Source organism: Enhydra lutris, unplaced genomic scaffold, assembly GCF_002288905.1.
Source record: "Enhydra lutris kenyoni isolate GAN:26980312 unplaced genomic scaffold, ASM228890v2 scaffoldscaffold48, whole genome shotgun sequence".
Lineage (NCBI taxonomy): Eukaryota > Metazoa > Chordata > Mammalia > Carnivora > Mustelidae > Enhydra > Enhydra lutris.
Genome location: NW_019154132.1, coordinates 4,200,359 through 4,271,572, shown reverse-complemented (window position 1 = coordinate 4,271,572; position 71,214 = coordinate 4,200,359). Strand labels below are relative to the sequence as shown.

General features: G+C 40.6%; 4 protein-coding genes across 13 annotated transcripts in view; 2 read left to right on the top strand and 2 right to left on the bottom strand.

The window, feature by feature from the left end:
- The first annotated feature begins 14,430 nt into the window (after positions 1–14,430).
- LOC111156700 (enoyl-CoA delta isomerase 2) lies at positions 14,431–35,300 on the top strand. 2 transcript variants are annotated; one of them, XM_022517736.1, is made up of 10 exons: positions 14,431–14,525; positions 17,440–17,593; positions 19,520–19,618; positions 19,851–20,039; positions 22,091–22,160; positions 27,429–27,531; positions 28,521–28,641; positions 32,586–32,675; positions 34,230–34,373; positions 35,042–35,300. In XM_022517736.1, exons 1-10 carry the CDS (start codon positions 14,470–14,472, stop codon positions 35,195–35,197), a joined length of 1,182 nt encoding a protein of 393 aa, XP_022373444.1. In that variant the 5' UTR covers positions 14,431–14,469; the 3' UTR covers positions 35,198–35,300. The 2 variants fall into 2 exon arrangements, with proteins under 2 accessions (XP_022373444.1, XP_022373443.1); XM_022517735.1 differs by having other exon boundaries at positions 14,468–14,525; positions 17,440–17,527; positions 35,042–35,298.
- Positions 35,297–49,467, bottom strand: LOC111156701 (chromosome unknown C6orf201 homolog). The gene is made up of 3 exons (XM_022517737.1): positions 49,275–49,467; positions 41,092–41,290; positions 35,297–35,627 (listed from the first exon to the last, which is right to left on the bottom strand). Exons 1-3 carry the CDS (start codon positions 49,465–49,467, stop codon positions 35,303–35,305), a joined length of 717 nt encoding a protein of 238 aa, XP_022373445.1. The 3' UTR covers positions 35,297–35,302.
- A 509-nt stretch (positions 49,468–49,976) lies between these two features.
- LOC111156766 (family with sequence similarity 217 member A) lies at positions 49,977–64,441 on the top strand. 2 transcript variants are annotated; one of them, XM_022517832.1, is made up of 9 exons: positions 49,977–49,994; positions 51,653–51,885; positions 56,425–56,550; positions 57,634–57,721; positions 59,629–59,713; positions 59,872–59,885; positions 60,514–60,588; positions 60,670–60,737; positions 63,226–64,441. In XM_022517832.1, the coding sequence occupies exons 1-9, from the start codon at positions 49,977–49,979 to the stop codon at positions 64,439–64,441; spliced, it is 1,923 nt and encodes a 640-aa protein (XP_022373540.1). The 2 variants fall into 2 exon arrangements, with proteins under 2 accessions (XP_022373540.1, XP_022373541.1); XM_022517833.1 differs by lacking the exon at positions 56,425–56,550.
- A 4,064-nt stretch (positions 64,442–68,505) lies between these two features.
- The window catches only part of LOC111156649 (pre-mRNA processing factor 4B), a 38,354-nt gene continuing 35,645 nt past the window's right edge, over positions 68,506–71,214 (bottom strand). For 2 of the 8 annotated variants that reach the window (XR_002641240.1, XR_002641244.1), the window contains one exon: positions 70,377–71,214. This exon is cut by the window's right edge and continues 136 nt beyond it. The gene's annotated coding sequence lies outside the window, so the exon portion shown is untranslated. Of the gene's footprint in view, positions 68,683–70,376 lie in introns of those variants that run through there. The other 6 variants (XR_002641239.1, XR_002641245.1, XR_002641238.1 and 3 more) reach the window with 6 other exon arrangements.

Here is a 71,214-nt window from a genome sequence, read left to right as displayed (position 1 = left end):
ATCAGGAACATTTTACTCCCAAAATATACCCCTAAATCTGCTCTCTTTGCTCCACTCCACTATTCTACTAGCCAGGTGCCACCATCTCCATAAACACCAAATGATGGCCACATTGTCTCTCCACCTCTGTGGATAGAAATACCTCTCCAACCCATCCTCCATACCAGAGTGATTCTTGTAAAACAAGAAGTAAATCAGGGTGTTCTCATTCATTAAATACATGAAGAAACAGGAAGATTTATGATTTTAAAAAATTGATCAAATGCTACCTTTTTTTCCTAGAGAAAATACCTAAAACTCTTGTTTGGGGTCCTTTCTAGAATATCTGAAGGAAGGATTCAGGCTATTTTTGCCACCACACTACCCCTCACCAGACCAGAATGTCTGCATGTCGACACCAAAATGCACTGGTTTCCAGTCTGCTGCAACCCAAGGGGCCTGACAGGTGCCAAGGAAAAATTTATAGAGATGTGGTTTATCTGCATGCCATTTATTCATAAGAGGGAAACACAGTCTGTAGTCCGGCCAACAAAGGTCTTTAAAGACAAGATTTACAGGAGAGGGGGTGACAAGACAGAGGACAACTGTCGTGGACAAGGTGACTCATGCTTTATGCTCTCCAGCTTCAATAATTAGTTAGAAAATAGTAGTCAGCTTGAGTCATCTGTCCTTAAGCAAGTTGACCAGGAGATTTGAAAACAAATGTTAGTTGTCTCTGGGTTTTCCAAAAACCGTAGGCATTGCACTGTGCAGGGTAAGTGACAGACTGCCCGTGTCCTTCCTGAAGACTTCCATCTTGATTAGGTCGATCTCACCCATTCTCTCCACACAACTTCTCTGATAGGATGATAACTTTAAAAGTCACTTTAATATTTTGCAAAGAGCTGATTCAAAGGCTAACGGTTTTGCCCTCAGATTATATTTGCAGTAATAATGTTTTCTTCGAATTCAACCAAGACCATACCATCCTGGATTACACCCTACCCTCCCTCAGCTGGAAGTTTGATTACCCCTTGACCTCCAGTGCACCTGAGCCTTACCCATCTCCACCTGTTTGGTTTTTTTTGTGGTTTTTTTTGGTGTTTTTTTTTTCTGAGAAAGAGGGAACACAAGCAGGGGGAGGGGCAGAAGGAGGGGGAGAAGCAGGCTGCCTGCTGAGCCAGGAGCTGACCCTGGGATCAGACCAGTCTGCTTAACTCTGATCTACTCTTGGAGCTTATCAGAACCTCTCCTCGGTTCCGAGGGGATTCTCTGTCTCTTTCCCACTTTGTCCTTGACTGCTCCACAATGACAGCACAAATAACTGCCTGGACCTTAGATAGAAACCACCTGAGGGGGCGCCTGGGTGGCTCAGTGGGTTAAAGCCTCTGCCTTCGGCACAGGTTATGATCCCAGAGTCCTGGGATCGAGCCCCGCATCGGGTTGTCTGCTCAGCGGGGATCCTGCTTCCCCCCACCCTCTCTGCCTGCCTCTCTGCCTACTTGTGATCTCTGTCTGTCAAATAAATAAAAAATATCTAAAAATAAAATTAAAAAAAAAAAAAAGAAAGAAACCCACCTGAGCTCAGAAGGAACCTTAAAACCAGAAACACTGCTGAGATACAGGTGAGGTCTGAAGCAGCTCGTTCCCTGGCAAAGTCAATGTGAGGGACTCCCTGCCACAGCCCAGTCCTGCAGCCCCTGAGACCAAAGTCAGCCACAGCTCTATGTCTTCATGGCAGCTCTGGAAAGGAGATGTTATTACCTCTCTGGTCCATGCCTCCAAGACATGGGGCCTTCAGGGCTGCTTGCTAGTAGTTAAATCTGTGACTACCAAGTTAACTCTCCAAGTGGACTTACCTAGTTGTCTGAATCTCCCAGTAGAGGGGAAGCTGCTGAGGGTAGATGTACTGTGTTATTCTCTTTGGTCTCTCTTAGACCCACCCACAAATGGGTGCTCAAGAACAGTGGTTGAATCTAATTACCTTAATTGCAATCTAACACCTCCATTTGGAAATCTAACATGCATTTTTATGACAGTTGCATCACAGTATATTTTTATATAATCACTACAGTATCTTAAAACACCTGGGTGGCTCAGTCGTTAAGCGTCTGCGTTTGGCCCAGGTCATGATCCCAGGGTCAGCTCCTGGCTCAGCAGGCAGCCTGCTTCTCCCCCTCCTTCTGCCCCTCCCCCTCCTTGTGTTCCCTCTTTCACTGTCTATCAAATAAATAAATGAAATCTTAAAAAAAAAAAAAAGGCACATTATGTGAGACAAAACACTCTTCATTCCCACAGTACTCAACTCTTCCTGTCCTAGGCTTTAGTGTTATCTGACATGTACCACCACAGCAAGCCAAATGTCTAGAATTTACCCATAATTCTTATCTTTCCTTCATCTCCCATATCCATCCATTCATCTTAAGGCCCTTTAGGCTCTCCGTCCAAAATACATGTCAGATGGAACTACTTCTCTTCACCTTTTCTGCTCCATTTGGTTCAGGTTTTTCTCTTATCCGAACTACAACATTGACCCCTTAATTACTCTTTCCCTCCTCGATCCCTTTTCCAACACTACACCTGGAATGGTCTTTATAAAACATCTTCCTACTTAAGTTTTCCTATGACTTCTCTTGAATTTTAGGGTAAAATCCAAACTCTAAACATAACCCACAAGGTCCTAAATGCTCTGGTCATTTCCTACTCTTCCTTCTTAACTTCGTCTGTTCTCCATCACTTGCCAGATTCAGGCCACATGAGTCTTCCCTCTGTTCCTTGAATTTCCCAAGTTTCTTCCTGCCTCAGGGCCTTGTCACTTGTTTCCTCTGCTTAGAACATTCTTCCTCAGATATTCACATGTGTAGCTTCTTGCCAGGGTTTAAACTCAAACCTGACCTCCTCTGAGAAGTCTTTTTGGCAAACTCCTTCCTAGCACCTTTAAAAATCAGTACCTTGTTCGAGGTACCTGGCTAGGTCAGTCAGCTAAACATATGACTCTTGATCTCAGGGTTGTGAGTTTGAGCCCCATGTTGGGCATAGAGATTATTTAAAAAAAAAATAAAATCAGCACCCTGTTTTATTTCCTATGCAATACCTGGAATTATTTTATTTTTCTGCCTGTTATCATTTGCTTCCCTCCACTAGAATATGAATTCTATGAAAGCGAGACTCTATCTGGTTTACCACCATCTCCATGGTGCCTAGGACAGGCCTGGTACATGATAATTCTTCAATAAGCATCTCTTGAAGGCTTAAAGGAATAAACTCCAATTTTCAATATTTGTGATTTATAAAAAAAAAAAAGTTAACCTATTTCTGTGGAAACCTTCAATAAAAAGGAATTAAATTATCCAGAATATCTGGAATATATCCAGAATATATGTTTTTAAATATGCTTGAGATCAGCAATTAGAAATTAATATGAATTTGGGACACCTGGGTAGCTCAGCCGGTTAAACATCTGCTCAGGTCATGATCCCAAGGTTCTGGAATTGAGCCCCACATTGGGTTCCCTGTTCAGTGGGGAGCCTGCTTCTCCCTCTCCCTCTGCCTGCTGCTCCCCCTGCTTATGCCCTCTCTCTCTCTAAATCAAATGAATAAATAGAACTTTTTCAAAAAAGTATTTAATACGGGGCGCGTGGGTGGTTCAGTCATTAAGCATCTGCCTTCCGCTCAGGTCAAGATCCCAGGGTCCTGGGTTTTGACCCGCATCAGGCTCCCTGCTTGGCGGGAAGCCTGCTTCTCCCTCTCTCACTCCCCTTCTTGTGTTCCCTCTCTCTCTGTGTCTTTCTCTTTCAAATAAAAAAACAAAATATTTTTTTTAAGTATTTAATTTGAATTAAAAAACATATAGTAGCCAGAGACAAGTTGATCCTGGCTTCTGCAAATTCATAAAGGTGAGTACAAACTGAGAAATCATTGCCTTGAAATCCATAATTAAACAAATTAAAAAGCTACAATTAAAAAGATTTATGGCCTTTGGTTTATCTGTCATTACTTTGAGTTAAGAAGCAATTTATTGCCGTTAAATACCCAGCATCAGCAATAGAAAACAGCTATCTTAGTTACTATTTTTCCTTAAAAATATATCCTTTTACTGAGTGAGTCCTTATTCCTTTGAATATATCACATAATAGAATTCCCTGAAAGATGCTTAACTTTAGAAGTCTCTACCTTCTATGGAGTTTTTAAAGAAGATTGTATTAAAGAAGATTGTTGTATATCCTACAACAGTGCATACTACTGATCTAAAAGCCTGCATTTGCCAGGTAGTATGGGCTTTGACTCCAACATGAAAGTAGATAAGTCTTCTGGAGAGAGACCATCTTTCCCCAGTTCCTAAGTATCCACATTCCTTCCTCATTCTGAAGGCCTTCCCTGGCCACGCCCACAAGGGCTACTCCCACCTCCAACTCTTCTGAGTCTGCCTGTTCAAATATTAACAGCTTACTGAGCCAACAAACACACTGGGTAAAGAAATATTTACTTAGTTTCATGATATAACTGGAAAATGGGGCCACCAGAATGAGATTGGAATAAGCACGGTTGTGCAAGAACGGTTAGTGCCAGAGCAAAGACAAATACGGGTTTCAATTTTGCAAGCCAGTTGTTGCCTAAACCATGTGTTTATGGGGCTGCATAGGTCCACCTGATTTATCCTTTCTATTTCAAATAAAAGTGTGCCATGTGGATTAATATTGACCTTGATCTTCTTCTTAAGAGAAGAAAAACAAGATTCTTCAAGTCTCCTCACACCTGTAAAACAAGCAGGTATTCCCTCCTCTTAGACCAAACTTATTTTTTTCATTGAAAAAGATATGGAAATCACAGGATATCTGTGGTCAGGGACTGGCTTAAAGGGTTTTTATGGTCCCTTCATTCCCAAAAAGATGCAGTGCTAGGAAAAATTCAGATATTGCCTGAACTGCTCCTTCAGTTGTCTGGATGGTGCTCCTTATTTAACTGAAGGTTGGTGACCATGGGAGCCCCATGTTTTCCAGCTGAATGTCTTTACTCTGTTGGGACATCCTCCAAAGCAGGGAGTTACTCATAGTCTTTTGACTTGCTCTGGGGCATAACTTACAGGCTGGTGGTGACCATTATCATTACTCAGTTGGTTCGACCAAACCTCTCTTAACTCAATTGGTTCAACAAAGTATAGTTGCTTTCTAGTCTTATTTTTCTGTAGAACATGGAAAGCTGACTCATATACTTTATAAACCAAGAGCTTTTTTCCCCCAGAAAATTCGCAGAAATTACCTATTCTCCTCACTTAATACAACATAGAACTTATAGGAAAGAGAGTCACAAAATATTTAGAGATCCTTGGTTAAAAATAATCAACAACTGGGTATATACCCAAAAGAATTTAATGCAGAGTACACCTGTGTTCATAACAACATTATTCACAATAGCCAAAAGGTGGAAGCAACCCAGGTGTCCAACAACAGAGGAATGAATAACCAAAATGTGGTGTACATACACGATGGACTGTTACTCAGCCTTAAAAAGGAAGGAAGCTCTGACACAGGCTACAACATGGGTGAGCCTTGAAGACATTATGCTGAGTGAATTAATCCTTTTGCAAAAAGACGAGCACTATATGATTCCACTATATGAGGTCCCTAGAGTAGTCAAAGTTAGAGATGAAAAGCAGAAGAGTGGTTGCCAGGGCAGGGGGAAGAAATGGGAAGTTATTCTTAATGGATATAGAGTTTCAGTTTTGCTGGATGAAAAGGGTTTTGGAGATTAGATACACAATAATGTAAATGTACTTAACAATATTGAACTGTATGCCCAAAATGGTTAAGATAAATTTTATGTTATATGTTTCACCATAATCTTAAAAAACAATCAATAACAATTACAATCCGTTAATTTCATCTGTTTCCTTTAAGAAAATAAAAATCTGCACATATTAGTGTCAAACGGTCTTAGACCCTTAAATGTATTTTCCCAAGAGTTTTCCTCACACCCTTCTAATCTGTAATCTCTTTCCATTCATATCAATTCATTTATTTAAATTCAATTTAGCATAGATTAAATTCATTGGAATAAATAATAAGGTATTTGATCTTTTTACATAATATTTGTATTTTCTAGCTTTTTAGAAAAGTATTGCTAAGCAGAAACTCTGTATGTTTTCACAATAATCATTTTCTTGGTTCTCTGATCACTGTGGGAGTTAGCACCGTGGATCAAAGTTCGAGCTCCCGGATCAGAAAGCTGCTTACTGACTCAGATTTGGGGCAAGCTAGTTAGATTCTCTGTGCTTCAAATTCTTTATCTGTAAAATAACAAGAATAATTGTACCTATCCCTAAGGTAATTTCAGATAATACATGTGGTACATTGTAGCTTATTAACATTGTTGAACTTCAGAGTTATTGAACTCTTCTTGATGTTGTTATTGTTGTTATAGCAGATGGGCCCCTGACATTCTTCCTCCCTGGTGTGTGACTTCCTGGATTTGTTCTGCTGCAGACTCACTCTCCCTTCTCTGTATCAGCAGAGAGAGAAGAGATCCATCATTACCTAGCTTCTTCTCAACAAACTTGTCACCCCACAGGTACCCAGGGCTCAACATGAAAGCCTCAAACACACTCCAATGGCATCCTCTGCTACGGCCAGACGCATAATAAATGTCTGCTAAAGGAAGGCTTGAAGAGTGAGTGAATGAATGAATGAATCAATCAACTTTCCAGCCTTGCTAAATGCTGCCAATATCTTAATTAAGCAGGTGAGCATGACAGAAGAATGGCAGGTTATGTTAACGGGTGCTTGGTTTGAACTTGCTGTGATTGACAGTGACGCTCTAAGACATGAATTCCACCTGGCCTGGGTACCTACGAAGTCTCTATAAAATATAGAATTAGATTTATGAGGGTTGCCTGCAATTATAATTGGGCTGCAAATGTTGAGAAGTGTGGAATGCGCACTACATTTCTGGTGCATGAAATTCCACAGATATTTGGAATGAAGAGAGTTATTCAAGATAATAATCACATTGTAATGAAGTATTACACTGACTGGCTTGGACCTGTGGATTTTCTATCAATGAATCCACTCACTTTAATTTAAGTCAAATTGTCCAGCATGATTGAAGACACTCTTGAGGGAAGAACTAACTGTCCTAATCTAACCATCAAAGATCTAATAGCCTAGCTGAGGGCCCAAAACATACTTTTGATGTGGCACCATCAAATACTGGGCTGCCCAATGCAGGACTGAGCCATGAGGGTGGAGTTGCCCATCAGACAAGCAGAAGTGGCAAGGTGTCAGAGACCGAGAAAATGTAAGAGGTCAAATGCAAGAGACCAAACCCATAAGGCAGTGTGGAATAAAACCAACAGGAATCAATCATTTAAAGCAATCACTATAACATTCCTCCATGAGGTAAATGTGAACACTTCTAAAATGAGAATAAAGATAGGTGTTAGTAGAGAAAGAGAAACTAGTCAAATGAGCCAAAAAGAAATTTGAGAATGAAAAAATAGAATGTCTGGGGCACCTGGGTGGCTCAGTCAGTTGAGAGTCCAACTCTTGGTTTTGGCTCAGGTCATGATCTCAGGGTCCTGGGATAGAGCCCTGCATGGGGTTCTGCACTCATCAGGGAGTCTACCTTCCCTCTCCCGCTCCCCCATCCCCTGCTCATGCACTCTCTCTCAAAAAAATAAATAAATCTTGGAAAAAAAGGAAAAAAATAGAATGTCTGAAAGTAAAAAAAACTTACTAGGTAGGCTCAATAACAATGGAAATGACAGAGAGAAGAATCAGAAAATTTGAAAATAGATCAACAGAAACGATCCAGGGACACCTGGGTAGCTCAGTTGGTTCAATGTCTGACTCTTGGTTTTGGCTAAAGTCATGATTTCATGGGTTGTGGGATCAAGCCCCCAGTTGGGCTCCATGTTCAGTGATGAGTCGGCCTGAAGATTTTCTCTCTCTGCTCCTGCCCCCATCTGTGTGTGCCATCTCTCTCTCTCTCTCTCTCTCTCTCAAATAAATAAATAAATCCTTTTTAAAAAATAGAGATGATCTAATCTGAAGAATAGACCAAAAAAAGGATTTTAAAAAAAGCAGTCACAGGGACCTATGGGATAATATCGATATCATTGGAGTCGTTAAGAAGAGAGAGACATCGTGACAGACTACGTATCTGAAGAAATAATGACTAAAAACTCCTCAACTTTGGTAAAGACATAAATTTATAAATTCAAGAAGTTTAGTTAGCCCCAAACAAAAAACGCAAAGAACAACATGCTTATACACATCAAAGCCACGCTGAAAAACAAAGATAAAGAAAAGTCTTGAAAGCAGCCATAACAAAATGATGCATTACAAAAAGAGGAACAACAACTCTAACACTACAGTCACTAGAGAATACTAAGGATTCCTCATCAGAAATTATAAAGGCAGTGGAGCAATATCTTGAAAGTGCCAAAAGAAATATCAACTCAAAATTCTATAATCTGTGAACATGCCCTCCAAGAACGAAAGTAACATAAGGTTATTCTTGATGAAGAAAAACAGAGAATTCATTGCCAATATATCTGCTATCAGAGAAATTGCTAAAGGAATTAAGGCTGAAGGAAAATGTTCCCAGAGGGAAACTTGGAACTTCAGGAATAAAAGAAAAACAATAGAAGTGATAAATGTCTTTAAAAAGTGATATTTTTCTTTTTTAAGTTCCCTAAAGTACATATAAAATTTGAAAGCAAAAAATTAGCCTTGTCTGGGAAGGTGTAAATGTGATGCATCTAATAGCCATAAGATGAAGGGGGACAGATAAAGTGACCTAAATGGTTATAAGTCCTATATTTTACCTGAAGCTATAAAATATGATCTCTACGTAGACTGAAAACATAGTCATGTATATTTTAATCTGTACAGCAACCACTGGAAAAAAACACAAACAGATATAGCCAAAAAAGCTAGCAAATAAATTAAAATGGAATACCAAAAAATATTCAAAGGAAGACAGGAAGAGGTGACAGAAGAATGATAAACACAGGAGACAAATAGAAAAATAACAAAATGGTAGGGTCAACTGTATTAGTTATCATATTAATTATAAATGATTTTTAAAACACCATTAAAAAAAGATTGTCAGATTGGACTTAAATAAAAAACAGCTATATTTAAAAAAAAAAAAACAAACAAACCACCAACCTATGTTCTACTTATAAGAAACGTAGTTTAACTATGATGATATACTTATACTAAAAGGATGAAAATAAACCACAGAGACCGCAATCAAAAGAAAGCTGTATTGTTTATACTAATATCAAATTACTTCTCAGGGATAAAAAGGGACAATACATAATGATGGTCAAATAATCAAGGACACATACAATCATCAATTTGCATGCAATTAACAACAAAACATGAAGCAAAAACTGATAGGACTAAGTGGACAAACAGACAAGTTCACAAATATACTTTGTTACATCAACATTCCTTTCTTAGTAATCTATAGAACAAGTAGACAGAAAATCAGTGTCCTTTAAAGAATATCTACCAGAAAACAATAGAATACGCACTCTTTTCTAAGACCTGTGAAACATTCACCAAGATAGACCATATGTTGGGCCTTAAGACAAATTTATTTAAAATGAATTTAGAAAAATTGAATTCATACCAAGCATGAAGTTGGACCGTAATGGAATTAAACTCCACAGTATGTGTTCTTCATTGGCTCTCAGAGTGCCTGGGTTGAGTTTCAGCTGCCCACAGAAGTCATTTGCTTTATTAACTCACCCTTTATTGGTTGCTTTTGCTTTTCTGTCTCACTTCCCTAACCCAATACCAACGTTTTCTGGGATCATTTCCAAATTCACTCTTTCTGGAGGTCTGCTTCTAGAAGCCCAAGCTAACACAGCTGCATATACAGTCAACTCTCATTATTTGTGGAAGTGAGCATTTCTAAATTTACTGCAAACAATGAATTAGTGAATACTGAGCAGTAATGCTCCAAGGGAAAATACAGTTAGGTTCCTGTGAGCCTCTGGTCATGACATTTTCATCAACTAATCAGTATATAACCTTGTTTTATACATGTTTCTGTTTAAAGACAACTTATTATTTTTTTAAGATAATAACTTTTTTTTTTAAAGATTTTATTTATTTGACGAGCAGAGATCACAAGTAGGCAGAGAGGCAGGCAGAGAGAGAGAGGAGGAAGCAGGCTCCCCGTGGAGCAGAGAGCCTGATGTGGGGCTCGATCCCAGGACTCTGGGATCATGACCTAAGCCAAAGACAGAGGCTTTAATCCACTGAGCCACCCAGGCGCCCTCAAGACAACTTATTTAATATACACTGAAAATTTCTTCAAGATGGAATTCAAGTCAGCAGCACTATTACTCATGTTTCAATGAAGCTTATCTAGCACCAAATTCCCCAAAAGACACATCACAGCCTTCTTGCACTTAGATACGCTAGACAGCACTTCAACACACTACACTTGGAGGCCATTTTAAACGGCAAATCAACATCACCACCACCAATAATACACACACACACACACACATGTGGGAAACATGACACTAAATAGACCATGAAAAGGGCACTTGTTTACAGACACTTGTTTATAGTATGAGACCTGGAAGAAGAAGGCAGAGCGTCACCTTATTCCCCTCAGCTGGGAACATGCGTGTAAGGCAACTCCAATATTTTGGGGCTCTGCACGTATCTGTGAATAACTTGAAAGGCCCAGGAGTATTGATTTTGAAGTTACAAATAAATTTTAGCAAGTGAATTCTCAAGTACAGAGTCTGAGAATAATAAGGATTGACCGTGTTTTCTTAAAGCCTCAATTTGGTGGTTTATGGATAGAACTTTTAATTTACTCCTTTCTTACACAGAAAAAAGAGGCCAGATCAACATCTGCTAGTCTATAAGGATGTCACCTTTTTCCCCAACCAGGGATGCCTTTCTCTGACCTCTTTCTGAGCCCTGGAATCAACATAAATTATTTAACGTTGTGCTGAATACATCGCTGATGATTCTTTTTGTGACTCCCCTCGGTTCATTTTTTTATTATAGCCATTGTTCTTGCTCTTTTCTATGCATCTGGACAGATTGTAAGTTAAACTTTGGTGTGAACAAGAAAAGCTGGGAATTACTCCGGAAACAGCAGCCATTTCCTACATGCTAATATCTATCAGTCCCAATCATTCTCAGAGCAGAATTCCTGAGGGAGATTTCTTTGCGTGAGAAAAGGGGTTGAAAGGTAATCAGCACAAGACGGGTTTAATGTTTGTGCAACACGCACACATACGATGTGGGTAAAATAGATGTGGGTGAACGAACAAATTATTCAGGCATAGGGAACTCAGGCAGAGGTGTTACAGTAAGTCAAATGTTTACTTCTGAAATGTCTTTCTTCTCTAAATTGTAATAATTGAAAAAGACAAATAATGCGCAAAAGCATAGAAGATCCCAGAATACTATTTTTTCTCTCTTTTTTTTTTTTTAAAGATTTTATTTATTTGAGAGAGAGAGAGCGCATGAAAGGGGCAAGGGGCAGAGGGAGAAGCCAGCTCCCTGATGAGCAGAGGGCCTGATGTGGGACTTGATCCTGGGACTCCAGGATCATGACCTGAGCCGAGGGCAGTTGCTTAACCAACTGAGCCACCCAGGTTCCCCCAGAATACTATTTTTAACATCATTTTTATCATATATTTTAATAACATAGAAGACTGTATAAGAGGATAATACAAAGCCTACACAGAAAAAAGGAGGATTAATTTGGTAACATAATAGTTACCATTAATATGAAAACATAATAGAGGTTTAATGGATCACAAGCAATGTCGCAGAACTCAAGCAAGAAATAGTTATGATATGGAGCACAGAACGTGGACTAATGATCTTTAATGACTAATTGAAGAAAATGTATTTCTGTGCCTCCCCCCTAACAGAAATTTAGAGATGTAAATAATACCATAGTTTCCTTGATCCCATATTTTCTAGTTTGTTTTAATACAGGAATCTGGCAATAGTCAAATTTCCTCTCCTCACTGAAATAGTTCAAAGCACAAAAACATTGATATTAATTCCTTCTGACAACTTAATAAAAACACTGAAATTTACTCACAGCTTATTATCAAAGGTGGAAAAACATGGCCTAGAGAGACATTTTCAGTAACTCATGCATCATTCAACACACAATTTACAGACTATGTTGTATCAAACAGCGTGTCAGAAAACAGGATCTGGGGTTTAATGTATGTGGAATTCTTCTTAGTGTGAGCCATTGGGTGACTGAGACAAATTACTAACCAGATACACAGGTGCTATGAGAAAGAGAAGTAGGGGCGTTATAGGCGCTCAGAAGGAGAGAATATACCCAGGGGAGGGTCAGAGGCAACTTTCCTGGATAGGATGGTGATATGAAGATTCAGAGAAACAGGGCATTCCAAGTTCATCTGCAATGGAAGTTTCAAGTGTGGGGTCGGTGAGAGATAAACTGGACTGGGAGGCCAGGTCCAAATCTTGAGGGCCTTTAGATCAGGCAAAGAAGTTTGAATTTTTTCAGACCAAGGTGACCCACCACAAAACATGTAATCATGAGGGGAGGTTGGGGAGAATTACGAGTGTAGTGTCAGGTTTATCGTTTAGGGAAACCAGGGAGGGTGCAGATTGGCAATGGGCTGCCAATGTGGTGCTGAAGTCAGCAAAACTGGTAAGTGGCTGTGATGGTAACTTTAGCAATGATAATCCAAATAATGGCAATCCAAACACGTGAGGACCTGAGTTAAGATACAGATAGAAGTGAAAGGAAAGAAGTGAAGAAATATGGAGGAGTCACAGTCACTGGGGCTTGGCAACTGGAGAAGTGAGGTGTCAGTGGGACAGAGGGATTCTGGGATGTGTCCAGGTCCCTAACATGCAGTTAATGGGACAATGGTACCAAAAATCATTCCTCATGACTGAATGTGACAGCCTTGTTGTATGTCATCACAATACCTGAGGTCCTCAAAATCAGAAATAAAAATAATAATTATGACTGACAGAAGACTTACAAACAGTAGATTGGACTCTGTGATCTCAAAAAAAACAAACATGTTTAAGATAAAAATGCACCACCACTGAGCACAACACTGGGCAGTGGACATCCTGGCTCCTAAACTTCATTATAGAAGGACATAGATGTCCTCCTGGGCACCTGTGACCTCTAGGGGAGCTGAGGGTTCTCTGTACACAGAACAGCACCAAATTCCCTTCTCAGCAGACTCCCTCGCCTGCAATCAATGCTCTAAAATCAGATCTGATCAGATAGGACATTCCCCTTCCAAGGCCTTCTTCATAAGCACTAGGAGAACCTGACCATATAACACAGTGGAAATTAAAACTTTGGATGAGGTCTTGACTGGGCTTCTGCATTTCTTACTCTTATCTAGAAACATTACACCCTGAGCCTAGAGTGGGAATATTTGATTGTACTAAGAACTAGATAACCACACATAGGAGTTATAACTTCAATGGCTTGCCCCTGTTCGGAACACAAATCCAGACAAGTTGGTGTGTATACAGTGATCTTCACGCTCAGATGGAGCATCTAAGCAATGGTTCCCTTTAGCTGAGAACTGTTCTCTTGACCCACAGGGCCATCGTCATCATGTTTAGATGGCATGGCCCGAACTTCTGGTAACAATTTAATAGACCAAAGGTGCCAAGATGAACTCTCTGTCAGGAATGTCCATCTCCTCAATCATCTCCCCTCACTCATTCACTGGCATTTGATGGTCTTTAGTAAATACAACCAGCAGAGATGCCAATAATTTGTCTAATAGAAAAAAAAAAAATCACCCTAGGGTTTATGGTTTTATTGCTCTGTAGACATTAACGAATTTTGTATATAACCTTGCAATCTATTCCAGCATTCTTTTCTCATACAGACTATATAAACTTGCTTTTCAATTTTTTTTTGAAATTTGAACTGTTGGTTTTTTGAACTTTGAACTGTTGGTTCCCTAATGAAAGAGTTAAGTGAAACTTGGAAACTTGGACACACCTTTACTGTTTTCCCCCCTTAACGCACAACCCCTTCCTGGTGGCTGGGGGCTGAAGGGACGTCGAGGTGCGTAGGGAAGCGATCGCCCCAGAGCTGGCAGTTCCTGTGTCCCCATGACACACCTACGCTCTTCCGAACGCACCCCAAGAAGCTCGGACAGCCCACGCCTCCAAGCTATGTTTTTCCGGTTCCCGCCCCGGAGGGGGCGCGCGTCCACACAGCCCATCTAAATCCCCGCGACGCGACCCGCTTGGTCTCCTGCTCTTCCTACCCCTTCCTCTTCGCCTCCCCCTCCCTATCCCACCTTCTCCCGGTCCGGGCTTCACCCCGGGCCCTGGAACCGCCCCCGCCTGGCCCCGCCCCCTACCCTGACCTATTGGGTCCCGCTCCACTCCCCGCCCCTTGGCCTCCGGGCCATCCAGGTTCTAGATACCACCCCAGAATTCCGCCCACGCCCCGCCTTTCCGGGTAGCCATGGCGGGGGTAACCGGTCGGCTGATTCGGTGCTGGTGTCGGAGAGCGGTCTGGGGGTAAGTGCTGAGTCAGGGATCCAGGGTCGCCGGTGGGATCCCCTCGAGCAGAGGCGGTCGCCGAGCGCGGGAGCTGCCCTGTCTCTTATCTTGTCCGGGTAGCCACAGGGCTAGGCTTTTATGGTTTTTCCAGGGAGGGAGTGATGGCAGGTGTCCTTAAACGCGCGCCCTCTCTTTGGCTGGGCGCGAGATGGTCTCCGTGGACGCGCGGGGAGGCCTGAGCTGCCACTTCTCCCCAGGCGTTCGTGCTCAGCTCTCCCCTCGGGCCACACAGCCTTCCACCCGGGCTGCTGCTAGGTTGCCAACCTAATTCGCTAAAACGGGGTAGAACATCTCAGCACGCTTGGCATTTCTGCTGAATGCTGTAGAAACGCAGGCCGTTCTCCGTGTGGGGTCAGACTGCTTCCTGGGGAACACTTCTGTAGTGTTAACCCGCGGGGAGCACAAACTATGTAAAAACTGAGGTGGTGGGATTATAAATGATTTTCTCGATTTTATGTATTAAACGGTAGTGCTTCGTAATTTTTTAAAGCTCACTTTCAAATAAGTGAGTTTGTGCGTATTTTGTGAGAGCTTGCACATTTAGGCTTTGTGATAGACATTTTGTTCTTTCGTTTTCTATTTGGAGCTTAACATACATCACGTAGGATGCAGAGTTTTTCCCTTTTTGGAGAGAAACTAATTCAGTTATTTAATGTAAAAATTATTGAAGACTTTACTGAATTACTAATTTCAGTTAGTAATTAGGAATTGCAAAATTACTAATTTACTGAATTACTACTATTTCAGAGTTTGAACCTATGGGTTCTTCATGCTCTGAAAGTCGTATTATTGCAGAGGAAGTAATCCATTGGGTGTGGGCATTATTAAAACTGTATTATTTTAATCATCCTGGATCCCACTGACTTTAACTTTATATGCCAGGGTCTTCACTGGGAACATCAATTTTTTGCTTGTGGCCTCAATACTGTGCACCGAAATTTTCTCTTTCTCTGCCTACTAAATACTCTGCCTGGGTGTGCTCGCTGTTTCTGCTCTGCTCCTAGCTCGCTGGTTAACCTTCTCAGGGTGAGTCATTACGTGTTATCAGCGCAGCTTCACAGACTAGCTTCCACAGCAGTTAGATTTCCTCTAGATAAGTCCCCCACCTACTAAGAAGTGGCTCTTTGTCTGGAATGCCAACTACAGCTCATCTGTCTTTTTGAACCCTTCTTGTATCTTAACCCAGTCTCTCCTCCTCCTGATGTGGGAAACAAAAGCAAAAGAAAAATTAAATTTCCTTACTACTTAACAGCCCATTGAGGAGTCCTTGAAACAGACAAAGCGACATTCCTCTGGGAACTCAGTTGCCTTAGTGTTAATACTTTGCTAAGAGCAAAAAGCAATCTTAAGCCCAGCCCCCAGGCTCCTGTAAGTCCACATTAACATATAAAAATTCCTTTATCTCTACCCCAAGATACATCTTGACAATCATCCCCCAAGCTTATGACCCACAGATACACATCTGAAGGGTCTCATGACTAAGGTTTCATTAGACAGTAATAAATGACCTTTTCCTAACAATAGTTGGTCCTTGGAGGTCCTGGAAACCTTGCTTCCAAAATTCGCTAGAGACTTAGGCTATCCCTAACCCCTTTCCAACTTGAAAGTGTGTGATGAAATACATTATATGTTTATTTAAAAAAAAAAAATGTAAAAAAGAAAGAAAGAAAAAAAAAGAAATAAAGTGTGGGATGGGCCACTCCTCATGACCCTGGTGCAGCTCTTTCTGCCCCCGGTCCTGTCCCTGTGCTTTAAGAAAATCACCATTTTTGCACCAAAGACGTCTCAAGAATTCTTTCTTGGCCGTTAGCTCTGAACCCCAGCATCTTCCCAATATCCCTTCCACCTATAGGTTGGGACACACATTTTGCTGAACAGAAAGAATTGACCTGTTAATAATTTTATACTTTGTTCATCGGTGAGGGTGATGGGTCTGTAATCAAAGGAGCGACAAGGGCAGACAGGATTTCTGGCTGTTAGGACACAAAAGACCAAATTCTGTGCACTCTTCAGTCTCAGTCTCCTGCTCACTTACATCTTACAGTGCCTTTCATTTACTTTCTTGCCTGTGGCAGAATTTACATGGCCATTCACGATCCCTTGGCTTTTATCAGTATCTAATTAGAATTGCTCTAATTGCTGTGCTGGATTGTAGCTTCCTTTTCCTTTATTTTAAGATTGCTACAGTTAGCTTCTGTATTTTTTTTTTAGGGATCATTTTGAAAACCACTGTTGGGAAGGAAGAAATTTATTCTGCCCTTTAAGGTCCTTCTAGCTGGATTAGGAATCAAATTGACAAGAGACAGATTAATGGGAGAAAATCAAATTTCGTTTCATACCCACATGGAATCCACATAAACGTGAAATTCCAAAGATGGGCTGCGTGAGGCTTACATGACTTATATTTTGAAGCTTATATTCTGAGCTAAGGAGAAGGGTTAGGAGTCTGAGGATACAAAACAGAGGAAGACCATTAGCAGGAAGGTGAGAGGAGATCTTGAGAAAACAAAGATTGTCCCATTACTCAGATAAGTTTCTTAGATAAAGAGGAATCTCTGTTCATGGGTCTCTTCGTGGTACAGGCTCTTCTTTCCAATGTAAACTTGGGCAGTAGATGGGGAGTCCGAGAGCTTTTCCTGCTTCTGCTGGGCTTTGCTTGCTTTTAACTCAAAATATTGCTCATGCCCAAGGGGCCCATCTTGGGATGGCCTGCCCGTGGCCCTTACACCACTAACCATGACCCTTACACCACTAACCGTTTGCAGCCATCTTGTTGTACAGGGTCAGGTACAGGGAATGTATTTCAGGAGAAACAGAGCGTTTTGGTATGGACGGATTGGCAGCCATTAGAAATCAGTCTGCCTGTCTGCAGCTCCCTGAAGGTCCCGGCACTTCATCTGCACGTGAGCAAAACAGCAATGGAAGCCAGTCAGGAGGATTTTGAGAATGCGATGAATCAGGTAAAACTGTTGAAGGAGGACCCAGGAAATGAAGTGAAGCTCAAACTCTATGCACTCTATAAGCAGGTAAATACCTAATGTCTGACGTAACCTAGAGACATTTTGAGCTGATGGCTACTCAGATAGATCTGCCATGTGTTCTACTGAAATGCAGCTTTCATATTATGAAGGTTTGTATTGCTTCCTTTCCTCTAAAGAGTGTCTACATGGGAGTTTTTGTATACTTGTCTTTGCAGTACTGTTACAGCAAAAAGGAACCCACCAGGATCACTCTGGAGTCAGAGAGACTTAAAAGAGATAACCACTGAAGGTGTAGACCTTATTTGGCTTCTGACTAGAAAAAAATCAACTGAAAAACTGTTTTGAGACCACTGGGGAAATTTGTGGACTGAGTATTAGGTGATACCTAGGAGTTATTATTAAAGACACCATGGTTATATAAGAAAATGTTGATGTTCTGGAGGAATGCACACTATGTAGGGCTGAAATAGAATGGCACTTTGAGAGTCACTAAAATGTGAGAAAGAAAGGAAGGAAGGAAGGAAGGAAGGAAGGAAAAAAAAGAAAAAAGAAGGAAGGAGGAAGGAAGGAAAGAAAGAAAGAGAGGAAGGAAAGAAAGAAAAGGATGGACAAAGTAATTATGGCCAGAAATTGATGGTTATTGAGTTAGGTTGAGTATTTGGAATGCGTTATAATACTCTACTCTTCTATATGTTTGAAAATTTGTATAACAAAAATTTCAAACTAAAATTTTTAAGTTGTGATGTCTAAGGACAACCTTGGGAAGTCAGCTGGTTTTGGGCTCCTGTGTGTAATCTGTGTTCCTCTTCCCATGATGGGTATGAGCCTCTCTTAGTGTCCTAGAATTTGACTTTGCTCAGAAAGAGGCCAGGACTTTGCGCTTAACTTCTGGGAAGTAATCCCTAAGCCTCAAAAGGTCAGGCCTGCTAAGGAGTGTCTCTGTTGGCCTGAGTCTCACAGTGTGATTTAGAGTGAGGGCTCCTGGCTATGTAGTCAGCCATGCCTACCCCGTGGAGCCCCAAATGAAAACTCTGACCACCAGAGCTTAAGTGAGCTTCCCTGGTGGGCAGTATCCCTGTGTGTTACTACACATCTGTTCTGGGGGGAAGTACAGTTTCCTGACTCCAGGCTGGGTTCGGGGAGAGGGACTTGCATACCTTGTTGCCTCTCCCTCTCCAGATATCTCCTTCTTGCAGGGTGACCTTTGCCTCTTTGTCTTTGGAAAATCTATGCCTCCTACACTGCCTTTGTTTCTCAAAGCCTCTTTCTTCTTTCCTCTTTCAGCTAATGGTGGAATTTAAAGTTTATACAGGTGGCTACGTAAGTGGCATGGGATATTCATCTCAAAACATTCAGTCCACCTACTCTCAAACAAGTAAAATTTAGTTGTTTTCTATGGTTCCTCTTTGCATAGCCTTCATTTAAGTTTCTATAGGGCCAGTGGCTCTGGCACTCTCCCATCTCTGCTACCCCAGGTTCAACTCTTCTCAGTTGGCAGAAATCCACCACTGAATTCGTGGAATTTTTTTGTGCCTTTGAGTGGGTTTCAGAATATATGGTAGGTTTCCAAATGTTTGTTGGCTGGTTACGTTTGAAGATAGTTTGCTTGAATATTTTGACTGTGTGTGAAAAATGGGATCATTGATACAAAACTAACTATTAGGAGTTTTTAAAAAGTACTTTGCCAAACCCCTTGTCTGACTTTGTTTTCATATTCAGGCATTTATGACTTATTTTAGGGACCGGTAGCTGATGGCACATTTTGTCTCTCCGGTCTTTTTTCTGTTGTATATTTTTAGCAGCAGCATCAAAGACAGTGCAAGGGGAAAGTTAAGATGAATTTATGTATCTTCTAAAAGTGTTTGCGAGGGGAAGGCGCATTCATGCTAGTTGTACATTTTAAATCTTAAATATTTGACGCTCTAATTTGCATGGACACGTAACTGATAATTGCCCCTGTCCTTTTCCCAGGCCACTGAAGGATCTTGTAATACACCCAGACCGGGTGTGTTTGACTTGATCAATAAGGCCAAATGGGAGGCATGGAATGCTCTTGGCAATCTGCCCAAGGTACACTTACTTGCTACTTTGCTTTTATTTTACTTGCTATATTCCCGGAGGAAGATGGGTGCTTCTCATTATTAAACCATTGTAGGTAGAACCTGCGAGATCTGGTTGGACTCTGTTGAATCAGACCTCTCTTCTTTCTTCATTGCAAGGTGCTGTTTCTTAGCATGGTTAAGTTTCTCACAGTGCTTGCTTACTGACCGAGGATTGAGGTTATTTGTCTTCTTCTCCTCAGGAAACGGCTAGGCAGAACTATGTGGATTTGGTGTCTGGTTTGAGTTCTTCGTCTGACTCCTCTAGCCAAGGGAAGCCTGAAGCAGACCAGAAACAAGCTGGATACAAAACAGTGGTGATGACCTCTGAAGACAGCATCACAAAGATCATGTTGAACCGGCCTGCCAAAAAGAATGCATTGACCGAACAGGTAATGTGACTTGAGCCCTGGGACTTTGTCCTACCTTTCTTTCCTCCCTCTGTCTGTTTCACTCAACAACTAGAATGTTTCAGCATCATTGCTATTGTTGTGATCTCTTGTTTGATTTGTGTAGGAAGATTAGTAATGGTGGCTATTTCTTCATACAACTGAGTTGGGCATTTGTTATTTAGAATTTGTTGGCTTTGGGTAGGTTCTATGTGTCCAAAAAAGCACTGCAACTCTCCTAATGATAGAAACACAAATAAATTAAATTAATAGAAATGAAACATACATTGATATAAGAGAGTAGGTGTAGAGATTCTCTAAGGTTGACACAGACTGTCCCCAGACTTTGCTCTTTTCATTTAGACTTGTGACTACTGTTCAAGTTGCATGGGCCTTTATTTATACAAGTAGAGGGAGAAAGGAAAGAAGACCTTCATTTTAAATATAGCATAACCCAACTCTCCTTCAGATGAGCTGCTCACAAGAGCTCCTTTGATCTTTGAGTCTTTCATCAAACTACAACGATAATAAAAATAACCACTTCTACCCCTTCCCCTTGAAAAATATGTGGGTAATTAATTGGATGCTTGGTGCTGAACTGCAAGTAAAATTTGCGTGGCTATAATCCTTTTCATTGGGTTTGTCATCTATATTATAGCAGAAGGAGTCTGCTCACTTAAAATAGTGTTAAATAAGAATTCCATGAAGTTGGATATGTGCCATTGACTTGGTAAAACACTTGATCCTCAACTTCATTGCCATTGCCTCATTTCTGTGTGATCATCATGATGATGGTGATGATGGTATTGATGGTGATGATAATGATGGTGTTGATGGTGAATGATGGGGATGATGGTGGTGATGGTGATGAAGATGGTAATGATGGTAGTGGTGGTGGTGATGATGGTGATGATGGTGGTGATGGTGGTGATGAAGATGGTAGTGATGGTGATGGTGGTAATGATAGTGATGATGGTGAATGATGGTCGTGATCATAGTGGTGGTGATGGTGGTGATGGTGGTGATGATGGTGATGATAGTGATGTTGGTGGTGATAATAAATAGTGGCTGCTCTTTGCAGAGTGCCTAGTGTGTGTCAGCACTTTCCACACAGAGATTTCTTTAATTCCCACAAGGGTCCCACTTCTAATACTATTTAACAATAAAATAAGTAGGAATGTGCTCAAATTCCCATAACTAATAAGCTGGAAAACCTAAATTAAAACCCTAATATATCCATGTCATAATCCCAGCTTTGGCCAGTTACCCAGTCATGCCGTGTTATCATAACCATAATAATAATAATAATGGAGTTATTTCCTTATTTCCTCCCTCAGTGACTACAACTTCACCTTTACTTGTCTATTATGTCAGGTCCTTATTTTTTTTTCAGTATCTGTGTATCCATAAATACCAACCCTCTTCATCATTCTCTCCTACACCGATGTCTTATCTGAGGTAGAAATGATACCAGTGCATTAAAAACTGTAACAGCACCTCCCAAAATTTTCACAGACATTGCTAATTTAAAATATTGGACCCATTGTCTTCAGCTACCATTACATGTCTTGAAATCCCAGCCTTGAACACTTTCCAGACTGTCTGGGACATGCATGCTCTTTTTTGAGGTCAAAGCTGACAAACTGCTTCATGGAAATCTTCCCCTGGCCGCCTCCCATCCCACCCATGCTGGATATCAGTGCTTCCTCCAAGCTGTCTGCCGTGATGTACTTTCCACCCAGTTTAGAGTTCCCCCTCTCTATTAATTCCAAAAGCTCAAGGACTAGGTCTTATTTGTTCACTTTTGGGGAAAGGTGGATATATACCCCAGTGTCCACAAGAGCGCATGGTATGTAACACACACCAAGTAATTGTAAAAGGATTGAAAATCCTTTCAACTGTATTGGGCCGCCTTTTTAGTTATGTAAATACAACCAGCATCACAGTTGGCGCTTTGCAGAGGACAGGCTTACAGACTGACTTTTAGTGAATCCCACCCGATGGTTGTCATTTTCAGAGTTCCTTTCTTTTTCTTGTCTCCCCCTTTCACATAGATGTATCAAGAAATCATACTTGCACTTGAAGCCGCAAGCAAGGATGACTCTGCCATAACTGTTTTAACAGGTAAGACATTTTCTTGAATTTCTTAATAAGTAAATTTACTTTGGAGGATTTCCAACCAGATAGGAAATTGAGCAAATAGCTCTGAGGTCTTTTCCAGTACTGAGATTTTTTTTTTTTTTTAGTTTTTATTTATTTATTTGACACAGAGAGATCACAAGTAGGCAGAAAGGCAGGCAGAGAGAAGGGGGGGAAGCAGGCTTCCTGCTGAGCAGAGAGCCTGATGTGGGGCTCCATCCCAGGACCCTGAGATCATGACCTGAGCTGAAGGCAGAGGCTTAACCCACTGAGCCACCCAGGTACCCTGAGATACTCTATTCTTTTTAAAGTTTTTTTTTGTTTTTTTGTTTTTTTTTTAGTTTTTAATTTCTTCTAAGCATTCTTGCAACAAACCCAATGAAGTTAGGCCCTATGATTACTTATTTTATAGGTGAGAACACTGAAAACTTAAGTTTTGATAAATAGTGCTTTTATTATAGTTATTTTCTATATATTCTCCACTTTTGGTTTCTATTTCCTCTTTGATCCAAGCATTACATAATAATGTTAATTTCTTAGAGTTCCAGAAAGGCTTTTTTGTTGTTGTTTATTTTGTTGGTTGGTTTTTGGTTTTCCATTTCTGTTATTGATTCCTGGTTTCACTTAATTATAATCAGATGATCAGTTTTACGAGATTTACTATTTATTTATGTATGTATGTATGTATTTATTTTGGAATGGAGGGCTAGGCAGGGGAGGAGGGAAGGACCAAATCTTAAACAGGTTCCATACACAGTACAGAGCTTGACACTGGGCTCGATCTCATGACCCTGAGACCCGAGCTGAAATCAAGAGTTGGACACTTATCTGACTAAACCACCCAGGTGCCCCACTAGATTTACTTTTTAAAAATCTATTAAGCTTGGGGCGCCTGGGTGGCTCAGTGGGTTAAAGCCTCTGCCTTCGGCTCAGGTCATGATCCCAGGGTCCTGGGATGGAGCCCCGCATTGGGCTCTCTGCTCAGCAGGGAGCCTGCTTCCCTCTCTCTCTGCCTGCCTCTCTGCCTACTTGTGATCTCTGTCTGTCAAATAAATAAATAAAATCTTTTAAAAAAATCTATTAAGTTTTATGTATATAACTCCATATTGAACTCTCTACCTTGAAGATAAAGAACTGGAAAATGGCCAACTTTTTTATATCATCCAGGAACTATTCAAAAATAAGTTCATTCTTTGAAGATACAGAGTTAAAAATATATCAGTTAGACTGACCTTTCTAATTTATGTTAGATTCCCCATTTCTGGTTTTGTCTTCTAATTAATCTTAGACTGAAAAAAGTGAGGGCATTTATTGCTATTATGTTTCTTTCGCTTTCTCCTTCATGTCAAAAAAATTGCTTTAAAGCAAGTTTTTATCTTACTGACACTAGAAGACTTGTGAATAGTTATCCTTTATTATAAAATGGTCATCTTTTGTCTCACTTAAGGCTTCCTGCCTTGAAATCAACCTTGTCGAATATTAATGCCTTAACACCTGCCTTGATACTATTTGCACTTGCCTGGCAAACCTTTACCCATCCGTTTAGCTTTCTGTCCTTCTGAATTACTTTTTACAGTCTGCGTCTCATAGAACACATTGTTAGATTAGATTTTTTTTCCCTCATTGATCCAGTCTGATTTTTTTTTTTTTTTTTTTTTTTTTTTGGTAAAGGCCCCTTTACCTGTTTTGATTTATGTATATGACAGATCTGTTACTTTTTAGTTCTGCATCTTACATATACTTACTACTTACGTTTCCTTTGACTGTTATTTTTTACTTCGTGATCTGGTTTGGATTGGTGTGTGCTTTACTTCTCATGGTTTGAAAGGTTTTTTTCCTGCTTTTAGTAATTGCTGTTACAGCGATGCATGGTACCCATCAATATCTCTAGCTCGTCTGACTCCCCTTGGACAGTGTCTCTTGGTTGCCCCTATGAGAGGCGAGGAAGGGAGCACGCATTTCCCAGTGCTCCTCAGACCTCTCTTCTGAGTATATGGTCTGCTAAGTAGTGTTCCATTATCTTCTTGCATAGAATGTTGCCCTGGAGAAGTTTGAAGCTACCATTAATTTTGTTTTTATAAGATCTTTTTATTCCCCCTAGAAGACCAGGGGGTACTTTCCCATTCTTTATCACTTTTTCATAGAACATATGTATTCTGTGAAAACTCATTAGTAAGGCCTTGTTTTAAGTTTTCTTTGATAGTATCTCTGAATGTTTTTGTTTTAGTTAATCTGTTCTTTTTGAAAGAAATTCTAGTTATAGAAGAAATGTCTTGGTCTGCTGGGACTCTTATCTTTTATTGTCTCTGAATTCTTAACTCTTGTCTTCTGTTGCTTTGCTCACTATTCTCAATCCTGTACTCTGATCGCATTTTTAGCGATGCCTGTCCTTTTTATGGCCTCTGATGCCATCATTCTTTAGTGGTTGTAATTTTCTATCTTTCTTCCTGAATGTTCCCAGGCATTTTTCTTTTCCTTCTCTCATCTGTCACTTCTGTTTTGAGTCCAAAGAAAAGTTCAGCTGTTAATTTTTTATATATATGTTGGAGACCAGCATAACAATGTGTTTGGAAAAGAAGCTTTATTACTCATAAAATTATTGAAAATATTATTAATGACACCATTTGCTCCTGATAGTAATGCAAGAAAAAGAACAAATTTATTAGATAAAAATACTGCCGATAACAAATACAGCTCTTTGTTTCTCAGTTCCCCAGATATAACTGAAGCCCTACTACAAAACAAATATGTCTTCTGAATTTTTCTTTTGAAGCTTGCCCTTGAGCCCATTCTAGTGCAGTCTCTACCTTTTGCTTAGATTCCCACTCTGACCTTTGTATCATTAAATCCAGGGCCATTTTTCAGCCTTCATCTGTCTTCTCCCCCTTCTTAAACCTCTGTCTTCCCTAGGCTTCCCTAGGTCTGCCCTCCAGTCTGCTGTCTCTGATCTCCTTTGCGGGTTCATCCTCTATGTGGTCATCAGAAGGGAGGGTTCCTGAAAGCTTAGTTCTAGGCACTGTTCTCTTCTCACTTCTTGTTCTCCCTGGACCCTGCATCCATGCCCTCTCTCCAACAAAAATCCATATGCTGGTGCTTCCCCCTTGGTATCTCTTGGGTCAAGACACTCCCCAGGGCTCCCGTCCAGTATATCCAGCTGGCATTTCTTCATAGGTGTCACCCCCCACGTCTTTCTCTCTGGAGCTTTCTCAGTATTCCAAATCACAGTGGGTGGCTCCACATTTGCCCTGTTACATGGACCAGAATCCTAACATTCATGATTGACCTTGTCCCTCTCTCACCTCCTATGTCCAATCTAATCCTATTTCCTGTCATCAGTAGCCCATTGTTCTCTGTCCTCTGCACTAGTCCAAGCTATCATGGACTCTTGTCTGAACTGAAACAGTCCCTATCTCATCTTTGTGATTGCCTTTTGTCCTCCTCTCTCCCTTGCCTTGTCCAATCTCACAGATCCAATAGAATCTCTTTCCAAATAAAACTCTTATTCCTCCCCCAGTTAAAACTTCAGTGTTACCAAGACAATTCAGTGGAAAGAGAAAAATCTTTTGACAAATGATGCCAGAGAAACTAAATACCCATATGGGGGGAAATGAACTTCAACCCCATCTTACACCCTATACAAAATCTAATTTAAAAGTTATGTAAGCATAAAACCCAGAAACTTAAAGCTTCTAGAAGAAAACAATCTCTTTGTGACCTTGAGGTAGGCAGAGATTTTTTGGACAGGATGCAAAAAGCATTAGCTATAAAAGAAACTATTTACAACTTGGACTTCATCAGAATTTAAAATATTTGCTTATCAAAGACAATAGTAAGAAAATGAATATACAGGTACTACAGGCTGGGGTACGGGACTGTTTGCTCTACATAAATTGGATTAAGGATTATTACCCAGAATATATAAAGAACTCGTTAGAAATTAACAGTTAACAACCAGATTTAAAAATGAGATAAAGGACTTGGACACCTCATAAAAGAAGATAACACAGATTGCCGATAAATACATGAAAAGGTGCTCAATATCATTAGCCTTCAGAGAAATGGAAATTAAAATCAGTGAGATATTTCACCCAGTAGAATGACTAAAATCTAAAAGATAGACAAACATGAAATGTTGGTGATGATTCCAAGCAACTGGGACCTCTCCACATTTCTCAGATGAGATTGCTTAAGAAAACTGGCAGCTTTTTATGGAATAAAATCTCTGCCAGCTCCGTGACATATCAATCCACTCCTAAGCAATTAGTTCAGCTAAATTGAGCAGGTATCCACTGAATGATTTGTAATCTAGTTCACAGGAGCCAAAAACAACTCATGTCCACCAGCAGACGAATGAACAGTGTTGACTGGACATACGGTGGACTACTACGCAGCAATATAAAGGAATGGAGAACTGATTTGAGAACATAGGTGAATCTTTAAGACACAGTTCAGCAAAGAGAACACAGACGCAAGAGTCCATATAGAATTCCTCGTATAAAATTTCTGAAATAGGCAAAAGTATTCTACAGTGATTGAAGTCAGAAAGTGGTTGTGTCAGGGCAGGGTGGGGTGGGATGGCTGGAAAGGAGCTTAAGGGAACTTTCTGGGATGGTAGAAAGGTCTTATATCTTGTTTCAGATGGTGATCGCGCAGGTATTTGCCGTCATCAAAAATCATTGAGCTGAATGTTTAAAATTGGTGTTCTTGTCTGTAAATTATGCTTTAACACAAAACACCTTCAGTGGTGTCAAAAAGTTTTAATGGATCAGCAAAGCCCTGAATGGTCCATACTGCCTGTCCTCCTCCTACACCAGCTTCCCCTCTGGCTTTTTCTGCTCTGGCACAGTGGCCAGAATTAGCCCTTTTCACAGGATCTTTGCACATGCTGTTCCCTCGGCATGAATTCTTCCTACCCTTCTTCTTCTAGCTAACCTTGCCTGTCCTTCAGATCTCAGTTCAGTTTTTCCTTCCTTAGAAACACCCCTCCCTAAACCTTCAGGTTAAAACAGATCCTCTCTTAGACTCTATCATATCATCATTGAGTACTTCTCCTTTGTATCAGAGTTGTATTATCTACATTTGTTTGTATGTTTCTAGATCAATGTCCAGCTTACTCACCTGTCTGTAAATTAGGGCAAGAGCCATGGCTGGTTCACAAGTGTATTTGCAGTGCTTGCTATAGAGCCCGGCACATGGCAGATACTCAGTAATTACAGAATGAATGAATGGTGAATCTGTTGATTTCATTTACAGGAAACGGAGATTATTACTCTAGTGGAAATGACCTGACTAATTTCACTAATATTCCTCCTGATGGTGTAGAGGCGAAAGCTAAAAATAGTGCCATTTTACTGAGGTAAGAGTGACATTTGTCTGATCCCAGCGGACTTGTTCATATTCATCAAAGTTTCTCCAGACCGCTTCTATCAGTTGTGGGCACTTATTCTATCACTTTAACTGCTGTTTCCCATTCATCCTGCTGCTCTACATGAGGTTCAATTAGAAAGCATAAAAGTTAACTACAGTTGTAAAAAAAAGTTCTCTCATACTGAAGCAGGGAGATTTAGCAAATTCTCATCCAGCTAGAAAAATGCATGATTTCCATGATTGCTGGTAATGGGACATGTGAAGTACTCTCAGCACAGAGGACATGAAGGCCTCTCTCTTCTTAACTCATGTATCCCTACCGGGTTCCTGATTCCCATGAGCTATAATATTGCAACATACGCTCAGCCAGCCATCCCAGTCTGCAAGTCTGCAGCTGACCTACAGCCCTGACCTGGCTGAGGTTGAACCAAGGTCAAGCATAGAGGACTCAGTCTATGAGTTTCCATCAAATGCCATCTAGATGGGTGTCCAGGCTGGTAAGAGTTCATTTCAGACTCATGCTATCTTCCTTACTGTACTTCAGTCATGCTGCGTTGGGACATTGTTTATTACCATTACTGTGTTCAATTAGTACTGTGTTCAGTTAGCCAGCATATAGTACATCATTAATTTTTGATGTAGTGTTTAACAATTCATTAGTTGCGTATAACACCCAGTGCTCATCACCAAATGTGCCCTCCTTAATACCTATCACCTGGTTATCTCAACCTCCCACCCCCTCCCTTCTGTAACCCTCAGTTTGGTTCCCAGGGTCCAGAGTCTCTTATGGTTTGTCTCCCTCTCTGATTTCTTCCCATTCAGTTTTCCCTCCCTTCCCCTATGGTCCTCTGCTCTATTCTTTATGTCCCACATATGAGTGAAACCATATGATAATTGTCTTTCGTTGCTCGACTTATTTCACTTAGCATAATCCCCTCCAGCTCATTTAACTATGCTTTTGTATTTCCATTTCTGTAGGGATTTTGTAGGCTCTTTCATAGATTTTCCTAAGCCTCTGGTTGCCGTGGTCAACGGTCCAGCTGTGGGAATCTCCGTCACCATTCTCGGGCTATTTGATCTTGTGTACGCAACCGACAGGGTGAGCGAGCTCCCAGCAACATAGAAAGTCATGGAGTAAAAATGAGGTCCTCTGAATTCTCTTTTATTGTTGGCTGTTAGTAAATGTATTGCACGATTTATAGTAGAATGGACTAAATTTTGCTTTTTCCCAAAGAATTACTCTTAGTTTAATTTGAAATTGTTTTATTTATCCTTCATTACTAACTTTGGTTTTCCTAAACACCAGTATTGTTGTGAACACTGTTCCAACTATTTTGGTTCTATATTATAATCAGATTATGTAACAGTTCCTCAACTTTTGATTTTCCAATTAATTTAAAATAGGAGATTCTTGAAAGCTGGCTATTGGTGGGGTGGGGGAGAAAACAGTATTTTTGCATGTTCTGCAAGTGGATAGTTTGATACCTTTTTCCTTGTAAACAAATTCTGGAGTTTCGAATTTTAGAATATTAGAATTTTTTAATAAGAAGGGGTTTTAAAGGACTATCTACCCTCACTCCCTTCTTTGCAGATAAATGAAAGCTCAAGTTACTTACCTAAACGGTTTAGTGTTGTGTTCACCATTGAATTGCATTGATTTTAGTTTCTGTTCTTACTATAGTATTAATGTATATCATAGTAGAAGATAAAATTTTGAAAAATCTGGAAAAGCACGAAGGGCTAAGTTAAAAATCACTTCTTAGCTTACCATTTAGACATAACCAGTCACTGACTGCTGAACCCTAGGCTCTCTCCAATTCTGTCATTATAAACAAAGATGTGATGACCATGTATCTTAGAACTTTTACTGTAGAACTAAGAACCACTTTTAGGGTTATCGATTCTTAGAGTACTTTTTGCTTATGCAGTGGTACAGTTTCCTGCTCTACGACCTTATGGGAAACGTTTGGTTTTTACCACTGAAGAGATGCCTAGTTTTGTCTGAAGGTGTTTTCTCTGATAGACATGACCATATTTTAAGATCTTTATCTCTTGAGTTCATCTTTTTTTTTTTTTTTTTTTAAACTGGTTTCAGTTTGATTGGATTGGGCATCTTGTCAGACCTAATTGTTTTTAATAATTGTCCCATGAAAATAACAAGTGAGATTCTAGGTGCCAGGCTGCCTAAACTTCATAGGTAGAAGCTTTTGCTGAAAGGCAGAAATCAATAGCCTGAGGTCACATCATGTATGTTAGAGGACTGATTGATCACCTGGTCTTGTCCAGGGGTGGGGTCAGGAGGTCCTGACCTGAACTTAAGGATCTCATTCTTCAGTACTTAGAAGGCAGATACATCATCCTATTTGAATATTCTCCAGATTCTCCCTCAGAATTTAAAATGACTGTCACATCCATCATCTTTTCAAGATATCTAAGACTTCGGTCCTGTGATACAAAATGGAACTGAAATAGAAAGAAAACATATGTAGATACTTTCAGTGCTAAAACATTTGGCCCAGAGTAAAATATTTGACAAATAGTGACCACTGCTGACCAATTGAATTAAAAGAAGGTTCAATTTAAAATCAGAGATACAGAAGAAAGAACCTGTGGAGAGGAATGCATTTTATAGGATTTACCATTATTGGCTTCTTAAACAAATACCATATTAAATGTGGGTTTAACAGTCTTACAAGCAGATTATTCTTTATTATGGGCAAGAGGCAAGAGTTAACAATGCCCATTAGCTTCTTTGTTGGCAAATCATACATTTCCCCTATGAGGTAATAAAAGGGTAGAAATCATAAAAATAGTATTTGAGTGCCCACCACATCCTGGGCCCTCTGTTGATGCACATGATGCGTGCTCACTTACGCACACAGCACCCTATGAGATAGGTACTTCGTCTCCATTTTATAAAGGAGTCTACTGTGGCACGAAGAGGCTAAGAAGCTTCTAGAGTCACCAAGCAGTCAGATGCCAGAGCCTGACCCTTAATTACATTTACTGCTCTATTTCTGAAAAGAAGTTAAATGCTGCTTACTGTCAGTTCTGCACATACCTGTTTGTGGCCCTTTAGCTACGGTTGACGTTTTTTTTCACTTTCCTCTTATACTCCTTAGGCTGTGACTTCTCAGTACATCTTCTTGAATAAGCTTGCTTTTGTGGGGAGGGAGTGATAAGTGACATTAGTAACTTTTTATTTGATATTTTCATTTTTACTTATATGCTGTGTATATTATATATTTATGTCTTCTAACAATATTCATTAAGAAAGAGTGCCATATCTGATTATGGGATGTGAGGTCTAAATGTTCTGCATACATATTGTCAATTATAAATTGATTTCCTTTCATAAGGACTTCTCATTCATCAAGAAATACACAAAAATATTTCTTAAATTAAGAAAAGGGGCTGGGGGCATCTAGGTGGTGCAGTCGGTTGAGTTTCTGACTCTTGGTTTCAGCTTAGATTATGATCTCGGGGTCATGAGATCCATCCCTGCGTCAGGCTCCGCACTCACAGGGGGTCTGCTTGAGAGTCTCTCTCCCTCTGCCTCTGCCCCTCCCCCCCCCAAATAGGTGAATAAATCTTTAAAAAAAGAAAAACAAGGGGCGCCTGGGTAGCTCCGTCAGCTAATTATCCAACTCTTGATCTCAGCTTAGGCCTTAATCTCAGGGTTACGAGTTCAGGCCCCTCACTGGGCTCCATGCTGGGCTTGCAATCTACTTTAAAACAAAAACAAAAACTAAAGATGACTCTATGGTCTAAATAACCAGTATTGAAATAGATTCTTGTATTTAAAGCAATTAAATAGATTCTTGTGTTTAAAGCAGTTCAATAAAACCTCTCTGAGGTAAAATCAAGACAGATGACAGACTGAGGAAACAATTTTCCAGGTGATATTATCAAAGGTAATCTCTAATATATTTTTTAAAAATACATTTTATAAAGTGATAGATCAACAACTTGATGTAAAAATGGGCAATGGAGAGGGATACATAGCTCACAAAAAATAAGTATAAATGGCTCCTTAAAACATAGGGAAAAGACCCTATTAAGAACCTATTACAATCAGAATATGTAAAGAACCACAAGTCACTAATAGAAAGACAACTTACTAACTCAAAAATAGTGGGCAAAGTATTATAAGGGTTACTTCACCAAAGAAGATATAAAAAGAGCTAATAAGCACATGAAAAGATGCTCACCATCATTAGTCATTACAGAAATGTAATTTAAAACCACAAGCCACTATTACACACCTACCAGGACAGTTCAGGTTAAGACAACTGACAATAATGAGGTTTAGCAAGGATGTGGAACAACTGAAATCATTCACTGCTGGAGGGCGTGATACATGATACACCACACTGGAAATTCTTTTGTTGATCTTAGACCACAGTTTACCACACATCCCAGCAGTTCCACCCCTACGTATTTACCCAAGAGCACTGAAAACACGTTCATGCAGAGACCTATGTACAAGTTTTCATTAACAGTCTTATTCATCATAGCCAAAATACTAGAAGTAACACCAGTGGCTTAACTGGTGAGTGGATACAGGAACTGCGGTGTCCATACGATGGAATTCTACTCAGAAATGACAAGGAATGAGCCACCAGTACAGTAGCGTGGTGACTCTCAAAAAGTCATGCTAAGAACCAACGGCTACAGAATGCATGATTCCATTTATATTACATTCTAGAGAAGGCAAAACAAGGGGCAGAAAACAGATGCAGTGGTGGTTTGAGGGTGTCAGGAAGGGATTGACTCCAGAGGACACAAGAAGCCCTTTGGGGTGATGGAGATAATTCTACATCTTGACATGGTGGTGGCACGTCACCATGTACCTTCCTTAAAACTCACCACCCTGCGTATCTAAGAGTGAACTTTGTGTTCGATAATACCACAGCAACCCTAATTTAAACAAAACAAAAACAAAACTTCCTCAATTTAGTATCGTGAGGATATATACAAATAGTGATTTTTTAAAATCACATAAAAAATAATTGCCTTTCTTTTCTTTTTTTCTCCAAATAGGCAACATTTCACACTCCTTTTAGTCACCTTGGCCAAACTCCAGAAGGTTGTTCCTCTTACACTTTTCCGAAGATAATGGGCCCAGCCAAGGTAACTCTTGGAAACCTTCAAAATAAGTTGTAATAAGTAACCTCTGAGGGCACCTGGGTGGTTCAGTTGGTTAAGCATCTGACTCTTGATTTCGGCTCAGGTCATAATCCCAGGGTCGTGGGATCAAGTACCGTGTCAGGCTCCGCGCTCAGCGGGCACCTGCTTGAGGATTCTCTCTCTCCCTCTGCCCCACCCCCACTTACACTCTCTCTCTCTCAAATAAATAAATAAATCTTTAAAAAAAGTAACCTCTGTTCAAAAAGTAATTCTATACTTTTTTCTTTCCCTTGATAATCTAGACAGAAGAAAAGTGAGTTATTTGCTCCTCAACTCTAAAAGTTTCAAATATAGAAGAAATGTCTGATATGAGGGAAAATTAGAAACTCTCCCCGACTCCCAGAACTAGGATCTGCTTTTGCCCCTGGGTGCCCGGTGCCTCGTCCTCCACTGCTGTGTGGCATCAGTCGTTAGAGGACCAGGGCTGTGCCAGCTCGGGGTCACACTTAATATCTGTGTAGATGAGCAGCGTCCCCTGGAAGCCGTCCTCATGGGGGTTTACGCCTTCCAGAGCTGCTCCCAGTCATAGCAGCCTCCACGTCAGTAGGTTTAGCTATGTGTTCAGACTCCCAGAAGCGTTCCGTGGCTGTGCAGATCTGTCCCCGAGTCTCTGGAAGCCCAGGTGCCAGGCTCTGTGCATGATGAGACCCAACAGCAAAGAGCCAAGGATAGGGAAGGCTTAGCCAATTCTTGGAGCTCTGAATGGGGAGGGGTTGGAATGGAGCCTGTTTTCATTGACTGCCAGGTTTTCGCTGCAAATATATAGTTTTCTAAAGCTCATTATTCCATCACATGTCCTGAGTCTTTATGACAGATTTTAACTTTGAAAAGTTGGGCAGAGCCAACTCCAAGGCTTAGGGCATTTGACTATGAAATAATATTTTTCCGAAAGCACTCATGGAAATACAGAGGATATCCGCTTGGTGACCTCTGTTTTGTTAGAAACTGAGTATTAGTCCTTCTTCCCTTTTCTTTCGTCAGGTGAACTAATTCGTAGTACCTGCGCAGGTAAAGAAAAGTGTCAGAGCTGGACCACTGTGTAGAAATTCCAAGGAAGGGAATTTTGAAAGTTTGGGTGTCTCAAGTTTGGTTGGCATTCACTGTGACCTGGATTTTCCTTTTTTTTTTTTTTTTTAAAGTTCTTTTTAATTGTAGTGTATAAAGCGGAAAATTCTAGCTGTGTGGGTTAAAGGATCAGCATCTACTTCAGGTCCTTTCTACCCTGGGCTCCCTGATCTTGCCTTCTCAGCACAGACACATACAGAAGCAAAAATACTTGCAAACCTTCCAGAGAGCCTGAGATGCTCTCAGCACAGTTTGTCAAGCATTGCCTATCGAGGTCTTCAGTTTCGCCCTTAACAAGAAATACTGGCAGCCTCAAAAGACTATAAAGGAACTGCCTTCTGTCTCCTCAAAGTGGTTAGTTCAGAGGTTAGTTCTGAGGTTAACTGACCTGTGTTTCATTAAGTTAATGTCTTAATCTTGCTTTCATTTCAGGCAGCAGAGATGCTCATTTTTGGGAAAAAGTTAACTGCTGGAGAAGCCTGTGCTCAAGGACTTGTTACTGAAGTTTTTCCTGATAGCACCTTTCAGAAAGAAGTTTGGACCAGGCTGAAAGCATATTCAAAGCTCCCCCAGAATGTCAGTGTTGTCTTTCGGTTTTTCGTTTTTTCTCCTAGTAGAAACTGTGGAAATAGTTTATTTGCCTTAAGGGAATAAGCATTTTAAAAAACAAGATATACCTTGGTTGGCTTTAAGCACATCTAAATTTGAGATTAAAAATAACCATAATAATGTTAGAAATGCTGATTTTTTAAAAAAAAACTTCTCAAGGGGGCATTTTAGTGCGATGATATGTATGAAGGCAGAGGGACAGTTCTTTCTGGGGAAAACTTTGAGAAGGATGATAAGTGGTATTTGCCGAGCACTTTTATTCTTGAATCCAGTTGCGAAGCCATATCAGGTTGACTTTTAGGAGATTCTTCTTGTGTAGCACTTTGGTTTTTATATGTGATGACTCGTGACTGACTGCTCTTATATTCATTCTGCTGAAAATGTGGTCCTGGAATCAGAAGCTTTAGTGTCTCTCTGAGGCTTTTTAGAAACGTGTGATCCCAGGTCCTCTCCCACGTCTACCAAGACGGTTCACACACACATTACAGTTTGAGAAGCACTGTCCTATGTTACACATACATCTGAAGGCAGGACAGGATTCCATGAACCATGGAGAAACAAAATTCAGCACTCTAGAATAAACCCCACTCCCTCTAGAATGCCCCTTAGCCTTACTGTTGGTTTTGTGTTTTCAGGCCCTGCGTATTTCGAAACAGATCATCAGAAGTCAGGAGAAGGAAAAGCTGCATGCTATTAACGCCAAAGAAAGCAGCATCCTTCAGGAAAGATGGCTGTCAAGCGAATGCATGAATGCCATCATGAACTTCTTCTCCCAAAAAGCCAAGCTGTGATGCCTGTTACAGCAGTGTTCTGCATTTCAAATGAAGGGATGTGCTGTCATTTCTGGTTTTCAATACTTGAACTAATAAACTGTGCCTTTTCTCAGCGCTAACATATCATTTATGATTATCATAGTTCACTAGAGCCCTGTTGACAAACCAGTTACATACCACAAGCTTTAAGAATTTATGTAAGATTTGGGTCATAGGGAGTCTTACATCTTTCGACATGAATCTGTGTTGCCAGGAGCACTGAAACATGGTGCCTGGGGTACTGCTTTGAAAAGCATTCACAGCATTGCAAGCTGAAGTCATGTCTTTGAACACCACGATAGCGCTTTGCCGACCACAGAGGGTGACGGACGTAATTGGCCCAAACACCAACAGCCTCTGGATCACTGATTGAAGGTCTTCCGTGGGTTGCATGTTCTTCTTCAACCACCTAACAAGGGAGCAAATGGAGCAGTAGTAGTATTAGAAAAAAAACACACAAAAAAGAAAAGAAATGACAATCTTCGTTCCATGTTTTTCCCCATAATTTAATAAAAAGGCAAGAAGGGAAGATGGGGCTATCACTGGAAATAAAAGCAGTGATCTGGATCAGCTATTATGTAATTATGTATGATATAGTTCTTGTCCAATGTGGTATATTATGAAAGACATACCTCCAAACTCCCTTAACCATCCTTGTAACTTCCTGTTTCGATTAGTGCCATATCTATTGAGAAGGACGAGGGCATAATTCCAGTGGCTGCCAAACTGGCATGAAATATTTTGCTCTCCTAAATACCCTCATTTCTCTACAGAAACCAAATAAACTATAGAAGCCATACATCTACAGCAAACCAGTGGATGTCCAACAAAGAAAATATACATTGAAAATTGTAGGACACTGTGTGGTGTTCTTAGTTGCCCTTACCCCACCCGCTACCCTGCATGGTGTGGTTGGAAGAAATGCACCTAAGTCCTAGCTCCCTGCCTTGGGATGGAAGAAACAGAGTGAACTTTGTTTGCAACCTTCTGGGCTGTGTGTGGGCTGCCTGAGGGACTGGTTGCTGTCTTGCCTGACTCACAGTTCAGGAGGAAAAGGTTGGCGTAGTCTGGATGGGAGTCAAGAAACCACGAGAAGCAGTGGCATACAATGAATCATGAAAGGTACAAGCTGACTGCAGACCCTCCAATGCGGGGAGGGAGATCACAGAAAAGGAATCATATAGAGCACTTAAGGCCCTGACAAGAAGCTGGAGACTCTAGACATTGAAAGCAGCTGAGGAAAAATTAAAAACAAACAAACAAACAAAAAAAAACCCAAAGCAAACAAACATACAGGCCTAGACAGGAAGCATGCCCAGAAAATACCTGAGAAGTCCTGGGCTAATCTGAAGACTCACAGGCCCACTCCTGAGAGAAGGTCTACCCATCAGTGAAAGAGGAACTTGTTTTTGCAGAAATGCCCAGTTTTCAACAAAGGATTATAAGGTGTGCAAAGAAACAAAAACAACCCACTAGAAGCAGGAAAAATTCTGGAAATATCCCCCCCACCCAAAAAAAGTGATCAGATTTACTAGATAAGGACTTCAAAACAAATGTCGAATACCTCAAAAGAGCTAAAGGCAACCATGGACAAAGAATTAAAGGACATCGGGAAAGCAGCACATGAAGAAAATACAAGTATCGACAAAGGAGGTGCATGTTATTGTTTTTTTAAACCAAATCCTGGGCTGGAAATTATAATTACTGAATGGAAGAATTCACTAGAGGGGGTTCAACATCAAACTCAAACAAATAGAAGAAAAATCAGCAAACTTAAAGAGAAGTCGTTTGAAATGATCAAATTTGAAGAGCTAAAAGAATAAAGAATGAAGAAAAGTGGATAGGGTCTAAAAGGCTTATGGGACAGACTCCACCAAGCCAACCAATGTACACACAATGGGAGTCCTAGGCAGAGAAGGAGTGAGGTGGGAAAGGAGGAGAGAAAGGGCCAGGGTGGTTATTTGAAAAAAAGATGGCCAAAAAAAGAATGGCTAAATTTGAGGAAAGATGTGAATATACTAATCCAAGAAGTACAATGAACTTTAAGTAGGATCCACACAAAGAGACCTACAGTAAGACATGTTATAATCAGATCTGTCCAAGACAAAGAGTGGATCTTGAAAGCAGCAAGAGAAAAGCAACTCATCACATAAAGTGATCTTCAAAAAGATTATTAGATTTTTCACCAGAAACCTTACGGTTCAGAAGGCAGTTAGGATGACATATTTAAAATGGTGAGATAACCTACATCTGGCAAACTGTTCATCTTCAAAGATAAGGAAGAAATTTAAGACATTCCTGCACAAAAACTGGGGATGTTCATTACCACTAGATCTGCCCCCACCAGAAATACTAAATGACGTCCAAGTTGAAATGAGAGGATAGTAACTCAAAGCCACATAAATATATAAAGTTCTCCAGTGAAGGTAAATACATGCACAAATATAAAAACAGTATTTTTATAATTTTGGTTTGCAAATCTACTTTTTCTATAGGATTTAGAAGACAAATGCATAAGGTGTAATTTATTTATATCAATGGGTATGCAAGGTATAAAAGTAATATGTAACAAATAACATAAGTGGAGGGGTGGAGCAGCAATTGAGTTCAGTTGGTAACAAAGATACATTGTTATAGATTGTTAGAACTACATATAAGATACAGTTAATCTGTAATACAGATTGTTATAACTTTAGGATGTTATTATGTAATGCCCATGGTAACCCCCCCCCAACAAATACCCATAGAAGACACACAGAAATGAAAAGAGAATCAAAATGTGTCAGTATAAGAAATTAACTAAACACAAGGGGAAGCAGTAATGCAGGGAATGAGGGAACTATGTAAAACATACAGAAAACAACATGGCAAAAGTAAGTGCTTCCCTATGAATAATTAACTTCAAATGTAAATGGATTGAACTCTCCAAAAACCATGGACTGATAGAATGGATAATAAAACCAGTCAGGATTCAGTTAATATACTGCCTATAAGAGTCTCACTTTATTTTTTTTAATTTTTTTAAAGATTTTATTTGACACAGAGATCACAAGTAGGCAAAGAGGCAGGCAGCGGGGGTGGGAGGGAGCAGGCTCAATCCCAGGACCCTGAGACCATGACCTGAGCTGAAGCAGAGGCTTAACCCATTGAGCAACCCAGGTGCCCTAAGTCTCACTTTAGATTTAGGGACATGCATGGTTTAGAAATGAAAGGATGAAAAAAATATTCCTTACAAATAGTAAGCAAAGGATAATAGGGATGGTTATACTAATATCAGACAAAGGAATCTAAAAACTTATAAATAAGAGATAAAGACATGATAGTAAAAGGGTTAATACAGCAAGAAGATATAACAATCATAAGCATTTACATGTCAAATATTGGACCTCCAATATGGAATAATAATGTATAACCTAATTATATATATATATATATATATATACAAACAATGTGTGGCATGGCATAAGGACAGACCTATAAACAATGGACTAGAATAGAGAATCAGAATAAATCTTTGCATATGTGATCAAATGTTTTTTTTTAATTTTTTATTCTTTTTTCAAATGTTGTTTTTGATGATCAAATGATTTGACAAGGGTGCCAAGACCATTCAACAGGGAAAGGATGACATTTTCAGTAAATGGTGGGGGTTATTTGTTTGGATAAAACAATGTGTTATATACAGACAATGGAATATTCAGCCTTTAGAAGGAAGGAACTTCTGACATAGGCTTCAATATGGATGAACGTTGAAAACATGCAAGTGAAATAAGCCAGACACAAAAGGACAAATGCTGTATGGTTTTACTTATTGAGGGGTCTAGATTAGGCAAATCCATAGAGACAAAAAGTAAAATAATGTTTGCCAGATGCTGGAGGGATGAGAGAATAGGGAGTGAGTGTTCAGTGGGGACAGAGTTTCACTCTGGGAAGATGAAAAATTTCTGGAAATGGACAATGATGGTTTATACAACAATGTGCATGTACTTAATGCCACTGAACTGTACACATTTAAAAAATGGGGAAAATAGGAAATTTTATGTTGTGTACATTCTTCTGTGATAATAATATTTTTAAAAATACAATTCACCATATTAATAGTAAAGATAAATACTATCAACTTGATGGATAGAGAGAAAGCATTTGTATCCATTATGATAAAAACTAAGCAAACCAGCCACAATCACGAACTTCTTCAAAATGATAAAAGTAACCTGCGAAAACCAACAGCCAACAAAATACTTAATTATTTTCCCCTAATGTGAAGAACAAGTAAAGATGCCTGCTTTTATGAGTCCTAACTTTTTTAAGGAAAGCCAATGAATGTTCATAGAAGAAAAGGTGAATAAATATGTCATTTCTTATGTTCTAACAATCGAGCTATCTTTTCAGAAACCAAACAAACTAGGATGTAAATTAAAATATATTAGTTCATGTCAAGACATTATGGCCTGAAATTGAGGTGTATAAACTTCCCATGATTGTGAAATTGCTTTTTTCTCTTTTATAGGCCTCCAAAGTATGGTTAAATAATCTTAAGTCATCAGGAATCATCACTTAAAATAACTTATACCCTTAATCTAGATACAAATTTAGTTCCTTGTATTGTCCAAGGAGAAAATACCACTGTTCTAATTCTTTTACAACATATCTTTGCCTTCTTTGAAGGTGGATTTTTAAGTCAAATTGTCAAGTTATGCCACTGAGGATACTGGGGTAAAAAAGTAGAAAAGGAAATTAATTCCATAGAACCATAACCACAGTAGGAGTGTCTACTACAGGAAATTCATGAGCTGGATGTCTCTGCCTGGCTCTGTCACCCTCAAAGCAGAGAGAACTCTGTCTTTATAGCAAATTATATATTTCTCCTGTCAGCCTAGCAACATGTTTTGAATACCCACTAAGTACTAACTAGAAATCCTTTATTAGGTATTGTACAGCAACACGTACAGCAATACTAAAGAAACAAATATGGAGACATCATCTGTTTGGCATAATTAGGGAAGGAAGCAGACCAACAAAGATAATTTGCCAAGGAACCAAAGCTTATAACTTGCTTTTTTCTTTTTAGAGAGAGAGTGTGTGTGCAGGAACCAGGGGGAGGCAGAGGGAGAGGGAGAGCGAGAATCCCAAGCAGGCTCCACAGCCAGCACAGAGCCAGTCATGGGGCTCGTTCCCAGGGCCCTGAGACCATGACCCCAGCCAGACTCAAGAGTCAGATGCTGAACGTGGGTTCAGCCACCCAGGTGCCCCAAAGCTTATAACTTCAAGTGTCAGAATCCAGGCAATTCCACATGCCCGCTGTTACCACCTAGTCTGATGCTCACCACCCCCTCGACTGCTACCACCCTCGCTCCCCAACAGGCCAGGGAGGTTTCAGATCAGATCCCGTCACCCCTCTTTTGAAGACCCTGAAATGGCTCCCATTTCTGTCCATGTAAAATCCGGCAGAGGACAGATCAAGCCAAGCTATTAAAACTATTGGATGCTGGGCCCTTGGTCATGCTGGGATGAGCTGCTCCTTCCTGACTTCATGCAGCATAAAAGGGCCATAGCTCAGTGTGGGGTCCCTCTCCAAGAATCCCATTCCAGCCCTGCTAGATCTCTGCTCACCAACCTGCAATGCAATGGCTCTTGGGGGACACATACACCCACTCTTGTGTCCCTAAGTTTTCTCTGATTGAGGACTCCTCCAGATGCTTGGCTGTGTGAAAATGGGGCTTATGTGCTTTAACAGCCATACTTGTTCTCAAGCCTATCATGTATCTCAAAGACCACATTAAGTCATTTTTTTAGCTCAGGCATAAATAGAGTCTGTGGTCATCCTGCATATCTCTAAATATGTCGGCAGCAGACAAAAATTAGACACCTACCTGACGGTTATGGTTGACATTGGAGGTACCTCCAAGTTTTTATTCCACAAGTAGCATTCCTTCCACCCACGATTCGAGTTGTTGATGGATTTCCTTTTCCACGGGGGCATGCTACTTGGCTTCGGGGTCGCATTAATCTCTTTTGGGAACTGGTGTCTTGCTAAGATCCTTTCTAAGCCAGAGAATTCAGAATTCTGACCTAGTAATAGAAGAAACATTTATGGTGATTCAGCGTGCCTTTCCATGTTTGCATAGCAAGAGTAACATGGCACTCATTTGAGAAAGAGTATTTATGCTACTTCATAATTACTATTGAACTGCCATGCCTTCACTGCAAAAACATTACTGAGCTCCACTTAGACCCGAGCCTGGTCCTGGACATCTAATAGACTGCAGAGTAAATGAATGAGTGAATGAACATACAAACCAACGTGCTGGTACCAGCACGAATACTGAAGTCTATTTAAACAATTTGTGCCTGATTCTCAAATTAATGACAATTGCACAATTATTTCTATCTTCGGAGATGTTAACCACACTCCTCATTTACATCACATGCATGGCTTCACGCTGACCTCATTTGGCCCCTAACCAAATGTTCCTCTCATGGGACCAAGAGCTTGTGCCAGAATGTGATTCAATACCCTACATCCTTCATCAAGACAGCCCTGCTACCAAAAGGAAGGGAAGGGAAAGGAGTCAGTAGAACTACACTATGAATTTAGTGACATAACCGACTTACACTGTAGTGTAAGCTTTTTCTTTGCCAACTGGTAATGATCGGAGGATCAACAGTCAGTGTTCAGGCTGCTTTGTGCATGGCTCTACAATCCATCTGGGTGTATGAGAAACTAAGACATTGTCATCAACCTAATGCAGGAAGAGGAGTTGAGCCCTGGGGATTCAGGAAACACTGAATGCATTTTCAATTATAAAATTGCATTTTAATTACAATAGAAATTAGATCAGAACTCGTCCAGCCTCCCTTGTCTCTCAGACTGAACCACTGATGGTCTCTACTGGACAGGGTAATTGGCACAGACACCAACGAACCAAGAATTGAACCAAGGGGCCATAGCTCGGCAATCTGACTAAATGATGTCATGATTAATAGGTTAACCCTTAGAGGCCTGAAAATCCTTCCAAGTGAGTCAAAAACAGGGCTGGAATCTGGGGCTCCTGCCCAGTGGTCTCAGGCCTGGCCCAGACAGCTTCTACCTATTGCTCTTAGAAGCAGTGTATTAGCTCAGGATCCCTCAGCGGGGCACCCAGAAGCTCTCCCAGGCATTGGAATCATAGGAAGAGCATATGTTCTGCTTTGGTTGTCAGAATTTCAAAGCTGAAGTTAATATTAAACTGAACTAATTAACCCAGTTCAGGTATTTAAGGTTCAAGAAATTATTGGAGGAGGTGGCTCAGTCAGAAGAGCATGGTCTCTGGGTCGAAAGTTTGAGCCCTGTGTTGGGTGTAGAGATCACTTAAATAAATAAAACTTAACTAAAAAAGAAATTATTGGAAGTATAATAATATTGAATATCAATTTATAGGTGACATTTTAGGTATATTGGACTGTGAGCTACTTGGATGGTTTTGTATTTCTTATTTTAATGTGCGGAGGGCAATACATGTGAGATGGGCAGATGAATGGACAGAAGAATGGGTGAAGGAATTAGTAATCACAAGACAAATCAGCATAGATCAGGTACACAAGTACCTGAGCCAAGTACACAAGCCAGTGTGTGTGTGTGTGTGTGTGTGTGTGTGTGTGTTTACCAGAGGCAGTAAAAATAGGTAACTTAGAACTTCAGGCTTTAAAATGATTTGTTGCTTTCACACATCATAATTGTCTTCTCCAGTCTACACACAGAAGTCATGGATTTGGTGGCCACCGGTGGCCGGCCAGACTGTGAACAGCACACACACACACACACGCACACGCACACGCACACGCACACGCTGCTTCGAGAGCTGCCCCACTGGTCTCCTTCCCCAGCCCACTCACTCTTTTGGAAACCACTCTTCCTGCCTGCCTTGTCCTTCCCTGTATCCAGTTAAGCAGCCTCCTGAAGTATCTGGGGTCGAGGGTGTGGAGAGCAGTGAATTAACCAAGAGAGTCTTCTTCTTAAGCATTAAAAACAACATACAAAAGCCTTAAACTTCTGCCCACTCTCTAGTTTTTGGTTTGGTGCCAGTCATTGAAACACTGGTTTGGACAGTCTTTAAAAAACATCATAGAACCAATACTAACATGATCTCAGAATAGCTCCTTACACTGCTGTGCTGGGATGTGGGGTAGAGGAGGAAGAGGGTCGCTCACAGAGGCTTGTGATGTTTGGGGGCAGTTATCTGGGCACGGTAGACCTAAATGCGTATAGTATAATGGATCCTCATTCCTCATTTTATGTTTTTCGTATGATTTAACTTCCTATTATTTAAAAATCCAGAAAAAAAAGAAAAGGACCCTGTGTTTCTAACTATAAATTTTTAGTTCTCTCTTTTTTTTCTTCTGATGGCTCTGGGTAATAAATACAGTCTAATGCAGGCAAAGCTCCCCGGCGGGTGCAGATGGGGCTGACGTGAGAAGAAATAAAACCCATTTTAAGGCCAGGTGAAATTTCGACTACACGGAGGCTTTAGACATGTAGCTGGGAGCCGCTGGTATCCATTATTGAATTCATGATCTGACAGATGAAAGTGTGAGAAATGGGGTCATCTCTTGCAGATCAAGGCAATCACTGGAAATGGCATTCTGGAAATGAAACAGCCTTTGAGTGAAGAATTCAAGGTCTCAGAGGCTAATGTCCCCTCAATGACGGGATTCTGCCTCAGGCCAGGGTCCTTCAAGGCACAGACACAGGACTCTGAGGAAACATTTCTGCCTGAAAACGCCGTTCACCTCAGCTACGTCACTCACTTTCAGCTGACTTCCGACCACAGTGAGGAGTCCTGCAGCCCGACCCCTCTGAAACAAAGCCATCTCAGTGCTCATGAACGGCGGTTTTACCTGGCAGGAACACTCCCAGGGGCTGAAGGTGTATCAATACCTATCAGTGTCTCCATTGGCAGGCTAAGGGAACAAAACTGAAATCAACATATAACTGAAATATCACGAGAGAGTCAAAACCTGATTCTGCTACCTCACATAAACGCTGAATGCATATTCAATGGTAAAACTGCATTTTAATTGCAAAAGTACAGGATAAATTTCCATCGGAATAAAGTCAGACAACTTAAAGTAGTATACATAGTTAAAGGAAACATGTCATTCCTCTTTCTCCAGAGGTAGCCAAGGGCTGGAATGTGATATGTCTCCTTCCAGAATTCTTTCCTCTGCGTGTACACACGTTTGTATGTACAGGTATACAGTATTCTTTTGGTATAAATGGAATCAGTGTTTCTTATTTTGCAGCTTATTTATTAATATTCTACAATGTGTTTTGTAAATATTTAAACATCAGCTTCCTTTTTAATAGTATTGCTCAATACGGATGCATCCGTTATTTTATCATTCTGGCATTGAATGACATGAAGCTATTTATAATCTGTCACCATGATAAACAATGCTTCAGCACACACACTCCTTCCTGCATCTGTGTGCACAGGTGCAAGAATTTCTCTAGGACACTAACTGGAAGGGGAACTGCTAAGTCAAAGGGCATAGGTATGTAATGGGAGGTTAAAATGTGAGTTTTTCTGTTGTCTTAGTTTTGTCCTAAGGCCACACAGTCTGAGGAAAATCTGGTAGATGGGAGTTTTTTACCTATGTACAGCATACCTATTTAAAAAAAAAAAAAAAAAAAAAAAAAAGCTAAACATGGGATGCCTGGGTAGCTCAGTCAGTTAAGTGCCTTCGGCTCAGATCATGATCCCAAGGTCCTAGGATTGAGCCCCACATTGGGCTCCTTGCTTAGCTAGGAGCCTGCTTCTCCCTCTGCCTGCTGCTCCCCCTGCTTGTGCTGTCTCTCTGACAAATAAATATAATCTTAAAAAAACAAACAAACAAGAAAAAGCTAAACATTTTTTAAGGCATGTGAGGATTTCTTTAGGCTGAGTTGTTGTAATGCTGTGCACTGTAGCACCTCTCCTCCCCCTGGCAGATGAAGGTACTTTAAGAGAATGACCTGCGACCCACAACTCTACAGTCAACTAATCTTTGGCAAATCAGGAAAGAATATCCAATGGAAAAGACAGTCTCTTCAACAAGTGGTGTTGGGAAAACTGGACAGCCACATGCAGAAGAATGAAACTGGACCACTTTCTTAACACCATACACAAAATAAATTTAAAATGGATGAAAGGCCTAACTGTGAGACAGGAACCCCTCAAAATCCTAGAGGTGAAAAAGAAGCAGCAACCTCTTTGACCTTGGCCATAGCAACTTTTTACTAGACATATCACTGGAAGCAAGGGAAATAAAAGCAAAAATGAACTATTGGGACTTCATCAAGATAAAAGGCTTTTGCACAGTGAAGGAAACAATCAATAAAACCAAAATGCAACCTATGGAATGAAAGAAGATATTTGCAAATGGTATGTTGGATATAGGACTAGTAACCATAATCTACAAAGAATTCATCAAAATCAGCACCCAAAAAACAAAAATCCAGTCAAGAAATGGGCAGAAGACATGAATAGACATTTCTCCAAAGTAGACACACAAATGGCCAACAGATACATGAAGTAAAGCTCCACATCACTTGGCATCAGAGAAATACAAATCAAAAGCACCATGAGATACCCCCTTATACCAATTAGAACGGCTAAAATTAACAAGACAGGGAACAACAAATGTTGGCGAGGCTGTGGAGAAAAGTTTAGTGGGAATGCAAACTGGTACAACCACTCTGGAAAACAGTATGGCGGTTCCTCAAAAAGTTACAAGTAGAACTACTCTACAAGTCAGCAATTGCACTACTAGACAGTTACTCAAAGGATACAAAAGTGCTGATTTGAAGGGGCACCTGCACCCCAATGTCTATAGCAGCACTACCGACAGTGGATAAAGAAGGTGTGGCATACATATACAATGGAAAAAGAATGAAATCTTGCCATTTGCAACAATGTGGATGGATCTAGAGGGTATTATGCTAAACGAAATAAGTCTTTCAGAGAAAGACGAAAATCATATGATTTCATGCATATGTGGAATTTCAGAAACAAAACAGATGAACATAGGGGAAGGGAAGGAAAAAATAGAATAAGATAAAAACAGAGAGGAAGGGGTGCCTGGGTGGCTCATTTGGTTGACCACTGGACTCTTGATTTTAGCTCAGATCAGGATCTCAGGGTCTCCAGATTAAGCCTCGTGTCAAGCTCCCTACTCAGCACTGAGTCTGCTTGTCCCTGTTCCTCCCTCTTTGCCCCTCCACTCACTTGCTTATTCTCAATCTCTCTCCATAAAATAAATAAATAAAATCTTCAAAAAAGAGGGTGGGGGAGGCAAAACATAAGAGACCATAGTTAAGAGGGTTGCTAAAGGGGAGGTGGGGGGGTGGGCTAGATGGGGGATGGGCATTAAAGAAGACGCTTGTGTTGAGCACTGGGTGTTACATGTAAATGATGATTCACTAAATTCTACTCCCAAAACCAATCTTACAATATATGTGACCTAACTTTAAATTAAAAAAAAAATAAACAAACAAGTAAATAAATAAGTAAAAGAACCCGTTGGGGAGTTGGGCTATGTCCCCTAATGCCTGATGTGTTCATTTCTTAGGACTGCCATAATGAAGTGCCACAATCTGGGTTGCTTAAAACCAAAAATGTGTTCTTTCCCAGTTCTGGAGCCTGGAAGTCCGAAACCAAGCCCTGTTCCCTCTGAAACCTCTAGGAGAGAATTCTTCCTTGTCTCTTCCTAGGTTTTAGTATTTGCTGCAATTCCTGGTGTTATCCTGACTTGCAGAAGCATCAGTCCAGTCTTTGCCTCTGTTGCCATAGGGCCATCTCCTCCCTCTGTATCTCTGTCCTCTTACAAGGAGAGTCATGTTGGACTAGGGACTTATCTGATCTCATCTTAATTACGTCTACACCTCTCTCAAGACCCTGTTTCCAAATAAATTCACACCCTGGGATATTGGGGGGTTAAGACTTCAACATATCATTTTGGGGGATGCAGTTCAACCCTAACACCTCAGAGTATAAGATAATTGGCTAGAAGCACAGCTGCCTGTGGCCACAGAGACAAAAGATCAGTGTTGGGAGCCGGTTGCATTTTCACCAGCTGGGTGAAGGTGTGAAGGACAAGGGGGTCAAGTTTTCTACATGTTATATGCAAACCCCCTCGAAATGGGTTAGTTTTGAGTCATCTTGAATAGGCTCTCAAGAGGGCTTCTGTCAACCAGTGAGGCAATCTCCACTGAAATATGTTGGGAGCTCAGCCTACAGAAGCTGGGGCAGGGGTAGGGATGGGAGAGGGGAAATGTCAGCAGGAGGCTGAGTGAATGAGAGATCTCCAGCAAGGGAACCCACCAAACAGCCTGGAAAAAAGAAGCCAGCTTTGGAAAGCTGCCATCCCTAGAAGTTATGAATGACTGGTGACAATTTGATATTTCAGTCAAGGAAGTCTTTTCAGTTCTTCCTACCCTCACCCTTGTTGACCCAATATCAGCCAGGGAGCAGGGAAGGAGCGATAGAGAAAAAGAAAAAAAAAACAAACAAAAACACCACCTCACGGGAGTGGGGAGCAGGGAGGTTTTTACTCTGGTTGAGGTGTTTGGAATTTGGACACTAGAGTGGACTTTTTGTTATCGGAATGAACATGACCAGGAAAGCTGTAAGGTCTGCTCGTAATTTCACCCAAAGGTGATGAGTGAAGAGCAAGAGAATGGGCCAAAGGGGGAAGTTGTGAGAAAAATGAAAATTCTTTTCTACTTACTCTTTGCCAAGTTCAACTCATTTAATAAGTCAGTAACATACATTTTAAATTTTGACAAAGACTTTCAAATTATCTTCAAAAAATGTCTGAATCAATAAGCATGCTAATACTGATTGTGAGGGTATTAATTTCCCCACATGTTCATCACAATTGATCTTTCAAGATTTGAGCAGTATGATGGCCTAAAAAATACCACGTTATTTTCTACTTCCTCCATTACCAGAGTGTTTGAACATTTTTCGTGCTTATCGATAATTTGCATTTCATCTTGTGAATTGCCTATCTATGACATGTATCACTTCTAGTAGGTTCCTTATATTTTCCTTGATTATTTTTATGTAATTGTTAGTGTAATCTAGATGTTGGGGCCAATTCATAAAACTTGTGTTTTCAGGGACCAAGGACTAATCAGAATACAAATGGACAAATTTGCCATCAAACCTTCCTACCCATGACTTGTGTCTTAATCACTGTGGCAGCTGCTCCTTTGCTTTCTCAAGTCCATGGGCACAAGTGGCTACCAGCTACCTTTGCCCTTCATTGAAACATGACAATTCAGGAGCCAAGCTCCACTCAATTCTGCAAATCAGTCCAGTTATCAACTGTCTGATGGAATTCCGGCAGTGGTGGGCCACTCCAAACTCGAGAAACAGAAGGTCATTTGTAAGCCTCGTGGGGTGGGGGGAATATCCGGCTTCTCTCTGGAGAAGTACAAATGGAGGAAGAAGCAGCAGGAAAGAGAGCAAAGGCCTGACCTTCAACTTGAAGTTCTCTCACTCATCTCAAAATCACATCTACACCTTAAATTTCGTGGTTATTTCCCACTTAGTCCACTTTCCATCATTCCATAGGTAAGCTTTGCTGAGAGAAGAGTTACAGACTTATCCCCGATCATAAAAGACCAGTGAAAGAAAAGGAATGGGAAGGATTGATGGTGGAGTCCATCGCTGGGCAGGCTACACATGGGGCCAAGGGTCTCCAGGACGGACCACATCCACCTTGTAGAGAGTCAGTTCTTGGGGCATCTTGGTGGCTGTCGGTTGAGCATCCAACTTTTGATTTCAGCTCAGGTCATGATCTCAAGGTTGTGAGATCGAGTCCCCTGCGGGGCTCGGCGCTCTGCGGGGAGGGTGCTTGGGGTTCTCTCTCTCTCCCTCTGCCCCACCCCCTGCTCTGTCTCTCTTTCTCTTTCTCTCTCTCAAAACAAAACAATAACAAAACAGTTCTTGTGGCTAAAAGAAGCAGGAGTTTGTGCCAGTGTAAGGTGTGTGCTTGTTAAAAGAGCTCACAGCACCCTCTACCCACGTACAGTTTTGTTTGTCCTCTTCACTCTTGTAGGAATAAAGTTTCTCCATCAGATGGTTAGGCAGCAGTCTGTGAAGGCTGGACAGAGTCTCAAAGGTGTGGCACAGAACCTCGGGCTGCGCGTAGTTTTTCGGGGTCTTGGGTTTGTCTAGGAGAGGAAGTTTCAGTGGGAAGTGGTTGTTTTTGGCTGTCCCCATGATGACCCACTGAGTTCGAGACAAGAACAAACAGAAAATTGAAAAGGTGGGACCCCTTGTCGTTGTTCCTTCCCCACACTTTTCTCCATCTCTGAGGAGATGCTATGGAATCCCTTTTCTGGTCTCTGATCGCTTAGCGTTCTGAGAGTCACAATGGCCTGGACCTTGGCCTGGAACCCTGAGTGCTCCTCCTATCTTCAAACCAGAGGAAATTGGCCAGTCAAAAACACCTTGCCACGTCTTACAGGGATTTCAGGCAGAAACTCCAGTTTCCTGTCTGACCATGAGCAATACCTGAGGAAAACAGCGCGCTTTCCCGAAGGGATGAGGGGAGGCCAGGGTGCACGCCTCCAGTGCCGTTGCTCCAGCTGGGGCTCCGCCTGGGCCATGCCGCCTGGGTGTGTCTAATTACGACTCCACAGACAGACGGGCCCTGAGGGAGAGCGCTGACATCAACACAGTTCCCGGGCAGAACTGAGGAACGAGCTCCATCGTCCCAAACTGAGGAAATGTCCAGATTAACACAGGTAAGGAGCCCACCTGCCGCTTATTCTCTTCTCCAAACTGAACAGAGGACACCAAATGCTCAATTCTAGCTTGACTGGCAGAAGCCATGCTTCACTGTGGGCCCCGGACTGAAGTACTAAATCATCTTAAGCTCCCACACTCGGTGGCACAGCCCAGAGCAAGACAGAAGGTGCCACAGGCTCCTCCCAGATTTGGGGCAAACATGCAAATACTAAGGGTGGTTCTAGCTACTACTTGATCTCAGCACGCTCCACCCAGGGGGCCGGGTTCACTGTCATTGCTCTGTCCCATGAACTGGCTGGGAATCGCAAAGTGATCAGAAACGGGGAAAGCCATGGGGGCCAGGCATGCAGAGGGCAAGAGCTGGGAGAGTTGGCCAGCTTTTTACCAAATGTAAAACCCCTTGGCCAAGACTATAAAAACTCCAGGATTATATCGTAGGATATGTTAGTGCCCAGAGCAGAAGATACCAACTTTCACTTCTTAACTTTCAGGTTCATTTTCCATTTGCAAACTTAAAAATTAAGACTTTTAAACATACACAAAAAGGTGTATTTTAAATATACTTAAAATATGTTATAGAATCAGAACTGCTTGAATGGATTGTGATTCTCATGATCTCATGGGTGTTTTTGGGAAGAGAAAGGAATGGGTGGAAGTGAGGAGGGGTAGAATATTTTGATAGATGGAGACTTCTTTCTTCTAAGCAAACTTGAGTGTATTACTCTAAGTATTTATAAACCAAAAAGAACAGACCATGTTTTAAGCCATTCAACAGGCCAAGGAAGTGATATATTAAAATTGATTATACTGCGTGTAAATTTATATATACGTATTTATATATAAACTGATAAATCAATATAAAGTAATTGATACACATATATAATGCTATTATATATAATGCTATATATAAATTTATATATCAATATAAATTAATCGATGAAGATGTATTTATATAATGTGATGTCAATACCATTGACTATATTCCCTATACTGTACCCTTCTTCCCCACCATATGTTCTTAATCATGGCTTTACATAGCAACTTATGGAGTGTTTCTAGTTATCTGGTTTAATGACTGAAATCAGAAGTAGGCCATAATTATGATATTTTATTTTTAAGTAAACTATCTGATGGACACATGTCTTTTGCAACGGATAAGACTTCTCCAAGGAATCCATCTCCTTCGGTTTTCTCTAATTGTGCCGCAGTGGAGAGAAGACTGTTCAGGACCCCAGTTCCCTCCTGCTGCTAACTAGTACTGTAATCTTAACCTCAGCCATCCAGGTCTCAGCCTACAGAAGGAATGTGCTCTGATGAAACAGACCCTTCTATTTTGTTTCTTGTTTGGATTTTGGCTTATTTCCAATGCCGTTCTTCCATGATCGATACATTTCCATTTCCACAACCACAGTGGTACCATATAATTATTTTCTCAAAGAAAAGATGAGAGAGAATTCTCCTAAGCCAGTCCCTCCCTTTCTATGGCGACCGAGAGTTGCTAGGAAGGGCCAGCTCAGGTAGAGCAACAGTTGTGTTATTAACTAAATTGATCCCACAGCATATCACCTGCAGGACACGGGGTTGTTTTTCTAGTTAGGCTGATCTCTTATTCATGACTTTTAGGTAAACGGCAATTCCTTTTTTTGTTCCAAAGAGGGCTGTTGTGTCTCCCGAACACCTTCCCCTTCCCCTCTGCCACGGCGGATGTGACAAGATCAGCTGGCTTCCAGAAGGCAAAGTGTTCAGTAATGTCCAAAGGGAAAAGATCATCTCCAGGTTTCTTAAAGAAAGCGTTCTAAAGAGAGTGTTCCGATCAAAGCAGATGAGGTGGGAGGGTTCCAGCCGCCAGAAGGAGGACCCAGGCTACACCTTTCCTGGCACCAGAAAGTAAGTCCTGACCCTGAAACTTAAAGCTTCCAAGTGTATTGGTGATGTAAGGCTAAGAAAACACGACTGCAGAGCATAGACATGTCTGAAGGACAGAAGCCATAAAGCTATTCCAACGGCAGGCATCAAGTCCTGCAGAAAAATCTAAAATAGAGCTGGACATATACAATGGAGAATTTATTTGAAAGTCCTGGCTGCAACTTCTGCAGGTGTAGAATTTGCCCGTGGGTCTGTTTGTCTTTTGGAAAGATGTTCCTGGCAGCTCTATCACATTCATTCTATGAATAAATAGATTTTAAACAAGATTCGTTACACTTTTGCAACAAAATGGTGGTCTCCCAGACAAGGGAGCAAACTGTTCAAGGTGAATTTTTAAAAGAGAAAAACAACACCTAACTAAAAAAATATTTTTATACGTATTTCCTTAAAAGGAATTGTACACACCCAAGAAAGTTAGGACATTTCAGGTAAATGCTCACAGAAATGGAGTCCTCACTCGGGGATAAATCTGATTGTCTATGCGTGAAAGAGAAAGCAGAAGCTGGAAACAGGGGAAGCACAGGACTGGTTACTTAATCACACACGAAATACAATTGCCCAGCATTGAACTGCAGTGTTTCCCACTGCATAGCCTCGTATGTACCTGAGAACAAAAATGCATGTCATTAATTAGAAAATACGGTCTTGACTTCCTAAAAACATTTACATAATTACACCGAACAAGATTCCATGGCAGTAAATAGCCAGCCATGACCCTGACAATGCAGCAGGGGCAAATAAAGGGAGGTGAAGGCAAACACGTGGGTTACCTAAATATATGAAAGGTTTTGAAAGAGCTGGACTGAAGAGGAAGGATTTCCCCACAGGATAATTAGAGGCTAAGTAGTGTGGTCACTGACATTTCTTTGCCTCACCCTGGGCTACAAAAAGAAATGTCTTATCAAAGTGCTTTCCGAAAGAGTCTTCTGTGGGCCCAAACTGTCACCTCTCTCAGAGTAGGGGAAACTGAGGTGAGCAGCAACGCATGCTTACCGACCAAGGGATGGGCCCAAGGCTTCCCTTCTTTCCACCAATTCAGACCACCTCCGTATTCATGAATGTAAGAGCTTGTACAATGCCACGAGACAGAACATAACCTCATCTTTCCTCACTGGGTTAGCTAAAGAGGTACAGTTTTAAAGTAAGGCAAGCCTTGATGCTACCTCTAAGAGCTGAATTCCCAGAGGGGTCTTAGGGAGGCCTCAAAGGAAGATGCGTTCTGTTGGGCTAAGGACTGATGTTAGAGCTGCCCCCAATCTGGAGACCAGTCCACTGTCTAATGACTTCCTTCAAGGCTGGATGACAGCCAACCCAAACTCAAAGTCTCGGAGTGGGTATGATTCTTGTCGTCGTTGCCCTTATATTTCCCATGACCACAGTGTCTCACGCTTACTTTCCCTTTCTCTCAGCCGTCTCTCCTCACCGCCCCGACTGCGTGCTCTCCTGTAGGACTCTCTACAGGGACGAGGCTGTCACTATCGTTTTAAAACTTTATGATTTTTATGCTGACGTCAAAGCATTCAAAAAGTCTTCAGAGAAAGGAAGGAGAGTCGAATTGATAAAGGTTTTTAGGAATATGTTCTGTCAAGAAAAAAAAAAGAGAGAGAGAGAGAGAGAGAATCTTAAAGGATGTATTTACGGATGACGAATCTCAGAGGGACTTTAAGGGATCAGGGATCAGTTCATGTTCTGAAACCAAAGGAAAATGCAGAAACCAACATAAAGCAAGGACGGTGGGAGGTGTAGAAGTTAAATAAATGACATGCGTGCACGAATACAGATATGCACACATCACTTTCATCTCCTGTCCGGAGAACAGAAAAAAAATCTTTTTCCCAGCTAGATTTATTTGTAGAATGTGTTAGCTGGGAGTACATGGACCCCAATATTTACCCAATTCAAGTAACTGTAATTTGGGAAAAACAGTATCTTGAAGGCTCAGGTTGCTAATTTTAAAATAGGAATAACTAATAGGACCAATTTCATTGTGTTGTTAAAAGTATAATATTGGTTAATCTACATAAAATGTTCAGCATTATGCCTGCCCCATGGTAACCAAATTTTATTTCTTGCAAATGTTATTTTTTGGAGTAATTAAATTAATTCCAACATTTATTGAGTACCTACTATATGCCAGGTACCAGGCCAGATAGAATAAGGCCAGATCTTGCCTTTAAGGCATTGGAAAAGATAGCAAGTGAGATATTGTAAATGAATAATTATAATGTAACTGTGAGAAGGGAATTGTAAGCAAATAAATCATAATAATGTGAATTATTATCTTGGAAGAGGTAGCAATTTATTCTTCCCCGAGGGATTAGGGAAGATGATTTGTGAGCTAGATTTGTATGGATAGGACTTAACTAGGTGGGTAAAAGGAGGGAGGAGGGAAAAAAGAAGGAGCTATTATTGGGGGGCGGGGTGTATGTCCTGGAGGAGACAGAGTGTTTAGAAAAATTGCAAAATATCTGAGGTGTTTGTATATATGTAGGCACTGGAAGTGATAAGCAGACACTAAAGCCTGGCTTATTCTTTGGGATTTAGGAGGGCATTAGAGCAGATCAGTGCTTTTTATCAGCAGAATGGAAAATAGTCTGAAGGAGAAGAGAGCACCTAGGAGGGAGGCATCCAAAGAGGCCTATGCTAATCTTATATTCATTCTCCTATATTTACTTAGCTCCTACTATGTGCCTAGCACAGTTTTTAAAAAAGACTTTATGTATTTGTCAGAGAGAGAACAAGTAGGGAGAGCTGCAGGCAGAGGGAGAAGCAGACTCCCCACTGAGCAGGGAGCGAAATGCAGGACTCGATCCCAAGACCCTGGGATCATGACCTGAGCAGAAGGCAGACACTTAACTGACTGAGCCACCAGGCACCACCCATGCCTAGCACAGTTTTAAAGTGACGGGGTGTATCAATGAACTAGACAGGCAAGGCCTCTGCCATCATAGTTTTATACTCTATTGGGAAGAGACAGGCAATAGAAAACCACACATGATTAACAAGACTGTGAAGAGTTCAGAGAAAAAATTAAAACAGGGTGTTACGAATTAGAGTCATGTGGATGGGAAGGTGTCTTTGAAGTTGGGTCAGAGCTGGCCTTACTAAAGGAAAACAGACGTGCAGAAGAAGGAGACCGACCCCTCTGGGTAGGAGGTAGAGGAGGGAGATCCAAGAGCTGACAAACCCTTGAAATTATGTTGGACATTTGGTTTTCTATGTGCATTTTTCTGGGAAGACTCTCAGAAGAGCATGGCATCGCTTCCCCCCAAATGTTAAGAACCAATGCATTTAGATGCTTAATGAAGCATTTTGGGGCTTGAATCCACAGTCGGGTGTTCAACCCAACAGAATGCAATAGTATCATCAGCAAAGGATTGCAAAAATGTCTTCCTCAAATGTCAGTGCCTCATTATAAAAAATATATCTGACATTCTTAGTAAACATTTTAGTAAACATTTCGTTTACTTACTTACACCCACATATCAATCATAAATATGTAAGTATTCACTTATATATATATATACTTATATTATATACATATGTACAAAATAATGTGTATATATCCATATTATATTCGTGTATATATATCCATAATATATCCATATATATGATATCCACATATATATCCATATATATCTATAATATATCCATTTATATATGTGTGTATATATATATATATAAACATTCCTCCCTCTGCCACCCCACACACTTATTTCAGTGAACTGAAGTAAGAGATAGGCATTTGGAAGGCAAAATTGGCCTCCTATCATCTACATGTATCCCAGGTAGAAAAAAAAAATCAGCTTTTGTTCTTTCTGTTGTAAGACCAACGACTGATCGGGAACGACCAGCGGTGGGCTTGCTCTCAGCTGGGATACCTTCCTTCTTCCATTTTCATTATTTAAAAATCATACACTATAAGCCCAGACAGGACCGTACATTACCGGTGCAAATACATAGAGCGAGCTTGGTCTAACGCACTACACCCCCCAGCTGCTGGCTTTATTCGAACCAGCGCCAGGGACCCACGGGGCGCCACGCAGAGCTCTCAGGTCAAGGTCAGGTCAGGGCCTGAGAAGGCCTGGGAAGGCCCCGGCGGCCGTGACCTCCGCCCCTGCGCAGCCCGAGGGCGGCCCCTCCACGCGCGATGGCCGAGCGGGCCGGGCCGCCGCTGGGGAGGCGCGGAGAGGCGCAGGGGCCCGGGCTCCGGCTCGGCGCCCTCCCCCGGTGGCGCCGCCCGTGCCGCGGGCCTGGCGGCCTGGTGACCCCCGAATACCGGTGGCCCTGGTGGAACGCAGAGCTGTCGGGGGCGCCCGCGCTCCATGGTAGTTGCCGGGCGACCCGGCCGCGGGGGAGGCCCGCGGAGCCGCCGCCCTGGCCGAGGCTGGCCTCGCTGGGCCCGGCCCGGGTCCCGGCGGTCCGCAGGCCGTCCAGCGCCGAGGGGGCCGTGCTCCCAGCCGGCCGCCGCCCGCTGCCCTCCCTGTCCTCCCGCCGCAGGAAGGCCGAGTCCGAGGGGGCGCACGTCAAGCCGTTCGCCCCGCACACGGAGGTGCCCGGGCCTCGGGGCGGCAGCGCCCTCGGAGACGACGCCGAGGACGACACGTGGGCCTGCGGCGCCGTGGGGTAAGAGGCCGGGGCCGGGGCGCGCCCGCGAGCCCCACCTGCTGCCCCCTGCTCCGCTCTCGCTACCAATGGCCCGGCCTGAGGGGGGCGGGTGGGTTAGTACGAGAGGGAGGGGTTGCTCGCCCGCGGGCTTTGGGCGGCCCACCTGCACCTCCCTGCCCTCCTGCCCCGAGGCTCCTTTCTGACCCCTGATCACTAAGGCCCCGTGTCCTCGAGCCCCGCCTCCAGGCGCCCGGCGCCCTCCTCCGTGGCACACACGTGGGTGTCCCCACGTAGCGCCACCTGTTCAGCAAACTCCCTCCTCCTCATTGTCGCATCCCAGGGCCTAGCATGGAGCAGGGGGAGCAATACTTACTGTATTCGCTGTTTCTTCAGGATACACCTTTCCCTCTAGGAGACAATAAATTGTAAACAATTCGCAAATACACTGATTACTGCGGTGGCTTTAATTTGTGATTCTTTCCGCATAGTCCTACCTTAACCCAATGGTTGTTCTACCTGTTATCTGGTAGTTCTCGGATCCTTCTACCTTAAACAGTAGTGGGCTTACATACCGCGGTAGTAGGTCTTGGAGAGTGGTGCTTGGCCCTGTGGGCCTTTTAGTGACCCCGAAACCCACACGAGGTGCCTGTCCTGCCTGTAAGGTTAATCCTGCTTTCAAACGTAGCACCTGTTTTGAATAATTAAAAGCAGAGTTCATGGCCCTGCTTTATAAGTTCCAGATAATTCATCATGTTCTTTCTAATTTGTATTTTATCTTTCTGTCTGATAATGTCTCTGTTTTCACCTAAGACCTTAATTTCCTGATCTTCCATCAGTTACATTTTACAATTTGCTTTTCTCGGTGCCTTTTCTCTTCTTCTTCTTCTTTCTTTCTTTTTCTTTTCTTTTTTCTTTTTTTTTGGACTGGCTTGCCCCTTGTTTCTGGCTGATTTCGTACTGTTAGCCCTCCTGTGCCCTCATAGTCCCGTTCTGCACTTGAAGCATTGTTGGCCCTCCTTTAGACTGGAACCAAAGCTCAAGGTTTTAAAACAAGCGTTGTGTACCTTACCCATAAATGTGCCTGTCCCACAACCTGTATAGGATTTTAAGGAAACAGAGGAGCAAAATGGGGAGAAGAAATGGTGAGAACAGTGGTACCAACCCGTGTGCAACCAACATCTCCCATGAGGTAAGGCTAATGGTGTTAACCGGAGCATTTGGGCCCCTCCCCTGGTCAAGACCTCGCTCCCACTGAATCTGACTGCCTACATCCCTGCAGCTTTCTCTCTCTCTGAGCATTTTGCACTGAGTTGTCCTCTTGGCACTTTTTAGAATATCAAATGGGAATTTTTTTTCTTTCTTTTAATAAAGGAAAAATTAACCAGCTTCTCTCCAAATTTCGAAACGGTTCTTATTGCACTGGTTTTCCTGAAAGATGCTACCTTGCTTCCTCAGGCTGTGCTCACCTTTTTTTATTCTCTCATAGGTATTCTGTAAGAAATGTTGGTAAGGCAGGGGGGATGTCAGAAAGCGTTATCAATTCCCAACCTGTAAGAAGTTTGCAATCCAGCAGACCTCGTGTGTAGTTGATAGCCTCCCTTACCAGTTGACAGATTGGGTTATATTTATCTTATTATATGATCTGATAAAAACTGATTATATATCTGCAGTTTTTATCAGCTTCCCTTTCCGTGTCACTGTAAGGGTATTTCTGCCACATGTTATTTTGTACATTAGTGAACCAGGATCAGAGAGCTGAAAGAAGTCTAATAATCTGTCAGGATGCTTTTAAAAAAATAAATAATTGAGACTTACCTTCATCCTACTGAGTCAGACCTTACAGCAATTTTTTTCAAGTAGTATCATTTTTTAATGATGCATTTATTTTAGAGAGAGTGCAAGCGAGGTGAGGGGCAGAGAGAGAGCGAGAGCGAGAGAGAGAGAGAGAGAGAGAGAGAATGAATCTCGAGCAGACTCCCCGCTGCGTGCAGAGCCCAACTCGGGTTTGATCCCATGACCCTGAGATCATGACCTGAGCTGAAATCAAGAGTTGGATGCTTAACCAACTGAGCCACCCAGGCACCTCTCAAGTATCATTTTTAAAATGCTCCCCAGATGATTTTCATAGAGACTAGACCTAATTACGTGTCATCTTGGGGAACAGGGAATTAATCTCCAAAGATAATCTGCAGCCTACCTTCCAATGTTCAGCTACCTTTCCAGCAGGACATAATTTTCTTGTGGGCCAATTAAATCCTCATATTGTATTTAAGCTGATTCTCCCTGTTCCTGCTTTAGTTTGGGAGTGATACCTAACATTTTATTTGTGTGTTGCTGAATTTAATTTACAAAGGATTTTCTCCGTTGAGTTAGAAAACAACTGAGTTTGCTCTTAAAAAATTACTTTAAAAAAAAAAACAAAACTCCTCACCTCTTCACTTTCCCTATTCCGGGATAATTTGTTATAATCCTCTCCTGCACACACCCCACATTTCCCCCCCACAGCATTCAGCACAATGTCTGGAACGTAAATACTGGTACATATTAGTACCATTCCCTATTCATTTTTTCGCTTGCTTTTGAATATTTCCTGAGTGTGTTTCAATGTCTAGAATCTAGAATGAGTAGCAGGCTGGTCAGTGTTGAGTACAATTTGAAGATTAGAGAATTTTCTTTGGTGGACGGAAAGATTTTATAGATCTGGTGTTCAGATACAGGAAATTGGGTGAATGTGCCATTGTGTACCAGCGACACACTGAACTAGGTATTTTATTATATTTTTAAAATATAAAATTTTTTAACTTTTAAAATTTTTAAATAAATTTTGAAAACCTTTGTGTCATTATTTTTAACAAAATGAGAATGAAACCATAAATTATTGTAAAAGCCTATCTACTAATAGGTGTTATCAAGCTGATAATAATTTGAGAAGAGAACGCTGCATGCTTCTCAAAAATACTGGTAGTGTTCTTATATAAAGGAGAATGGGTCACAAAACTTTATGCCTTTCTCGTGTTTTAGCCACAGACATGAAAAATTATGTACTTTTAAAGTGTTCTTAATATTAAGTTTATCCTAAAACAAATATTGTTTTAGAGCTTGTCTCATCGGAATTTGGATTCAGAAGTACCTGCTCCTGAAAATAAAAATCTCCCACCTGGAAAGGATAGTGCAGCAGGTGGTAAGAAATCCTAGATGTGTGTATTTATTAATACTGCAAATTTATGTTCATTCATATTTATAATATGAATAACCATTCATATTAAAGGGGGTTTGTTTTTCATACAACCAGTTTTATGTAACTATTAATTGTCATTTTTTCCATATACATTCTTTCAGGCAAAATTAACAAGGTAAGGATAAATGTTTGGCTTTAAATAATTCACAAAACACTTTTGAAATTATATGTATGTTCATTAAAAAAATTTCTTGAAAAATTTCAATTTCATTTCTGTAGAGTTCTTCAAACAAGTCAAAGCCTTTTCTGTTCTACAGAAAAAGGGCGGCAAACTGGTCATTAAGTTAATATTTTATTATATATTTTTTCAATATAGTAATGTCAGAAATGGAAATTAACATTGTAGTGGCTATAGTGTTTCGTAGTCATTGCCAAAAGAAAAGTAGTCTCAGCTCTTAAGATATGATGAGGCAGTTAAAATGATTAATGTTTTGTTTTGAAGTGATAAGGCAATTAATCTTTCATCTACTTTTTTTGAGCAAAATATAAAACACTTAACGGTTAGTAAAATAAAGATAATCTTAATGATATTCGAGGCTCATCAGTTCACACTGTTGGTATTTGTAACAGATTATGCTGATTCCTGCTGAAATCAGTAAAAACAAGTGATATCTGCATGTATAAAAGGGAGTATTATATGACCTTACTATATATTTCTTGGTTAGAACAAGAACTATACATTCTTAGAACAATAACAGGGAATAGAGATATATTGTGTTTAAAAGTCTTCTGCTGCTTTATAGAACCATTTGGAAATTCCAATAGAGCAACTGGTGCTAGACCCAAATTTGTCAGAACACGCTCACAAAAGAACACAGGTGAGATTTATTCATCATACTCAAAGTATTTTTCTTTCAACACATGCAGTTACTAAAATGTCCATGTTGTTCTGTTATCAGAATAGTAAACAAGGGATATTTCAGTTGTGGAGTTATCCTTTTAACGAAGGAAGTACCATGGAGAACAGGTGAGAGAATATTTATTTCCATAAGCCTCTAAATTAGTGAGATACATTTAAATACAAAAAAGTTAACTAGTCCTCCGATAGACAAGGAGAAAAAACAACCGGAAGAAAAAGTATTCTGTGCCACTTGTGGGAAATTATGGAAACTCACCGTAAAATAGGAAGTGGCAGGCATACACCACAGAGATCACCTGTATATGAAGAATTCAGAGGTCCCTGTGCCCTTATAATGAGAGCTCCCATGGATAGAGTTGGGGCTTCTCATCGAAGGGAAGAGGAACTGTAATAAAAAAATAATAGCCCACAGGGCAGGAATGATTTCTGTCCCTTGTATATATTAATTCATTTAACTGTCGCAACAATCCTGTAAGGCACTGCTGTCAGCATCCCTATTTTACAGGTGAGGACATTGAGTCAGGGTGACGAGGTACATAACTTGCCCAAAGTCATACAATGAAGGAGTGGTAGAACCAGATTCATGCTCTTGTGTGCTACAGTATATTGCTTCGCACACCTTACCTGGGTTTGAATTCTTATTTTTTGGTTCTTAAACTTTAGTGGGTGTTGGAACCAGCTGGAGCGTGTCTCACAGACACAGGTCACTAACATGTGGCGATTCTGTTTGTTGAACACCGGGTCACTTTAACATACCGTGTGTTGTTTAATGGAGAGCCCAAGTTCTGGATCAGAACTAGAATTAGTTCCTCAGTTTTGTTCCTGCTTTTGAGGAGCAGTCTCCCAGAGGACTTTCCTTCCAGGAGGCTCAGGACAAAACTCAGCGTCATACTGAAACTCGAGGCGTGAATACAAGAAGTGCTAAAGGGACCGCAGTGACTCATGTCCTAAGGGAACGTCAGTGTGAGGGGCATAGGAAAGGCTACTTTGACTAGAATGAACTCTGCTGGGAACAGGGTTTCAAGGTCAGAGGTCAAATGAAACGAATTGAATGTTATCCTACTAACACACAGCGAATGTAAACTGAGTCAGTGGAGGGCAGTGGCTAGGATTACCAGCACGGGGCACCACCACTCGGGTTTAAATCCCACCTCCACCCCTTACCACACTGTGCCTCAGTTCCCTTCCCCATAAAAGAAAATAAAAGTGCTTATCTTGTGGGGTTGTTGTGAGGATTAAACAGAATCCGGTGTTTCTTAGGTATTTGTTATTAATCCTGGGGAAGCCTGAGTATGTTGTTCAGTTGGAAGTCCTGTATCAGTGAAATATTCCGTTACCGAAATGTTTCTCCTCAGTATGCCATCAAGAATAAAATACCTTTCATTTAGCGTTTAACATTTTTGCAAAGTATGTTCATGTAATTGTTTTGCTTCTCAGACCACCCCAAGTTCGGTACTGTCATTACCTCTGGCGGCAAAGGGTTTCACACCTAGGTCCTCACCCCCGGATTCCATGCTCTTTTCACTAAACAACATGGATCCTGTCTCTTCTCAATTGTAGATTTAAAGTGACTTTTTTGTTGCTTTACAAAGGCAAGTGAGTTTAACTAATATTTACCTGAATCAATAATTTTTTAGTATTTTCTATAGAAATAAAAGTATTTTTCAAAATCCCTCAAGAATACTTTGCTGTCTTTATTGTAAAGTGGCATTAAAGGAAGCGAGAAGAGAGTGAGACTATATATGTCAATTAATGCTTCAGCTCTTCCAATGTCGGTATTTCTAATAAGCTTTAAAAAAAACTTTAAACTCAATATTCTATGGCATCTCTCTTTCACAGTTTCATTCTAATAAACTACCTAGAAGCATTACTCATAAAAGAGTACCATCTAATGAAAATTACTATGGGATAATTTTTTAATTGTGCAGTTAGTTTCTTTTTTCTCTCTCTCTCTTCCTCTCTCTCTCCCTCCTTTTCCTCCTCCCTCCCTCCCTTTCTCCCTCCTTTCCTCCCTCTCTCCCTTCCATTCTTCCTTTCTTCATTCCTTTTTCTACTAAGGGATAATTTTTGGTAAACATTGTTTTCCTTCCTTTTATGTTAGCATAATTTTTTAAAACCACAGTGGCTAAAGTAGACTTTATTGAGTAACTTAATTACATTCTTTGAGTTTCCTTTCATCTAATCCCAGGTCCCTGAACGTTTCACTATAATTTCAGTTTGAGTTGGAGAGCCCCCTTCTCAGACATCATCACTGCATGCACAGTATATTCACAGGCAAATAGATATAATTACCATTTTTAACCTAGTGGGCATTCATACAAACAGCTAGCCATTTGTGGGTAGAATGATCTAGTCACCTGGACATGTACAGAGGGTTGTCTAGTTAATATTCTGATCTATACTTTAAAAAATGTATGTAGTTTTATATAATTGAGCATATTTGGAAATGAATATATCTCTCTTATAGATAGATACACATAGGCCATTAGAAACCAAACATTACCCAGTCTTTGATGATTTTGCTTATTGATTATCATTTTAACAGCATTTTAATTCTAGTCAACAAACCATTCACTATTTAAATCATTTTTTAAAGAGATTTCAAGAAGTCTGCAGTGGAACCTGGCTTTAACGTAACCAATAACCCCATGAGGCTCTTCACACTGAACCACTCACTGACTACTGCTTCAGTAGATAAGCAAGTTGGTTCTTACCCTGGTCTACAGGTGCCATCGGGCCTCTGCTGGCCCTATGCTGATGGAGACTTTTTTAAGGACAGAAATGAGCCTTATATTAATTTATGTTCAGCTGTGGAAAACAATAATGGTGAAACTTTATCTGCCCCAAATTGGAATTTGAAATATGGAAACAGCAGTATGGAGGAAAACTTAACAGATGAAAGTGATTTATCAGAAAGTGAAAAAGCAAATGATAGTTTGCTCAGCTATTTTAAAAAGATGGATCTGAACTTAAAGCCAGAAGCGATAGAAAACGTTGAGGAATCTTTCACAGAGGAACCAAGTGAAGTATTTCCATATCCTGATTTTCTCCCTTCTCCTTTCAATAGTCTGGACTTGCACAAATTAGCCCTCTCAAAATCTGAAAATTGGAAAGTGACAGTGGAACCTCCAGAAAGCTCTATTGAACGTTTGATAACCCGTTTACTGGAAATGGAAAGATTACAACACACAACTATACAAAAAGAAAGGCCCAGACTACAAACTACCTTCTGTGCTCCAGCAGCTACTGAACGACCCTTTTCCTCCAAAGCTATCCCCAAAATGAGACAGCCAAAACTTTCAGACTCTTTGAGTCTTCAGACAACTTGTGTAGATAAAAGTCGCGAAAAAAGAAAAAGCAGTTCTGGGTCTTGCAAACTTGAACAAAATGCTTCAAAATGGAATTGGAGCAATGTTGGCAACACACACAAATGGACTTCTAGACCACCACCTCTAAAAAGTTCATTCACCACCAAACAGTTGATTGCAACTTGTGATGACATTAGGAATCTCAAAAGCTCCATTTTAAACCCATGCCAAGAACTCTCAGCCAAGTCCACTAGTTCCCAAACAACTCAATCGGTTAAAATGGTCTCAACAAGATGTCTGCCACCAAGGTCTCCAATACCAGTTTCGCCTATACCTCTGTCTTTTCCCGAAAATCAGAGAGAAGACAATAAGGCACCAAGGACCAAAAAGAAACCTTATCAGAAAAACATAGAATTGAACAAACCATTCTATATTCAGAAGTTAAACTGTTTATCGCCTTCCTTTGTAGGTAAGGACAAGTGTTCACCCATTGATCAAAAGTAACTTTTCTCTCCTATGTGAGCAAATCTATTGCCAAGAAACTTGGCTAAAATACGGTTCATCATGCCGAGATATAGGTATTACACACACGTGAAGAACTTGCTGTGCTGTGGAGTGGAACTTGTGAAAAGCACTGCTGAGGTGTCTATATATAAATCCAAGAGCTTCCATCCTGACATATTTGACAATCTTTTGCATGTCATGTTTCAAAGGAATGTTTGCCTTAGTAAACTATTCAAAAGATTATTCTTTTGTTGTGTTTCCCAGTAGAATTCCATCATCAGTAAATACTGTAATCGACTGGTTGCTGGTGTATTTCATTTTCTGTTATAGCTTTAAGAGTAAATTACCTCTTAGCGAATTTATTTTTTTAGTTCTTCCGACTCTGATACCTTTTTTTCCTCTCCTTTACTATCTCTAAAAATCTCCTTTGTCTATCATCTTGACCTATCTTTTGGTATTTGCTTGGCCATTAAAAGCTAAACTACTTGTGATTTTGTTGAATTAATATGCAAGGTCCTCTAGATCCTCCAGTGTATCTTAAAAATTGTTCCTTTCCCAGGTCTTCTGTCACATACATGAAAGCGAGATCCGTTATCTTGGGGCCAAATGATGTTGTAGGCATGAAACAACCCTCTTCCACTCAGACCTAACAACAGTTTTGGAATGTCAAAGGAAAAATGAGAAAAGGTTGATGTACACAGAGCAGCCGAAATGTCACATTAATGGAACTTTTCCCAAAGTTCTTTGTTCTTGCAAGTCTTAACTGCCCCGCCCCTTGTTAGTTGAAACGCAAGCAGGGAAAGCATCTTAACTTGTTCAAAAGAAAAGTGTGTGGGTGTAGGGGAGACCATGCGACTGACACACCTTACTGCACCTAATCAGGGAAACAAAAAAAATTGAGTCTGGGGTTCTCTCACAGCCCCAAGGATGTGGAATCCAGGAGTGGGGCTGGGGGACCTGCACTGTAAACAAACATTCCAGGTGATTTTAATGCAGGTGGTTCTTGGATCACACTTCGAAAAACATCTTAAAGGAAAAAGTTGATGTAAAATGGATGTTTGGGGGTGGGTGTAGTGTGCTTTGGTTTCAGTGGATGTTTGGTGAATTCGAATGAGTTTGTTTTGTGAGGAAAGAAATAGTTTTATTAACTGAGACAGAGAAAGCTCTCAGGAGTGAGAGGGGTCCCATTAGGGTTGCCCTCAAATGAGTTTTTGGTAAACATTAAAAATAACACGATGAAAACTTCAAGCATTGCCCAAAGGAAAATGAGAAGTAAAAAGCTCTCCCTACTCCCAGCCCACTGCCAAGGCATGGTCAATATTGTGTATCATCTTTGCTGCACCGCACCCCCCCCCCAAAAAAAAGCAAGATGAAATATTCAAGATTGGGATAGGTGAGATGAACTAAAAGACACTTCAAAGACATGTTGAAGAAAGCAACTGTGGTTTCACTTTCCTCTATTCTATTCCTCTATTTTTAGTAAAAGAATAAGGTTCAAAGAATTTTCTTAGAAGCAGAGGTAAAAGAGAGTAGGTTTAGTTTTTAGATTAATTTCAAAGAACTTTCTAGAACTGTATCAATACGACATAGAAAAATAAACTGTTCAGGATAACTTACCATAGAACAGTATTTTACCTAAATCCCATACAGTTGGTGTCATTATCCCAAGTGGTAGAACATCCCTCTCCCAGAACAGCATGTAAAAATGGACTTGTGCTTTCACACCATCCCAGCTTCCCCACTCAACCACCTTTCCTTTCATTCTTACAGTTCTAACTTGAGTCCCAAGCCTTATTTGGCAGCCTTCGTACCCATTCTCATTTTTACCTTCTTTACCCTGCTTGGATCTTATCTCTTCACTTTTAGGGTCATAATGATGTTAATTTTTATCTGTAAAAGCTTCAGGAAGGGGACATGCCTGTTCTGTTCACCACTCTATCCCAAACAGTCATTGCCTGGTATGTAGATACCCTGGGTTAGGGAAAGGACTCCGCCCAGCCTCGAGGACAGTTACGTGAGAGCAGTCACGAGGGCCTTCTCCACAGCCAGGCTCTGCCACGTGACAGATCTGCACCTCAGGCAGGTTCCTTAACCTCAGTTCTTCACTTTCCTGATGTGTCAGGTAGGTAGCGGATCTTTTAGTGCATATAATCATGTGAGGATTGAATCAAGTGCCTGGCAAATTAAAAAGCAGATCAGAGGAAAGACATAAATGACACAGGAGGGCAGACTGGATGAAATGGGCCGCCTCAGGACTAAATTAACCGTCACTGGAGTAACAATTCAGATTATTCACGTCCTGCTTCTTACAAGACATGTGTCCACCATCAGGAACATGCTGTGGAGTGAAGACACAAGCCCTTGTTTCCAGGAAGACCAAGAGTGGGAGTGGACATGGGAGACAGGAAACAGGAGGTAGGGAGGAGTATTTCAGAGGTAGGGTTAATGGAAGATCACTGTGTCCGCAGTTCCAAGAAATAGATTTCTGCACTGAAGGATTGCTTTGGTGGGGTCGGAGGCTTTGATGTCTTAGAGACAGGCAGGGCAAATCTTACTGGAAACATAACCGAGCTACTTTATTTAGGATGCCATTAGACCTAAAAAAGGAGCTAGTTACTGAAACACATGAGTTTCCTATTAGTCCCAAATTGTTTTAAATTTAACGATGTAAAAAATGCATTAGCAGCAATGCTGATTTCAATTATAGGGCACAGGTACTTATTTTAATATGATTAGTAAAAATAGTGGAATTTTTTAAGCGGAGTCCCTAAAATGAGGTCAGAAAAGGCACATACACGAGAGTAGATGTAGCCATCCTAAATTCATCTTGTCAAATGATGGGAGTAAAACAGGCAATATTTGGCTAAGAGAAAAACTTACCATTGGGGGTTGGGAGTACTGTAGTTACCAACAAACTTGGAAGACTTAGCAATTTTTCAAACCTGTTGGAAGCCAACTTCCACCACTATTTTTGAAGAAACACTTGGCAGCTTCTAACAGACACCTATAAATTAAAGTGATTCTTGTTCAGGAAACTTCAGTTGATTTTGGCTTTCTGGCTTGCTTAAAAATTCCCCATACTTTGGCTGTCCAGTACTGACACCTTTTCTTGGCTCCTTTTCAGATCTTACCCGAGGCAGATTCTTTTCTCATCAATGAAAGCACAGGGAGAAAAGTCTCTTCAAAGTTTGCCATAACCCCCCACCCCCAGCCCCCACCAAACCCAATGCACCCTTCATACTACCTTCCCTAATAAAAAGCAGGATCTCATGATCTGTGTCAGTTGCTTTAGACAGAATATGTAGTTCTTCATCCTCTGCCAGCCCAAGTAGACACTACAGCTGGGGCCTTTGCAAGGCAGCTGTCTAGAGCCACTACCACTCTGGCCCATTTCTTAGAAAAACTAGTAGGACTTGACCACTAGGTAGAGAAGATGGCACCTGCTAGATGGGAGTACCCAACACAGCCAGACACTCTGGCCCTGCCTCCTCCAGTCCTGCTTTATGCTGAAGATTCGATCTCCTTGTCCCTCTTTTAGGTATTTTACAGTTTTTTGTTTTAAGCTGAGGACATTTCTTTAGAAGAAGATAAGAAGTGGATAGACTAAGGATATGGTCCACATTTGTCAGGCTTCCCCATGTACAATGAACCAACTGATTTAAATCATTACAGAAAAGGGAGTTACCTCCTTACTTATGATGTTTCTATTTGGCATGTGTTCTGCACTTAGCTGCTAGAAGTATTTTGATGTTTGTAAGGAAGATACTAAATTGGCTGTTTCCATGCAGCAGGTTCTGCCAAGTGGTTTGGTAAACTTCTCTCTACACCGTTCTCCTTCACTGAGGTTCACAATGCATATCAGATATCTACTGAGAAGTTTTAACATAAATATTTAAATTTAATCTGACAGTAGCTAATCATATTTGGGCAGAGAATACCTTTCAAAGCACATCTATGAACACCAGTGAAATAGCATATCAGAAACCTTAAGAGAGGGAATGCTGTTTTAATTTAAAACTAAACGTAAAATAGCAAACCCCAGCAAAGGAAAAATCAGGAAACAGTATGGTAACAAGAGGCATATTTTATTAAGTTTTCCAATAATTGGAAACATGGCTGCTAAAATGCAAGTTACAATTCACATGATACCACAGTAACTGGGATACATATTATTTTCAGAGACCAGCTTCCATATCTTGATCATTAAACGGAAAGATTCTTCAGAAGAACAGTCCCTTACCCTACATATAGAAGGAGAAAAAAAAAAATTAAAGATGCCATGATGATATCTATCAAGTAACTGGAAAACATTTTTAAAGTCAATTTAGTGTACATTATTGACATGTAAAAAAACACAAATGAATTTGTAGTGAACATTTCCATAAGAAAGACATCCCATCTAGGAGGATGATAAAACTCATGTTGAATATATGCTTGAACTAGGGTATGAAAAGGAAAGAAACACTTTTTATGAGGCCCAATTTCCAATGATGTCATCATAATTAATGAAAGGAAATTACTTATTTGAGTATCCGTTTCTTTCCTACCTCCAACATTTAAAAGGGCATTCTTTAACTATTTGGCTTAAATTTGAAGATATTTGATTCCTCAGTTTCATTCCAGAGATCTTATTTCTACATAACCAGCTAGCATTACAAAATGATAAAGAACAAGTAGAGCATAGTAGGAGGAATGCAAATATCAACTAGATCTGAGAATATTACATTTCTTTGCCTCTACCACATACCATAAAACATACATTTTTTGTATTGTAGAAATGTCCTGAGTATGTGTTTTGGAGAAAAAAAAGGTGGTTACTATAATGAAAAAAAAATTAGAGTATCTTAAAAAACTTATTTTGAAAGTAGTAGAGTGGAATGCGTTCTACATTGGGGAATAATAAGGATGCAACTATTAAGGACTAAGAGGTGAACAGGAATACAGGGAAGGTCTTTAAAATTTATGACAAGATACTCCCTTCCTTCAAAACCTCGATGCTCCCACCTGATGTCTGATACCTTTGAGAAGAAGGTCCATATAGAGAACGGGGACTACAGAATATCTGGTTTCTGGATCTCACTTACCCCCTGACTACAGAAAGAACTATGACCTTTTCGAGGATTATGTCCTAAGACTTTGGAACCCTGACGTCTGACAACCATGTGATATTTTGCTGTGAAGTCTAAAAAAAACCCAAATGCTTTATCAGAGATTAACTTATTTAAAAACTATATAGCTACTTTGAAACATGAATGCAGGCTAAAGATAATTCACTAAATTATGACCACCATCTAATAGAGGTCTTACAAAGTTCCAAATCTCTGCCTCAGCAAAATTACTAATTCTAATAAAATCATGTATATGTGTATGAAGAATGTTTGCAGGGTTCCTTTAGAGTAGACAAACCTAGGAATGCTAAATTTGGGAACAAAGATCTACTTCTCTCACTTAAGAAGAAAAACTGACAGTGTTTCTAAATATTTTATCTATCTTAAGACCATGACTGAAGTACTTGCAAAAAGAGTTACTAAAAGAGAAAGTCAGGGAATAGAGTATTAAAGGAGTTGGGCAACAGCGTTCTTAAAGTTCCACTTTCTATTCTTTTGCATCTGCCAAGGAGATACCTAAAGCTAAAAACTACTTTTTGATGTATGTGATTGTGGCGGTTTCTATTTTTCTAATAACCCCTAGGAACCAATTTTGATGGCCATGTATTATGTGGAATCTCACCATTCAAGAGCCTTTCATAATATTACTACATTTGACCACTGTTTTTATTGGGAGGGAGGGAGGGAAGCAGGAATTATGATAAAACAAGCACTTTACAGATGAACACCACAATAGCACTACTACTCTAAGTGCCAAACATTAATGAAACCCAAATCATAATGCTGAAAACTAAAAAAAATTAGACAAAAATTAAATGGAGAATTCCTTTTTTTCTTTTTCTTTCTTTCTTTTTTTTTTTTTTTTTTAAATCTTTTATAGGACAGAAACCTTAGCTCATGTCTTCTGGCTGTCATCATCTTCCACTGAACTGCACCTAAAACACAAAGAACAAGTAACAAGCAACTTTGTTTTTTAAGGAATAGGTAATAGTTTTGAAGGCATAAGATGAACTGTTTCTAGTGGAAGTTAACTTACTTATTAAATAATTATATAAAATGAAGCCATGAAAATCACCAGAAGCATCAAAATGTCTACTACTTTTGAGTGAAAATAACTACAAAAGACTTGAATATGCAGCATATTATCACCAAAATAAAGTAAGTCATGGTGGGAAAATCACTACCCATTTTGGTAAGGTAGACAAGCTGCACCCGTGAGGCCTTATTTAAAAGGCTTCACTCTACCTGAAGATGGAAACCACCTTTTATTTATTTTTAGTAAGTCTAAACCATGAAGAGACGGGGTGTAGATTCAAAGTTGGCTTATTATATCATCTATCACCTTCCTGGCTGTAGTTCATGTCTTTAAATGGAGCAAAACCCACCAGAAGAATGCTGCTATTCTGATTTTCCATTCTTGAATGCACCAAAATGTGCATGCTTGTTGTAATTAGGTGCCTGGGTGAATAAAAAAATCCCATTTACAATTTAAAAATATTATTTAAACCCCCAAAATCTGGTTATTTTCCACAATGCTCAGGAAGACAAGCATTAATTTTACCACCCAAACAGAAAAGATGTACATACATTTCTGAAAATTCTCTCCTACCATGTTAAAAATACAAATTCCTTTGTGTTGCAAAACCAAGCTGATTTACATGATTT

Excerpts from the sequence above, each read along its gene's own strand:
- LOC111156701 (XM_022517737.1), bottom strand. The coding sequence starts at position 49,467 with ATGGGGACAGCCAAAAACAACCACTTCCCACTGAAACTTCCTCTCCTA. Across the intron at positions 41,291-49,274 it reads TGAAGAGGACAAACAAAACT|GTCAGAATTCTGAATTCTCT; the intron begins GTACGTGGGTAG and ends TTCTATTACTAG. Across the intron at positions 35,628-41,091 it reads ATGTCAACCATAACCGTCAG|GTGGTTGAAGAAGAACATGC; the intron begins GTAGGTGTCTAA and ends CTCCCTTGTTAG.
- LOC111156766 (XM_022517832.1), top strand. Across the intron at positions 56,551-57,633 it reads TGGGCCTGCGGCGCCGTGGG|GATTTTAAGGAAACAGAGGA; the intron begins GTAAGAGGCCGG and ends CAACCTGTATAG. Across the intron at positions 60,738-63,225 it reads GGAAGTACCATGGAGAACAG|AGATTTCAAGAAGTCTGCAG; the intron begins GTGAGAGAATAT and ends CATTTTTTAAAG.
- LOC111156700 (XM_022517736.1), top strand. The coding sequence starts at position 14,470 with ATGGCGGGGGTAACCGGTCGGCTGATTCGGTGCTGGTGTCGGAGAGCG. Across the intron at positions 14,526-17,439 it reads TGTCGGAGAGCGGTCTGGGG|CTCCCTGAAGGTCCCGGCAC; the intron begins GTAAGTGCTGAG and ends GCCTGTCTGCAG. Across the intron at positions 22,161-27,428 it reads TGCCATAACTGTTTTAACAG|GAAACGGAGATTATTACTCT; the intron begins GTAAGACATTTT and ends TTTCATTTACAG.